General features: G+C 41.4%; 2 protein-coding genes across 6 annotated transcripts; both read left to right on the top strand.

Moving 5' to 3' along the window:
* The first annotated feature begins 11128 nt into the window (after positions 1–11128).
* Positions 11129–18379, top strand: tnfaip6 (tumor necrosis factor, alpha-induced protein 6). The gene is made up of 6 exons (XM_040006888.1): positions 11129–11306; positions 12689–12826; positions 13548–13709; positions 17648–17876; positions 18053–18093; positions 18184–18379. Exons 1-6 carry the CDS (start codon positions 11207–11209, stop codon positions 18282–18284), a joined length of 771 nt encoding a protein of 256 aa, XP_039862822.1. The 5' UTR covers positions 11129–11206; the 3' UTR covers positions 18285–18379.
* Positions 18380–22881: 4502 nt separating this feature from the next.
* On the top strand, positions 22882–45650 carry rif1 (replication timing regulatory factor 1). 5 transcript variants are annotated; one of them, XM_040006883.1, is made up of 37 exons: positions 22882–23110; positions 23596–23644; positions 24540–24674; positions 24761–24839; positions 24930–25026; positions 25204–25334; positions 25495–25589; positions 26711–26900; positions 26999–27091; positions 27268–27406; positions 27495–27646; positions 28454–28571; positions 28649–28828; positions 29173–29283; positions 29790–29852; positions 30503–30603; positions 32006–32092; positions 32178–32251; positions 33591–33771; positions 35679–35786; positions 35885–36034; positions 36288–36387; positions 36471–36760; positions 36855–37057; positions 37237–37330; positions 37412–37543; positions 37766–37908; positions 37997–38086; positions 38170–38224; positions 38551–40608; positions 40648–41463; positions 41557–41685; positions 41763–41849; positions 43528–43658; positions 43769–43919; positions 44010–44133; positions 44261–45650. In XM_040006883.1, the coding sequence occupies exons 3-37, from the start codon at positions 24559–24561 to the stop codon at positions 44548–44550; spliced, it is 7158 nt and encodes a 2385-aa protein (XP_039862817.1). In that variant the 5' UTR covers positions 22882–23110; positions 23596–23644; positions 24540–24558; the 3' UTR covers positions 44551–45650. The 5 variants fall into 5 exon arrangements, with proteins under 5 accessions (XP_039862817.1, XP_039862818.1, XP_039862815.1 ...); XM_040006884.1 differs by having other exon boundaries at positions 38551–41182; positions 41297–41463; XM_040006881.1 differs by having other exon boundaries at positions 22883–23079; positions 38551–41463.
* The last annotated feature ends 15298 nt before the right edge of the window (positions 45651–60948 follow it).

The raw sequence follows: 60948 nt of genomic DNA, 5'->3' as shown, positions 1-60948 counted from the left end.
CCTGTGAAACTGGGCTAATTTAAAAATTTTACCCCTCCAAGGAGCTGCTATAGCTCAGTTGGTTCAGCCAGTGATCTGCATGTTGTACATTTGCCTTGGATCAGTCCTGTAAGCCACCCCTCTGCCTGCTCTCTACTGTGGATGTCTAAAAATGGCCAAAAAGGTTTTATTATTATTTATGTGAATCAGCCTCACAGTATATCATGGCTCTTTAAAGTTCATATTTTGCCTCCTGGTCCCTGAGGTGTTGAGCCCCAGTGCCCTCGGTATGGGAGGCATGTACGATATCCACAGAAACCTCAGAATCTCAGCTAAAAGCTCATATAAACCATTTCTACGACCACCAAACACAGTGAAAATAACAACAATTAAAAGAGCAGGTATGTCACTTCACAAAATGTCCATAAACACAAACAACCGAGCCTTATGTGCACAGAACCATGGCTAACCAAGTGAACAATACATTTTCTAAAAGCAGAGATCTCACAGATTCCAACACTGGAAGTTTCATCACGCTCCGACCAAAATTCACTGAACCAGCTGCAAAAGAAGACCACAAATATGTTTGATGCTCGACAAAAATTAACGTGAAATCAGACTTACCTTTGCCACCACTTCCAATGCGGGGTATGATCCTTGGTCATGGCATGTAGTTACTACTTTAAGACACTCCAGGTACGTATAAATCAGCTGTGCAGACGTGAAACCAGTGATCGTTTGATCTCCACTTGAGAGTGAGCGTGTGTGACAGCTTGTGTGTGGTGCCTCTGTGTGGTACTGTGTGAGAGTGTTTGTGTGTGGCTCTAGCTGCTGGTGCCATGTCTCACGGTCTCATGGGTTGCACACGTGGCGCTCACCTAGGGTCCTGCAGCCAGCTGTTCACCTGCTGTGTTGCCTGTGGTCTCGCAGGTTCACGTAGTCATTGGGTCCCTTCTCTCCAGGGAAGAGTTGCTTCTGCACGCTGTATTCCCCTGGCGCATTGCCTGTGTTTCGCCAGTTTACGCAGCCAGCAGGGACCCGTTCGGTAGCTCAGTGAGCCAAGCTTCCTAGCTGTAAAGCACTTCACACAGTTCAGTACGAATAAAGAATAACAAGAGGGAAAAAGTGTTGTAGCTTGAAGCTGTTGCTTACCTGGTAGCTGGAGGAGAGAGTGTGTTTTTTTTGTTTGTTTTTTCCTTCTGGATTCGGCTGGCCCTGCCCCCTTGTTACACCAGAGTATGGCCACCCTAATGGGCCATAATGGTGTCGAGTGCAGCATATCCATGCCGTTGGAGGACGGGCAAGATAGATGCATTTTGTGCGTTGGTTCTGAAGATTCCTTATTAGCCAGGGAAGCTCCATAGTCCTGCTTAGACTGTTTATTTTGCCATCATGGACTAGAGAGGCCGTTTTTTTGCCTCTAAGCACGCCGGCCCCCCACTCACTAACGTTCGTAAGGCTAAAGCAGGGAGAGTGGCTACCTCACGGGTGTTTGCCCCTCCCTTGGCCCCGCGTCTGAGCTTGAGCTGGTGAAGAGTGAATATCACCAGGAGGATGTTGACGCTGGGTCCGTCCTCTTCTCTCGAAAATTCCACTTGGCCCGCTTCTGGCTGGCTCCCTTTAGGTTTGACCTATTTGATATCATGGAGCTGCAGGGCCCTCGATTGCAGGTGCCACTGTTGCCTGATTTCCAAGACCTGGTGCACGGCCACCAACACCGGTGGTCCCCTGCCTGCATAGGGTTTGCTGCTATGCACGGCCGGGAGCAGATCGCCTGTGGCCCCCTTACCCGAGACAATCGCTGTGCTGCTCAGGATGTCATGGCTGTGCTGTGCGGCAGGCAGGATGAAGGACCCAAAATGCAGGACAAGGAAACAGAGAGTTAATTTAGGGTGCAGCTTTATTGCTGGATAAACCTCATTACTCATTACATTATTTGAGGTTCTCGAAAAGTGCTATATAAATGCAATCCATTATTACAACAAACGTGACAAAACAAACTTCAAATGCTGAATTAAAACCTAAAGTGGGGAACAGATAACTAGAAACTAAGAATACTCAGGACACGAGGAGACGCCAAACAGATGAAAACACAGACAATAAATAGAAGAGGAAAGCGAGGGAATGAGGACCGGACGGGGAACACAGCTGACACTAATTAACAAACGGGACCAGGGAGACACAAAACTAGAAACATTAACATAGGGCACAGACTGTCAAAGTAAAACAGGAAGTAATGAGAAGACACACACAGACGAGACCAGGAATAGCAGATATGAAAACATAACAGAAACATGAGATACAAAAGCACAGGGAAGGCACCGTAACAGAACTGTGAACTATAATTACAATACAAACAGAAAGCCATAATTCAGAAGCTATAACTTAACTCAAAAACCTGAGCACTAGATCACCAGACCCAGGACCGTGACACAGGAAATGTCACGAGGCCTGCTTAGGCGCTTTGCGAGTGTGTGGAGGCTGTGCCTATTATCCTGTTGATTCCTCTGTGTCAAAGACTGCTTCTGGCAGGGGGATAGCTGAGGACTTTAAGGCTGCATGTTCTGAACCTTATTCTAGAACCCATTGTGCTTTTCAGCCGCAGAATCCAAAGATACGTCAGTCCTCTCTGAGACAGTTTTTTGTGTGACCAAACCAGCTGCCTCCGAGACTAAGACTTGGTCTGGTCTGGTAAAAAAATGTTTTCATAGACATTTGCATTTTCAATGCAAATGTCTATGAAAACATTTGGAAAATGCAAATGTGACAACCCTGCCTTCTTGCCGAAAACCCTGTCCGACTTCCACCTCTCCCAGTAGGGCGAGCTGCAGTAATCTCCCACTGAGGGCTTGAACTGAGAGTCAGCTTAGCATCTGGTGGCCTATCCGATCTTTGCCGCGGTATGTCAGGCGTACCCGGCCAATTCGGACAACGGATTAGCTGTTCATTGCCTTCCATGCCGGGATCCTGAGCAAGTCCAAATCCTGGTTGTCCCACTGGGTGGTAGAGGCAATCCAGCAGGCTTATGCCTCTGCAGGAGTTCCCCTCCCCTCGGGAGTGCGGGCCCATTCAATCCATGGGGTAGCCAGTTCTCTGGCCTTGTGAAGGGGCCCTCCCTCTCTGCCATTTGTGCGGCGGCAACATGGTCCTTGGCTACTGCCTTTACTAGGTTTTACCACTTGAACGTGGCAGCCAGCCCCTCTTTCGGGGAGCAGGTGCTGGGTGCCCGTCAGCAGTAACCTTTGTCTCCTCAGTCGGCCTAGCATTTTGCAGGCTACAATGAGCAGCTGCTTAATTGCAGTCCTTGCGTCTTGTGGGACTCGTTCACGTCAGTCTTGCGTCTGGCAGACTGATGCCTCTGCCCACCTTGGCATTTGGCGGGGCCTTGACAGCGGTGGCGTGTATATATTTGCATTTGTATATAGTTTGTCAGTACACTTTCACTCTAGGGTTTCGGTTGCACTGTCTCCTTGCGGGGGTGTCTTAAAGAGTTACCCCGTACATATGGAATATGTAACGGAGTGGAGAGATAGTCTTGATATGATAGAGAATGTACGGTTACACTGTAACCTTGCTTCTCTGAGTAAGAGCCTCTCGCTCCAGCTTCAGGCCACTCGGAGACGCGTTATGATCAAATTGTCACCAGTTTCACATCTGCACAGCTGATTTATACATAAGCTTTGGGGCGTGGCCAAGCTAGCCAGAGTTTCTTAAAGAAGTATCCGCACGCTACAACCAAGGGGGGGGGGGGTCACACTCCATGCATATGGAATATGTAATGGAGTGGAGAGCTAGTCTCTCACTCAGATTAACTCCAGATTAACTTGAACACACCCATCAAAATTTTTCGGCCCAGTTACAGACATTTGATTAGACGAGGGCAAGTGTCATAAATTTTGGGTGTGTTTGTCACCTTGCAAGTTCTTATTGGTGGAACTGATGTAAACATGGTGATTTTATTATGATTCTGTGGGCTCAAATGATTAAAAAGAGGGGTTAAGTATTCCAAATCGGTTAATAGAAGCCGAAGTTACAGCCCTTCATATTTTAAAGGGAAAAGGCCTATTTCCAAATCGCCATTACACAAAGGGAACTTTGCATAAAAAGGGCCGATGTGTGCGTGTCTGGGTAATTCCTCCAAAAATATTCAAAAAACAAGCATTTTTAGGCATGTAAATAAAGTTAAATCATTTCTGCTTTTCAATACCTATGAAATTTGAACTGACAGATGGTGCCAGAATGTGCTAAATGGCAAAATACCTGACTATGAGTTTATAAAACCCACTGTAACATTTCTGTTTCACTTCAGCAGCATCAATCTTTGCATGCATATTGTCCATTTGCTGACTCTTGGTTTTCTGGAGCCTATTGTCTTCTGAAGCATATTTTCAAAGTGGTTTTATCCAATGAAATCCAGCCTCAGTTACTTTGACACAGTAACATCTGTTGTAATATTACACCTCTGATAAAATCTCACAAGTGTTAGCTTTATTTTAAAACCAAGATTGTTTACACAGAGTTTAAAATTGCAGAGAAATGCATTTCATTTTAGACGTCATTTTCGAGCAGGAACCTCAGAAAGACCCTTGGGGCTTGAGAGGTTCTGCCAATCACCCCCCAGGACACTTGGAAAGCACTTATAAATATTCTACGTAAATAAAAATGACTCCACTCTCTTTCAAAGTCACTGATCAGTTGGTCCTGGCTTCACACGCATCTGTTCATTCTAAATGTTTGATACAGATGATGAAGCAGTGAAGTTTTCCTAATCACTTCGTTGACGTAGATGGTGAATGCCACGAGGTCAGTGAAAGATGTGAGAGTTCATACAGACTGAGGAGAAGATAACCCAAGTATCCAGAAAATCTGGGTACTAAGGTCCATTGCTCCTCCCTTGTCGATCGGTGGAAAGAGGTTTAACTACACATTTAATCCTCAAGATAGCTTAATATAAGAAAAAGAAGTGCAAGTTCAACAGTATCTCTTAAATTTTTCCACATGCTGCTGTAGTAAATGAAAGCACAACTTTCGGAGCTTACATATATCTTTGACACCTGTGGTATATGCTGTTTAAAGAAATAGTAAAGGAAACACTGAAGCATGTTTGCTCTTTTTATGGCTGCTATGCAGATACTTCTGGATCACTTCACTCAGTTAGAACCTTCCTAACTGCCAAAATCACTGTTTTTTCTGGTTCCCTTCATTTTTTTTGCTGTTTGAGTCGAACCAGTTAATCACTCCCACCACTCTAAGGACTCCCCTCTTTACCTTTGTAGGTGGCAGACTATTCTGTTAATAGTCACAGTCAGGCTTTCTGGCAATTTGCTGTTCTTCCTTGTGTCCAACCTACTGCCTGTCTGTGGACTAACTTCTGTATGAGTATTCATGCATAAGTGGCTGTGTGTCATAGACCACCAGAAAGAGGAACACCCTGACCACCACTAGCTGTATTTTGACATAAATTTTGCCAAAAAGTGAAGTCATGGAAGTCAGTTAGCACAGTCGTAAGAAAAACAGGGTGAATAAACCAGAAACAAAGCTTAATTGTCCTCCTGCGTCTGCCTCTCCATCACTCCATCTTTTACCAATCTGGGTCTGTTGTATTTGATGTACATGTGGAAGTAGTTGACAGTTATACAGACCTCTGAGAAATAAAACTACCTCTGTTCCAGAAATGTGTCTGACATGTGTGGAGAGGGTATAATGGAGTAATTACTCAACACGTCCTCGGGGACAAAATTTCCAGGAACTGCTGATCGTTTCCAAATTGAAGTTCCTCAGAAGGTCAGGTAACACCGTTTGACCTGATCTTTTGTTTTATGTTGGTGACAGCATGTTCTTAGTAACAACAGTAAGCTTGAAAACGCAGCACCAACACATCATCACTATGATCAACACATCATTGCTCAGCATTAGTACTACTGTATGTGTATTAAAGGTCGAAAAGACGTCAGCATCCTGGCCAAATGTCACTCCAGTGTTAACTCTCGTCTGAGAACACTTAGCAGTGAACAACATGCATAACCTTCATTTTTTTAATAAACTTACTTCAGTTTTTCATTTCCAGTATCTCTGAGCCACTGGGAATCAAGCTGATGGACGCTTCTTCTTCTTTTACACCTCCTTCAGCAGATCATCTGCCTCCATATCATCCTATCTCTGTCCCTCTCTCTAACATCTTCTTCTGTCACAGAAGCCTCTGTATCCACGAATCCTTTCCTCTTGATTGGCAACTCTACCTTCAGTCCAATATATCCCTCCTCTCCTCCTCTGCACATATCCAAACCAACTCAGCCTCACTTCTCTAACTTTGTCTCCAACTTGCTTAACCTGAGCGGTCCCTCTTACATATTCTTTTCTAATCTGCTCCATCTTGCCACCACTGTCACACTTTTATGTTTCAGATCATTAGACAGATTTTATTGTTAGATAAGGGTAACCTAAGTAAATACAAAATGTAGAATTTAAATAATAATCTCATTTATCAATGGAGAAAAACTGCTCAGACTTACCTGGCCCTGTGTGAAAGAGTAGTTCATTCATTAATTTTTCAAATGAATGAATTCTACGTGGAATTAGCTCGTTTGTGATTTGTGTTTACAGCTTAATCAAAACAGATTTAAGTGAGCAGTTTGCATTGAGTTAGATTTTTTAAAAATTTTAAATTGGTTATGTTTTTGTAGCATTTGTAGCATGTGTAAACACCATGGCCATATTATTTTCTGCTTTGGTCATGAAAAAAAGATGCTTTAAGGTTTAGATACATGCTAAATTTAAAAAAAAACTCTGTGTGGTCAGCATTGTGTTGCCCTTCCTTTTTTCTGATTACATTTAACATGTTTTTTCGCCCTCATGACAGACATGATGTCAGTAGTCTAAATAATTTAGTACACTTTTATTGTTATTTCATCATGACGCAGACTACTCACTCTAAGCAGTGTAACCACTTTTGCTGCTGCAGTTGTAAAACACATGGAAATGATGATGAATCTCGTGGTTAAACGTGGCTGTGATGTACAGTATGACACAATTATGTTGCCTGAGAAGGACTTTCCATGTGTGGGATGGAATGGGAGGGGCACATGGAGAATTAAGACCTATACATGATTTCCTCCCAGATCTGGAATCCATTCAGACAATTTTGCCTGGAAGCCATTGGCGTGATTGTGTGTGTGATTCTGAGGTTAAGCGATATCATGTTGCTTATGGGGGTGTCAGTGACTGGATTCGGTGTAGAGTGCTTCCTGTAAACCATGGACTATACCTAACTATGGTTATTATATTTTAGTCAGTGAGTTGTCGCTTTGCCGTTCAACACAAAAAAAATCCTAAACAGACACCTTGTTTAACCCTTTAACGTCCCGTTCTTTTTCTAGTAACAAACAATAATCTCGAATTTCTTCTTCGGAGTCTCATGATGCAACATTAACAAGCTAAGAGTAGCATTTACTTCCATAGATGACTAAAAAGGTAAAAGACCAGTACACTGCTAAGCAGGTATTGCCGTCATAAAGTAAGGAACTGTTTTGCTGTTGGATATCCTAAAATGATTGTGGTTTACAAAGATGTGTATCATTTGATTGAGAACTGACAATGCCATTCAGAGTGGACCATTAGGATTTCACTCCACTGTATTCAAGCTGGTGAATATCAAAGAGAGGAAAAATGTCTCTCGGGGCATTTATTATGTGGTAAGAAGGTCCCACAGCCAGCATGCAGGTATTTGGTTTCATCGTGTATTTGTAATTTTCCTTTTTTGTAAAGCTCAAAGTCAGGACTGTAAAACCTCCTTAGTTATGCACCTACATGCACTTTTTCTTTTTCACTGACCTCTTTTCACTCTGTATGTGTTTATATGTCACTTCACCTTTAATCATTTGTTATTATTATTTTTGTCTCTCTTTAACAGTCTGTGTTTTGTCCTTTCTCCGCCATCCTCAACAGATTGTGACAGACTGTAATTTTACACCCAAGTGCTTTCTATCTAACATCTGCACAGTCATGAAAGTATTGGAGAGCAACTTGTGGTTCAGTATCTCAGTCAAGGATACTTTGGCGCGCAGACCGAAGCAGCCAGGAATCAAACTACCAACCTTCCAATTAGTAGATGACCTTGTCTACCTCCTGAGCTACAGCCACCCCAAGTTTACAGCACCTAGTATTCCCAGGTGGTCTCGCATCAAAGCCTTCTCAAAGCCAGCTTGGCTTCCGAGATCAGACGAGATTGTGCGTGTTCTGGTTGGTAGGTTTTAAGCCTACAATAATAATTATTATTACAAAGTAAAGACCCTAGAGTAATACAAAGAAAACCCCAACAATCTGATACTCTCCTATAAGCAAGCGCTTGGTGACAGGGGGAAGAAAAAACTCCCTTTTAACAGAAAGAAATCTCCTGCAGGTTTAGGGAGGGGCAGCCATCTGGGGTGGTGGCAGGTGACCCCAAGTTGATCTCTGATGTGTTAACTGGAGTGTCAATGTTATATAGAAAGCACTAGGGTGTGAAAAAAGTGCTTCTATGCATGTGGGTGAAGTAGGGATGTTGTTTAAAGCACTATATAAAAACCTGTCCATTTACCATTAATATAAAGCACCACTGTTGCAGTGATTTGGTGATATGTATATAAAATAGAACTGAAAGTGAAATGAAATCAAATATATTAGGCCTACTGTTACAGCTTTATGCTTTAATAGTAGTCAAAATAATAAATGTTGCTAGGCAAATATTCAAATCCTCAAAATGCTCTAGGTTTCTAAAACTTCTTGGCTGTCCTTGATGTGGCTCTTAAGAAATATATAAGAATTATTCCTAAATTGCTGTGAAAACACAATTCCAATTTTACTTCAGTGCCCATTGACTGAAGCTGTGCAAAACGAACATCTGGAAACCCCCACACAGGACTGTATGCTGTTACATCAAACTCCCCTCTGTGGCATGTGCTATTGAGCAACTTTGCTGACAGGACTGCAGAGAAACAGAACAAGCAATCCTTTTCCTATGTTGAATGAGTGAATATAAAAGATAGAGGCACCATCACGCAGGCCCGTGACACCACCCACTGGTTCTTGACACAGCATTTTAGGAAAAAAAAAAAAAGGTTTGCTAAACTCAGAAAAATAACTAAAAATATGACGGGTCCTGATCGCTTTGAAAAACTGGTGAATGGCCTCATCAGCAATTCATCATCAGTGCATCACAGGTATATTATTATTATTTATTATTATTAGTTATTTTAACGTGCATCGAATGTAAAGTATACTTTTACCATTTCATAGCAACAGAAAGAAACAGAGCTGTGGTTTTACTCAGAATTTTCTGAAAATTAGTCCAGATAACCAGGAAGTGATTCATACGTCATGAATTACTTTGACCGTCAGTTACTAGTAAATATTACAGGCTTCAGTTGCCTAGGTAACCCATAAACGTTTTTACTACCCTGTCATCAGTCAACCAACCATATGCTTTACTTTAAATTGTCAGTTGTATCTCAACTGCGCACTTTTCGAAAAAACAGTTTACCTCGGGACTTGACCACTTCGTGTTGTGCTACTCCATCACGTCTTTGACTTGCTGTGGACTTGGTCACCGTGCAGCTGTGAATCATCTTCAATGTGGACTCTCCGCTTTAGTAAAGTATCTTCAGGGTAAAATAAATAAATAAATAAAACAAGTCTGTCTTATTTTTTATTGTTTGCAATTTGTGTTTATATTTTATGGATATCTCCTGGGTACTGGTGTTTCTTTAATAAGGGTTACACTCACAAATGTTTTGGAAACTTTCACAGTAGGTTTGTGCTACTGTTAAACATAGTATTATACTTAAATTAAGCACTATATTTAACTCTGAGTGCTGATTTCATTGAATCCATTGGCCACTTTTTGTTAAAAAAACAAAATAAAGTACTTGTGGCCAGTGCAGTAATACTGAAGCTCCACAATGTGAGCCCGATGTGTCCTAAAACAATGTCTAATGTCACAGTGGCTACATGTTTTTGCAGGCTGGGACACCTACCAGTCAAGTAGTCACAACCTTAACATTAAGCCTTACCACAACACAAATGTTTACGTTATATACGTATGTAGTTATCCCCCACTGTGCAGTTGTCTTAAAGGAGGAAATTAGCGTTAAAGATCCAAACAGATTTTTTTTGTTCTCGAATTCAACTTGCTGTAAAGTTGTGTATTTCTCTCACAAACACAACACACACAAACACAGAGTTCAGTGGAGACTGACTCAATTTTGAACCAGCCTTCAGCGGTCATTAGAGGAACTCTAGTTTTTGGCACTAAGTGTTGGAATTGATCCTGTACGTGAGAGTTGGGCTAAAATCTAAAAACACAGCACACAACTTTTCACGAAACTCTCATCTTTATAATTTAAAACTTTATAATTAGTTATTTAGTTCACTGTTCATGTGAGAATACAAACACCTAGCTAATGCTGATGACACTCACAGAGAAATATACAGTATGATGGAGCATGACAGCCACATTAATAAAAATTAAAGCAACAATGTTAAAAGTGTTATCAGTTTGAATGACTCCTACATGTTTTCTAAGGCAGTGTAAGTCTTTCTCATAATGAATTCTTATATACAGTAATGTACAGTATTTTATTTATAAATGACTTTTAAAACTCAACAACTGTTTTTTTTAATCATTAAATATACTGCTCAAAAAATAAAAGGAACACAAATCTGGTCTTTGTGGATTAAAAATTCATGTAAACAGTCCTTACTGACACACAAACTTGTTTAGAACAAAATGATATAACAAAGGTGACTGCAAACCAAAATAATCAACCCACATCAAAAATCAAAGGTAAGATGGTTCAAGTGCTCTCTGACTTTTTATTATGCAGTGTGTAAATATAACTTTACACGCTCCTCTGTTATTAAACACATTTCCACAATGTCTAACCCTTTACAAAACCTCTGAATTGACTTGCTTTATTTTTAAGAAGGTCTTTTTCTGACAACACAAACGTCTGTTGTAGTGAACAGACAAACAGTACTAACTCCAGCATTTATCCTTATTTGTGCTGGATACTGTAAAAGTAGTCACTGGCTGCAGTTAATTATCTCACACCAGACTACTTGATACCTCCCACCTCTCCTGGGAGGCACCAGCAGTCAGCGTTTGGTATATAAAGCCAAAAGCAGCAGAGGGGCATAGGAGAGAACTACTGGAAACATCTGGAGAGAACAGCTGTGCACTGAGGGCTGCAGGATGCGTGTCTTGGCTCTTCTTTGGTTACTCGGGTTTGTGCTAAAGGAGGTGGAGGCATGGAGCTACAGTAACGGAATTTTTCATAATTCAATTTGGCTAGGTAAGACCGAAAGATTCCTTTTTTTCGTGCTGTGGTAGCTAGAAACATTGAAATGTTTTTTCAGAAACTGTTATCCAGTTCAGATAAGAATAACTGCATCCCCTTAGAGCTGCGAAGTCAGTTTTTGGTTATTCATAAAAACTAGTTCAACCTCCAGCTACCTGTGATTATTAGAAAGTTTTCTCCTGTGTTAATCCACAGCAGAGGTTATTTTCACATAAAGGCTTGTTGTCAGGAGGATTAATAGGCTATACAGTAGTCCAGCTGCTTCCCTCGTGCCAAACTGCACGTTTATGACCTGGCAGGAGTGCTGCAGGAGGCCAGTAAACATGAGGAAATGACTTCATCTCTGGGCTTTCCAAAATGTCCAGATCACAAGAAACTTCAATACTGTTTCTGCTAATCTGGGAATGTGATTGCTTTCCATTATTGTGACATTAATAATGTTACTGAGGAGTTTTGAGGAGTCTGCAATAATGCTAATCAAACAAACTGCTGTTTTAATATATATACATATATATGTGTGTGTGTGTGTGTGTGTGTGTGTGTGTGTGTGTGTGTGTGTGTGTGTGTGTGTGTGTGTGTGTGTGTGTGTGTATACCTGAACATTTGTTTGGAAAGAAAATATAGATTAATGAATTAAAAAAATTAAAATACATTAAATAGATTCAATATAATAAATGATAGATAAATGAATGATGAATTTGTATGCCATTTATTGTCTGTATATCTTCATAAAATAAAATCATAAAATTCTATTCATTTATTTACTCATTTATTTCCTATGTTTCCAACTTTACTTAGTTTTGATTTAGGCAGTTTCAGTCCTTCATACAGAAGCAAGACTGAAGAAAAAGAATTCATACAATATTTGTTACTTGGTTACATGTTTATATGAACTTTTAAGTCAGTCATTGTTACAGAACATACTGCTGTAGTACTATGTAGACTGCTGGATATCACCAGTCTGAGCCGACATGTTGAAAAGGCTACTGTAGCACTGAGTTTAATTATTGTAAAAACATTACATTCATTAAAAAGATCAAAATATCAACTGTTGGCTAATTTAGAATGTTTTCTGCCAAGTTTTGCAGTCAAGCATGCGTAAAAGCACAGGATCAGAAGACTCCCTGTTGATAGGACGAAATTGTTGGTGGCCTTCCAATTTCCAATTTGAAAAAGAAAGAAAGAAAGAATCACACAGTCTTTTTCATTCTCTTTCACAATAAAAACATGGTGTCCAAATTGGCTGTAACCACTGGGTCCTTTTAAACATGCCTCAGGCACAAAATGACTATGCTATGTAGAATCTCTAGTCTTTATCTCTGTATGCAGAGAATCCCAAGGCTTAGACTTCCTTTTCTGTTCTCTGTCTTTGACAGAACAAGCAGCTGGAGTTTACCACCGGGAATCACGCAAAGGAAGATACCAGTTGACGTATAAAGAGGCCAAGGCTGTCTGCAAGTATGAGGGAGGGACGCTGGCCACTTACGAACAACTGGAGGCAGCTCGTCAAATAGGTCTGCAGCAGTTCATCCGCAAACACAACACACACACGGAGTTCCTTCCAGAGAAAGAAAGTGTGTGTGGACTGTAATTCATCAGAAGTGATTCACTCAAAACACATGCAGGCGCTTCCTTAATGTGTAGTCCATCAAACATCCTGATGTAACATCTTAAACGCCTGGAATGCTTTTAACTTGTAGGAAAAGTGGTGCATGTGCTGACATGGTAAAGGTCAAAAGGAAGAAGTGAGTGAAACAAATCTTTCCATGAGTGTTTCTATGGGTGCCTGTTGCCTTAATCCCATCTCCCATCTCGCCTAATTTTAAACACTCCCTGTATATTGTAAAAGTCTGTTAGCAACTTCTTTGGTGGGTAGTGTCACTGTTCCCACAGCACAGAAATGGACTCTGCCTCTGGCCTTACAATCAGCCTTACTGTCAGCTGCTACAGCTGAGTTTCTCCACAGGAGTCTACCCAGGAGGCCATGTTTTATCTGGCCTGCTCTGGGGGGGCTGCTGATTGTGACTCTAACTTAAATTCCTCTGTGTGTGCACACATAGGAAAAACAGCCAAATCTTGGTCCCCAACAGGTTTTGACCAGCTGTTCTCTGGTTCTTAGCAGAGTTAAAAGACTTCTCATACTTTGTAGCATACAGTAGTTTATTTGTGTCAGTATTATCAACAGCTCATGGGGGATAGTTGGGGAAAAAAAAACATATTTCTTCTCATGTTCAGGCTTTCATGTCTGCGCTGCTGGATGGTTTGACAAAGGACGCGTTGGCTACCCAATCGTTAAATCCGGATCCAACTGTGGTTTTGGGAAGGTTGGCATAATTGACTACGGATACAGGCTGAACAAAAGTGAGAAATGGGATGTTTACTGCTACAACCCAAACTGTGAGTATGACGTTCCCTTTCTGTTGTGCACTGTTTAATATTTTAACATCATTCATTAATCAAATGACTATGTATAATTGGAAAGGGTGGCTCTTAGTGGCAGTCCCACATAGAATTATCACCAGGTTATGAAGCAGCAGCAGAGCTGCCAAAAAGATACAAATGTAGATGTGCCAAAAACAATTCCTCTGGAGATCACTTGAGGTTGGCTCCAGAAGTGAGACAGACTCCTATGTTAAAATAGAAAAAGTTTACAGTAGAAATAAACATTTTTACAGCCTTTAACCTAAACCAGTTTTATCATCATTAGCTAATTTTAACCTTCATAGCAACTGCACAGTTTATAATTTTACTTAAACTCATCCATTTGGATACTGGTAAAACTTGCACCATGTTCCAGTAACCTCAAAGCATGGAACATGCTAAGTCAGTATATATAAACAGGATTTGTATCACTATAGACACACAGCACAATACTTGGTGCTTAAAAACACAGCTGCACATTCATGGATAGAGTCTGGTCAGTGCTCTGCATATTGTTTATTTAGTGAGTCAGTACAGATTAAAACCTTTACAGCTTTACCACTGTTTATCTTTACTGCTGTCATCTTGAGGTGCCTCAGATTTAGCACAGTTTTGTGTCAACCATGGAGGACCATAAAGGCAACTAGTGCAGATGAGACCATAGTGGGACCATTTTTTGTCTTGACTCACAACCATAATTTCAGTCATGGTCAGAAAATGAATAAACCTGGTGGATGCCAGTGGAGCTGATGAATAACAGATAACTAAGACACATTCTGGCTTATGAGCTCTAACAGCTCAATGTTGACCCTGAATAATGCTGCATCATTTTCTATTGAAAGTTTAGTTTCTCTCCAGTTTAATGTCTCATTGTACTCTGAAATAAAAGCATAGTACAAATAAGCAATCGGAAAAACCCAAAAAACCAAATAAATTTGCACACTAAAACTTTTGACTCATCAAAGTAGCCACCTTTGGCAGATGTAACAGCTGAACACACCCGTGGCATTCTTTCTACAACAGACATCAAATATTCTTCATAAAGTTTTTCCGGTATCTCTAACAGAAGTTCCCATAAATGTGGCACTTGTAGGTTGCTTTGCTTTCACCCTTCTGTCCAGTTAATCCCAAACCAGCTCGATGAGGTTTAAGTCTGGAGACTGCGGTGACTGTTTGTTTAAGCATGTTTTCAAGCTTACCCTCTTGTTCTTTTTTCCTGAGGTAGTTCTGGCTTGGACTTATGTTTTGGGTCATTATCTTGCTGTAGGATGAACCCCTGACCAACTAAACGCATATCAGAGAGCATGCCAATGCAGAATGCTGTAGTAGCCGTTTTGGTTTATTTTTTCTCTCACTCTGTACAAGTCACCGACCCTCAATCCAGCAAAACAGTCCCAGACCATCACAGTTCCTCCTCCATGTTCGACAGTTGACGCCACACACTGTGGAACCATCCTTTCGCCTACTTCACGGGGTACAGAGATCCTGCATGATGAATTGAAGATTTCAAATTTTGATCCATCAGTCCATAATACCTTCTTCCAGTCTGCAGTAGTCCAATGATGGTGTTTCATGGCCCAGGCAAGCCTCTTTGCCTTACGTCTTAGTAATGGCTTTCTTGCTGCAACTCGTCCTGTCAAACCTGCAGCTCAAAGTCTTCTCTTCACAGCTGAAACTGAGACTTGCTTACTACGACCACTATTAAGCTGTGCTTGAAGCTGTTGTCCTGTGAGCCCGCCAATCATGTAAGCTGTTAACTCTCAGAAACTTGTCCTCTGATTCAGTTGTGTCTTTGGGTCTGTCAGACCTCTTCCTGTCACAGTTTGTTTCTGAGTGCCTTTTGATGGTGAAGGAAACTGTACTCACTGACACCTTGACTTTCTTTGAAATTTCTCTATAGAAAAGACCTTTTTAAGTGTCATGATGGCCTGCCTCTTTTCCATTGTTAATTGCCTTTTTTCTTGCCATTTTTGTAGCAACACACTACTTTCTGCAGTGGAGTACTGTTCAACTGATACGAGGGTTTGGTACCATAGTGTGTTCTAACACTGCTTTTATGCAGGCAAAGGGGTTGTAACTAACCCAGAAACGTAGGAAAACTGTAGGAATTAGCTGCTTTCAAGGCTTGATCAACCTCCATATTTGAGGAAATGTTCAGTTGCTCCATAATATATCTCACCTACTTACACGTGTCACGATCAAGGGATAATTAGCGTTATTCACTTCACCTCTTGGTGGTCATGATGCCTGTGTATGTGTGTGTATATATACACACACATCAAAATTTGTATCCTTGGTGAAATTTTGTTCAAGTCACCACTAAATACGTAATGAAGAATTGGAATTGAGATAACCTTAGAAAGAAGCAACACTTAAGTGGCACTTTAGTAGAAAACAAACTGTTGCAGGACTGTCTCTTGCTCTCTTACTCCTAGCTAAGAACATGTTGTCTTATATAATGTATATGACAATACACACACTAATATGCAGAATAATAAAATACTGATGGAATTTAATGTTTCTTTTAGAAAATATTAATTTTATTTAAACCAGTTTATGAAACTGGTTATAGTTCTCTCATCCCAAAATTTGGCAGTTTAGATCACCACGTCAGCCAGCTGTGGAATCCCTCTCACCATGTCTGGATCAGACATTTTGGCTAAACTGTACCCTTTGATAGATGTTAGCTTACTGTTGCAAATCTGAACAAAAAACGAAAGATTCTGTAAGACATTAATTTTGTGTCGCTCAAAGCAGTGATTGTCACCGTCTCAACATGTGTGTTTGATTTTTGTCTTGCTCAACAACAGGATTCCTTTTCTCTGTTTTGAATTTATTCAGAGCTCACATGAAAGGGACATCCCAAACTTAAATGTTTCATATGCTGAGGCACAGTCCCAGCAACAGACTAAAAGAATAAACTGTTGACACTACATTTTTCCTCCCCATTGGGTTATATTACCCAGTTACCTTTTTGTAAAGTCAAATCAGTTTTTTTAAAGTAGGTAAAATCATATATTGCATGAGTATATTCTAGAATAGTCATGTGCTGCTTTTTACAGGTGTAAAATAAAGTATAGAAGGGAAATATGCAGCGAACATTGATTTTAATTTCAAAAGCCACCATATATCAATGTACTGCAGGAGCTCCTACCAGCCTTCTTCAGTGCTGGTGTACCCTACGATAACAGATGCTTGCCTTGCTATTAAAGTGATACAGAATTGCTATATTGAGGTTATGTTCTGTAGTGCCCAGCAGAAGAATACCACCAAAGAACAGTTTTTACCAGTGGAACATTCAGCTGATCTCGGTGAGCTGTGAAAGATGTTGACTTAAAGTATTAAACTAACTGTAACTATGTTTGAGTAAATTCTCAAAAAAGTAATGAGTATAATAAAGTATTACACATCACTTCTTACCTACACAACAGTTGTAGACTACTCCACTATTTTCCTTCTACTGAAAATGAACTGAAATCAAAAAGGCAGATTTGTTTGAATTTTATTTCAGTCCACCCAGGGTTAAGATAACTGAAGAACCATTGTGATGCGAGTAAGGACATTTGTGACTGTAATGTAATTACTGAATTAAGTACGTGTACACATACATGTACTAAATACTGCATGCTGAAAAATATAATGTGATTAATGTTATGCATTACTTTAGAAAGCAAAGTGTAACTTTGTAACTAGCAAACATGGAGTGTTTAATAGTTTAGTCCCAGTTATAGTCAGCTAGCACTCTAAAGGTTCGTGCAAAAAAAGGTTGGGGGTGTTTATAGCTGCTGGTTCTCAGACTGATTAAACAGAAATAAAAAATTTAGAGTAATAGCTGAATTTTATTTCCTTTATATAAATATATTCTCATATTATATTTTCTGAAAACCTTGATCCACTCATGTCACTTCTTATAGCCAAGGAGTGTGGCGGGGTCCTGACAGAGCAGCAGAAGATCATCCAGTCTCCTGGGTTCCCTGAGGAGTATGAAGATGAACAGATCTGCTACTGGCACATCCGAGTCCGCCTGGGCCAGAAGATCCGCCTCCACTTCATGGAGTTTGATGTAGAGGATGATACAGAGTGTCTGGCAGATTACTTGGAGGTTTACGACAGCTACGATGACGTATCGGGCTTTGCTGGGAGGTGAGAAAAACTAGCTGGGTAGTTATTTAGCACAGAAGATGTCTGAATTTAGGAAAAATGTCAGTTAAATGTTTTAAGAACCCAAGGTAACATTTTCACAGCCTCAAATGCCAAATCTTTTAATTACAAGAAAAACAATGCAAGAAAGTGTCTGACTTTATAAAATCTATTTCCAGGTTCTGTGGTGATTATTTGCCAGATGATATAATCAGCACAGGTGAGAGCCCTCACATTTTCACATCAAAAGAACACAAAGAAACATTTGGATTTAAAGCAATACAAAACATTTGTTTGTGATGTTTTCCAGGGAACGTGATGACACTGAAGTTCCTCTCTGATGCTTCGGTTACAGCTGGGGGCTTCCAGTTACAGTATATTGCTTTTAATGCATCTCTCCCACATAAATAAAGCCCCTCCTTTGACTGATGGTTTAATACACTGATATAATCCTGTTGCTGTATTTATGATGTTTATGTACTTGATTAAAAATTCTCTGTAGCTGATTAAAGGAATAATTATTTGAGAAAAATAAGGATACATTCTTTTTTTTTATGTCAGAGCTGGTGAAAGACAGGAGAAGATAATAACATAAAGACAAGAAGGAGGAAAGGGACAAAAAGAGAGAGAGAAAAAGACAAAAGTCGTTGATAGACCAAACAGATCTGTGTCAAACACACAATAAACAAACAGCACCTAAAAGACAAAACTGAGACAGGTACACAACCAAACAGAATTTAGCTGTTGCAGTGAAGAGGTGATTGAGACCGCAAGGTGAGGAAAAGCAGACCCAGGACCCATGTCAACAGCCCCCACTGTCCCGACTGACGAGCCCAAATTGGGGGCCCAGCAGGACACGGGAACAGTAACCCACTCAATCGACAATGCTAAAATATTACATTTGCAGCATTCTTCATCTGTTCTAACCACTAATGGGTTCTGTGTTCATTCCAAGTTTAGTTTCAGGCATAAAATTTTATTCACAAAACAAAAACAACACTGGCTGTTACATAGGGTGACTGTAACTCAGGTGGTAGAGCAGAAGGTTGCTGGTTTAAAACCTTGGCTACTCCAGACTGCATGCTTGGGCGAGACCCAATAAGCACAGATAAAGTGCTTTGAGTGCTCAGGAAGAGTAAAAAAGCTCTATATAAGAACTACCTTAAAGTATAATGTTTTGTGCTGTCTGTTTTGTTTTTTTGTTTTTTTTTGTCTGTATACTTAAATACAGCAACCCACCCCGGATAAGCGGAAGAAGATGGATGCATGGATAGTTAAATAAATATCTACCATATTAGCAAAACATTTTTATTATTAGCTGTCAATGTATTTTTTAGAACCATTCCTTAAAAAAAAAAAGAACATAAAAGAATAAGCAATAAAACGCTACACTTAAAACTGCACATATGGAAAAGATATATATAAATCTTACAAAGTTTGTATCTGTCTTGTGTGAAACTTGTATGAAAAGCATACAAGAGTGAAAACAGATATAAGAGCCCTTGAAAAATCATATCAATGAAACTTGTATGTTTTTGGATACTTACTAAAACAATATATAAAAATGTAATGAGAAAGTGGCCACTTTCATGAGTAAATCATATAAGTCTTATATGATTCACTATATGAAGTAGGCCTCGTCTTATGTAATGGTCTCGTCTTATGTACTTCTTTTCCATATGGGTGTATTATTGGCAAAATGCACATAAATTATCAAAACTAAAAGGTTAAAACTATCACGTTTTCCCTTGATAATGTGCTAAAGGACTTATTAAGAGTTTCACACTGCACTCCAAATTGGTCAGGAAGGAAAAAACTGTCTATTTGCTAATGCTAGTTTTGTTCCACACAAAATGTGGTTTGTAACTGATCTCAGAACAGTGAAAACAGAGCCAGCTTTAGCTTTCCTAGCCTGCTAATCTCCCAACGTTTTCCTGTTAGACACTGATTTACAATGCACATGCTCAAACAAGGAAAAAGCTGCGAGCTGTTATCCTCTCGGCTTGACAAGCTGAAGTCATTGATTACAGGAGATGGACACTTTTATACAGTCACTGAGATGGAGATGCCCGTGAAATGGAGCCATGCTCCAGTTTCCAGTAAGAGCCAAGAGAAATATGCTTTCAGTGACAACAGTTAACTAAGGCAAAAATGATAACAGTAATGTAAAGGACTGATAACGGACTCACACATTCCCACAGAGCTTAAAATATCAAACTGCTGTACAGAGCTTTTCCTCTCACACCACTTATTTATCTGCAGCAGCTGTCTTGCTTTCAAGCTGTGTATGTAATGCTTCTATTTTTTTTTATTCATTGTGCCAATGCAATTGCATTGAGGCGCACTACAATTATTTGTCAGACTTATTATTTGATTTATTATTATGGTAACTTTTTATTATTCTCCTTTGAAGGTTCTGGCTTTTCTGGATATAATGAACTGCTCGTGCATTCTGTGGACAATATGGCATCAAACTCTGGAATGCGAGTGCGTGCCTGAGTAGTTCCTGTTGGCTATTTCCAGTTTAAGCATTACTGCACTGCTTATAGAAACATGTAAGGATGAGCAGATTTAGGGTTAGAGGAAGGCAACTGGCATTTCAGCAAGTTAAAAAAAAAGTTGTTGTCACAGTCTGGCTGCGAAGCTGACTGTGTGAGGAGTGGAAGAGGACCAAATTGCAGTCACGCAAAACTAAACTTGATATTGACAAAAAACGCGCCGTTTATTGAGGCTGATAGAACAGCACAAAATAAAAGGGTGAAACAATGCAAAGCTAAACAAAACCTAAACTGGGAAAACTTAAAAGAAAACATGAAGCATCCTAAACATGAAAAACTTGATGAAGAGGAAATAAACATGAAAACCCTTAAACGTGGAAACTTGACATGAATAGAAGGAGGCATGGCAAATTCCTCTCTCTATAATTTGGAGATTAGCTTTCATTAATTTCCTGTTGATACTGTTGTTAGGACACAGTGGCTAATCAACATCCACAAGGACAACTTTAGTCCCACAAAAAACATCTGCGTACGTAGCAGGCACTTCAGTGAGGAGTCTTTGTTGTGACTGCTGGATGACTGAGGAAACTGAAAAAGGGAGCTCTATCACTCACTGTTTTCATGGGATGACTACAAAATACCCACAGTGAATGTTTGGGAGCAGCGATCACTTCAATGGAACTGAATGTCGACTCTGAGGCAGAGATGGAAAAAGCAGGGCCTGATCACGATTACTGGGTGACACCAAAAACAGCAGCGATGGCAAAGGAGATGGCTAATTAGAAACAAAGCCTTACAAACACCAGATAGAGGTGCTACAGCTGCAATCCCATTTTTTCATACAGCATTCTGCAAGCTCAGACGAAGACATTTGTTTTTACACCAGGTAGGTGGTGTAAATCTTTGGGACACCACATCAGAATTCAGTGGTTCTGTGGCTTCTGTAAGTTTGTTTCATGAATTGGGGGCTTGTCCATTCTTTTTTGTTGTTTGTTCTTTTCGTCGTATGTTGAGTAAGTTGCTTATATTGTGTTGGGTAAGTTGCTTGTATTGACCTTTGTACTTTTCTGGTTGGCAATTTTTTCTTGTCTGTGAGGGTGTCAAAATGGAGCTTAAGTTGGAAGACTTCACTTTAAATCCAACTTAAGTAAAGTTGAATAGATTTAAGAAGGGTGACTTACTTACACTTACTTACCCATCCCAGTTATTGAAGAGCCATTTCAGCATGTTTTTGTTGAATGTCTCGGACTACTTCTAAAAACAAAATCAGGAAACCAGTACGTTCTCACAATGATGTGTACTGCAAACCGGGAGTGTGACGAGGGGCTGCCTCTGCTGTTATTCGCTGTCAGAGAGACAAACCAGAAACCTTTAGGGTTCAGTCCCACTGACTGTTTTTGGCCACACTATACGTGGACCATTGCGTCTGTTAAAAGAAAAATTCCTCTTGGACAAGTTAAATTCCAAAGAGAACATACTTGATTACATTAGCTTGAGGCAGAGATGGAGCGACTGCATAATACCCGCAGTCTTGATTGTAATGTTTTTCATTGACCTACATGTCATCAGGACACTGCTCCCCAGCACACGGTAACATAAATGGTTTTAAACTAGTTTTATGTTCAATGACAGTATTTGTCCTCGGTTCTATGTCTGGAATATACCAGGTGTACCAAAAGCATTATTATAACCTGTAGCAGCAGATTGTGAGCAGGACTCATGATAGCCAGCCGAAGGGCCCACTAGAGGGCCCACTTGCAAATATTACAAATGACATATCATACTTAGCAAACACTGAGAATTAAAAAGTCATTTCAGTCTAACCTATTATGTCAGACATACTCTAAATCTGCAAAGAATGAACATTTAATCATAGCTTGAAGAGAAAGATCAAGAAAGAGTCTTCTCGCTTTCTTTCTGATGATCCCAAAGCACGTCAGATGTACGTCCCAGTCATCTTGTAACAGTCACTACCACCCAGAGCTCCTGAACCCTATGCATCAGTCTTCCTTTTTTAAATTTCCACCATTTATTGCTTTGTTTTCCCTTTACTGGTTTTCTCTTCTTGATTTCCACAGGCATTCTAGAGACTACCATCCAATGCTATCCTCATATCAACTTTCAGCCTCCCATGTCTTTCAGATTGCATCTTGTGCAGACAGTAGTCCACACAGGTCTTATACATCTCCCTGCTCCTCCCTCTTGCAATGTGTTCAAAAAAATCCATGTCCATTCTTTATGCAAAATCTACTAGTATCTGCACATCTCTCCTTAACACCATACCAACACCTCCCCATCACCTCTGTTCCCTCCATCTACATGTGTGTTGAAGTCAGCTTCATTCAGCACTCTTCCCCCCGGGAACACTCTCTACCACTTTTAAAACGAGGCACAACTGTAAACAGCGATTCACAATAATAACTGTACGCTCTGTTCTCTCTCAGAGCCTTTTAAGCTGACGCTGTCAGCTCTGGGGCTCTCCTTATAAGTTCAAAGGGGCAGGCCGAGTGTGACGTAGCGGGGTCAAAGGTAATTTTGTACGTCGGCGTGGTGGTTTGGCGCCAGCAAATTTCGCGGGGTAACGGCACAAGACACAGAAAAGGAGGCTGAAATAGGAGCCATTAAAAGCTGCACTTCACAGAAAACAATCTAGACAGTGAAGCGTGGTGGCCGCTGAAGTGAAGCTTATTTGCTGCCGTCGGCGCTGTGTATGTGTCCCTTCTCATAACTCCGACCTAGGTGAGCAGTGAGTGTCAGCAGCGGGGACGTGCTGTGTGTGTTGGCTCAAACAAACAAACAAACAAACAAGCAAGAAAGAAAGCAAGTGTAAACAGTCGTTTGGTTAGCCATGTAGGTTTGTGTTCTTGTTAGTGAGGCTAAATAAGGGCAGATGAGCAGGGACGTTTTAGCTGCAGCGTCGTCTGCCTGTGTGTGCGCCGGCGCGAAGGCAACTTTGCTAGCCGGAGACTCGACGTTTAGCCTGCTAGTGCTGCTAATTTGTTAAAGCTAGTTAGCAGGCTGCTAATTGTTCAGTCACGATTCAGAAAATGCGTCCAGAGGTTTTGATGTGTCATTTCAAAATAGTTGCTCTATTTGTGTAGAATCCAGCAATGGCATTAGTAGCGAGACACTGACAGACTGATTTGGGAGGCGTTTACATCGCCAGCTAAAGCGAACATGTGTCGCAAGCCTGTATTTGAAGCCCATTTTTCACTGTGTTACAGCTGTATCTACAGTGGCGGGTGATCGCAGCTTCACCTACTTCTCACTGAGGTACGTAAATGCATCTTTTTACTTGTGTAATTATTTTGCAATGTGACAGTTCTGGGGTAGAAGCCCGCTGTTATAAACAGCTAGCTTATGCAGTGTGAAATAGTCAGACAAGGAAATTGCCCCCCTTCAACCCCCCCAGCACACATATAGACACACACAAACTAAATTCAAGTGGAAATCATCACTAGTACTAACGATGGAAAATTAGATAATTGGGATAAAAAAAAATGTCAGAATATCAGTGATGCAAATATATGACTGTATTGACTAATATCTCCAGATATGGCGTCTGCCAGTGCTGTGTCACAACTGTGCCAGTTACAAATTTAACTTTGTATAATATTTATTAACACATCCAAACCCAATATCTGAATGAATGGGAGATGTGTTTACAGATGTGTTAGTAAAGAAACAGGAATTAAATGTGCGTTCTGAACGGAAATGTTTATTTTATGTATTTGTGTGTAGTTTGAAAAATTAAAAAACAAAAGCTAAAAACTAAGCTCCATATAGCTGGAGGGCAAACACAGTGTGTAGTACCCTCAGGTGGTAAATGAGAAACGTGGTTGAAGAGAGACACAGTGGATTGGATGTTGCTGTGGTTTAAAGACAGTGAATTTGATAAACTCCAGAGTCAAACAGAACAACAGACGTTTGGTTTAAATTAACTGGGTGAAGATAAACCTGCACTTTTGGGATTTTATTACAACTGTGAGTCTGATTTCTTCTTTTTCCGTTGAATTCTGACTTGAGCTGCCACTAGGCTGCACTTTTCAAAAGTTTCTGATCTAGTGTGCATAAACTCTGGACAGTCTATTACAGGGCAGTTCTATAAAAGTTTATTTTTATCCATTTTCCTCATGTTTCTCCTCCTTTTCTGCTCCTCCTCTTTAAGGGCGAGAAGGTGAGTAATAATGATGGCAACAGCAGGGCCTCTGAGCAACTCCAGCTTCCTCCCTCTCCTCGAGTCTCTGGAGGACAGCACTGCTGGACAGTCAGAGCAGACAGATGCCTACCTCACCATCGCCAAGTAAGTTACGAACCCCGGTATGTCAGAGTTTGACGTTAGTTAGGACTAGACCACAAGTGACAGAATATCCTGTTGTTGCTGTACAGTCGGCTCAGTGGAGAGGAGGGGCGCCAGTTCCTCCCTGCAGTTGAAAAGCACTTTTCTCGCTTGGGTAAAGCCATCTTGGTGAGTCTTCTGTGCACAAAATTGTCGGAAACTTACATTTTCCATGCTTATATTTAAATTTTAAGCCTTATTTTCTTATGCCACTTCCAGGCTCACATAACTAGTCCAAATGCTGAGCTGAGCCAAGCTGCCTTACAAGCCTTGGGGTTTTGCGTATACCATTCTCATGTTGTCTCTGGAGTGTCAGGTAACTTCATGTGTACATCAGACAGCATTTGTGTCTTGCAACAAAGAGAGAATTTAATTGCACCGAGAAATGTTTTTCCTTCTTGTACATATGACAGTAAATGCTTTGAACCTTGACATCATCACTGCAGATCTGACTTGGCCAGATAGAACTGTTATTTTTGTTTGTTTTTTGCAGAAGTCTTTGCAGCAGAAATACTGTCAGCACTTTGCTTGCTGGTGTCGAAGGCGACTGATAAGAACACTTGCACCAGGGCATTGTGGGTGATTTCCAAACAGAGCTTTCCTGCAGAAGAAGTCGCTAAAAAAGTGAGCAGCACCTGAACCTTATGTGCTACAATTTCAGAAAGCATCATGGTGTACTGAAAATGTTGTCAGGTCAACACTGCTGAAAACGTAGCAGTGATTTCAGGAGCAGAGGCGTTTCCAAAGCTGCTGTATTGATCCGTGTTGCTTCTTCTACACTCAGGTGCCGTCCATACTGGGAACACTGGAGAGCGTGTGGAAAAGGGAAGACATCCACTCTGTGGTAATGGAGCATGAAGCCTTGAATGTCATAATCAGGTAAGATTTATTTGAAGCCAGACTTCTGGATAACCAGAGTATTTTATTCTGCCCTGTTTTCCTTTAATCATGCTCTGTGGGACATTCTCACTTTGGGTCGAGGGAAATGTCACACAAAATGGAATATTAACACTCCCTGCAGCTTTCTACAATAAGTAATTTTACATGATGATGAGAAATGCATTACATATTTTATTTGAAACCCTCAGCATTGCTTTTTAGTCTGGATAAATAGAAGTTGCCAATGTCCTTTCTTTAGTTGTCACACCTCTTTCATGTTAGCCTCTGGTGGAAGAAAACACATCTGCTTTTAGTGCTATTGCTTAGTGTAATATGAGTTAGAATACTGAGCGTCTGTTTGTGAACAGATGTTGGGCAGGTAAATTGTGCATTTTGTTCCCCTGCTGTGCATGTCAGGGGCCTTTGGCATAGACCAAGAAACATTCTTTCTAATGGCCAGCAGAGGGGAAAAAAGTCCAGCTGTGTAGAAGTGTGACAAAACAATCATTATGAACACTTTATGGATTCAGTTGCTAGTTTGAATTCCTTATATGAATACACGTACTTAGTCAATAAAGCTCATTCTGATTATTGATTACAACATGAAGGCAATTTTGGAACTTGTGGTCTTCATTATGGCCAGAAGGCCAGAAAACGAGGAGTATAGCTAAGATTGTTACTGCCATATGAGCAGTGTTCCTCACTTACTTAGTCAGAGCTACCCTTCACTCTTCACATCCAGTTTCAAAACACTAATATGGCATTGGCCACACAAAGAAGCTTCACAGTGGGCATCTGTGTGGACCAGAGCTCTGACTGCAGCTGATCGGCTCTCGCTGAAGTGCTTCACAAACCTTCAGCCAACTCCAGCAGGGAGAGAAATTACACATTTTGGATAATGAATGTTCCCCCAAGTCCGATGTTACAGCAGTGGTGGTACTCTCTATTGGTGCAGCTTTCATTTCAGATCTAAAATTCTAGATTGTGTCATTCCAGATTTTATTGGTCAGCTTGTTTTGTTTGAAAGTGTGGCCTCTTTTGTGTCATAAGTACTGCACATGGATAGCTAAAATATTTATATTGGAAAATGAGATGGGGCTCTCTGTCCTTGGTGTTTATAGGATGCTGGAGCAGGTGCCCACCCAGATGGGTGAAGGAGCAGTACAGTGGGCAAAGCTGGTAATCCCTCTGGTGGTCCACTCTGCATCAAAGGTGCGTCTGCGGGCCGCCGCAGCCATGGAGATGGGCATGCCCCTTCTACTGGAAAAGCAGAATGAGGTGTCTGCTGTTATTGAAACGATGATGTCCACAGTGAGTAGTCTAACGTCTCTATGGAGTTTGATGCTTGGTGTTGCTTGTGAAAAGGGAATTCTAATAATCTCTGCTCAACTGTCTTTGTGTCTTCATAGAAACTGATACCAGAACTGCAGAAACTTTTCATGTCCAAGAATGAAACCAATGTCCTGAAGCTGTGGCCTTTGTTTGTGAAACTGCTTGGGAAGGTAAAGTCTGTATATTTGGTCTCCGATATTTAAATAAATGAGTGTAACTTAGTAGTCATTGCGTCCAGAAATTCTGAGAAAGGCCTGTTGGGTTTGCTTAAAACTTTGGATTTCCTCGTTCTTTTTGAATGATAAGAATGGCCTGATCAGCCAGGTTAACTGTGTCTCCTGCACAGCTGCTGCACAGAGGAGGTCCCTTCATCAACTCTCTCCTGCACCTGGAGGAGCTTGGTTTCCGCAGCTCGTCTCCTACCATTAAGAAGATCGCCTTTCTTGCCTGGAAGAGCCTCATTGATAACTTTGCTCTGAATCCAGGTGAGCCCCATTACACTCATCCTGTCTTTAATAGGAAGTTCAGTGGTCAAACTGAAATCTTAAACCTATACCCTTGGTGCTCCCGAAGACATCTTGTGCAGTGCCAAACGTATGAAGCTCCTGATGCAGCCGCTCACATCCATCAATGTCAGAACAGAAGCCCTGCTGCTCACCAAGGTGGAGGTGTGGTGGTACCTGGTGATCCAACTGGGGCCCAACCTGTCACCCAACTTTGATCAGGTTAGATTCCCGGTTTGTTTTTTCTAAAAAAAACAAACAAAACAAAGATTATTTTATAGAATTAATTTTCTTCCTTGCAGTTCTGCTTCCGTGGCAGAGTGGACTGGCTGCAGCGCCACACACTTGTCACACTGATTTGCTCTGTTCACAGTAAACTTGGTCATACATTATCCCTAATTCTCTGACTTTGTGCGATTTTAGTGTGTGATTGCAGTCACTGGTGAAGCTATAGGGTAGTTTTTCTCAGTAATTAGTCATGTTTAAAAGGTACTGCAGACTTAAGCTAATTGACACTGCGGTAATAACTAGAGATCTGTTATAAGTGATTTAAAAGTGTTTAAGTGTGGGACAATTACAGTAAACAGTCAGACATCCTGCACTGTGCTTATTTATTTATTTAAATGCACCTTATTCCACATTCTTTTATCAGTTTAACTTTGACCAGTCTAAGATGAGCTAACCTTCAGTAGTACCACAGTTGGGAACTTAGCCCTCTTTCAGCAGTAGATACTAGTCCTACTTTAATACTTCATATGCATCATAGCTGTATAATAGTGTAATCAACTCTTTGGGTTACATGAGTCAATATTTAGACATCTTGGTAACAGAGTTTACTTCAACAGTGAACAGTCACGGAGGTCCTTTTTAATAATTTTTATGTAACAGTACTGCATTCTTCTTACTTCTTAATTCATGCAGACACAACTTTATTTCCATCTACACCGAGTTTACTAGCTTGTCAGTTTTTCCTAACGTGTGATGAAGTGTGAAACTCTGGTGTGAGTGAAGTGTTTCTGTGTCTCTCAGGTTTCTGTACCTCTGCTCCAGTGCACAATCGGCTCCGACTCTTCCTCTTCTATACCAGGCACTCCTTCCAGAACTATCGCTCAAAATAGCGCTGCTGCTCCTGGTACACCCAAGACTGGTACGGTTACTCCTCCACATGTATTGCACTAATCCAGCTTACACAGACACTGATGTAGTGTTTGTTTCGGTCTGCAGCAAGTGCTCCAGGCTTCAACAGCCCAGCCAACACATCTCGGATGAGCCTGAACTCCAGCATCCAGCTCGCCTCCTCGATACCGTCGATTCAGCTGCTCGGACTAGAGATGCTGCTGCACTATTTTCGAGGTCCAGAGGTTGTTGCGACTGCAGCAAAACACAAACTCATCCTGAGTCTCGGTGGGTCAGAGTCACATGTTTTCTGCATTAGCCTGCATTATAGTTGTTCCTTCAGGCTCCACACAAGGAGGTGCAGAGATAAACACACTGTTTCTAAAGAATACGCCTTTTAAATTTCAAATACTTTTTCTGTTTCATTTTCGCCACAGGGAAGAGAAAGTGTTTTACTGTAGATGCGGAAATGTCCCAGAAATGCTCATGTTTCTGCAAATTTGTCTCCAAGTGCAAATTTAAAAAAATCATTCACAGGAACACAGACAAGAAGATCTCATCCAGTTTGGTGTTTAAAGAAGTACTTGAGTTTAGTGTGTCTCCTCTATACCTTTTATTGTTTTTCTTTGTAGAGCCCCTGAACCACCCGCTCCTCTCTGGTGCTTCCTCCTTTACTAAACATGCTGCTGTGCTCATCTCGAATACCAGAGATGGCTTCATCAACATCGGAAAAGATGCTCCAGGTAAACCTCACAGAAACATCCACTGACTGACATTCACCTCGACTTTGATTTGGAGATGAATTTTCAAAACTAAATATATTTGAATGCATTAGAAGAAAAATGGCATTTTGTCACCAGGGCTTATTCACACTGGTCCAAACAAAGCCATTGCTGCTTTCAGGCGTGATACGGAACTGATGCATCATTTTGGCTGTAAAAATTGAGCCCTCGCCACTTGTAAATGAGTCAGAGGGCTTTTTTTCCCTTCCTTTTTTTCCCCTTAATGTTGTCACTGGGAATCTTGATGTTAATGAGGAAATCTTTTTAAGATGAGGAGTTGGAGAAAGGAAGTAGTGTTAGGGCGACAGACTGCTAATCATGTAGGTCTGTGATAAGAGGTCTAAAAGTTCTTTGTCACAGACTGTTGAAGGATTTGTTGGAACTGTTGGGTGACTGATTACTTAAACCTGAAACCTGCTCTCCTAAGTCCATATAAACATAAGCTTATAAGCTCTTTTCTCCTGCAGAATCTCTTCTGACCCTCATATGGACAAGTCTTGTCCGGTTTGTTTCCCTGACCATAGAGTCCGGTAAGTAGTGAAGGTACCTGATTGATTTGACAGTGGAGCTGACTGGTTTGTGTGTAATGTTTATGGTGGGATAATCTAAAATGTTTAATTCGTTTGCATGTATTTATTTGTCTCGTTAACAAATGTAAGTTAGATTTTTGTAAAGAAGTAACAAAGCATGGAGAAAGCTGCGGGAGCCTTTATGCGCACAGACTTTAGTAATCATTCATCTTTGCTGGCAAAACTGTTGCAGTGATTATCTGCAGAGAAACAGAAATGTCAGCAGTTTCCACTGCTCTTTGTTTTTGTTGTAGTTAAATAACTAATCATGGGTTAAATTTCTAGTTGTGTTGTGGCTGCTGCTCAGCAGGGTGGGCTCTTAAAGTCATGGGTCTGACCTCAAAGCGCCACATAGAGCACTCAGATTGGGTCTGAGCTTTGTTCCATGGGAGGACAGGCGAGACCTCACTGTCCTCTTCTGCCTGACCCTGTCACATCTCATCATCAGTTTAAGTTGGAGCGTTCAGGTCTTCAGTCTGGACTGCTGTGACAAGACTACAATTCTGAGGGGATCTGTCCCCAATGATGACTCTCATCTCAAGCAGAGCCTGAAAAGACAACAATATTGATGTTGGACTCGCTGCTGAATAATACTTGTGCTCTGTTGTTAGGCAATAAGAAGGAGCGACAGGGAAGCGAAGTACTGACACTGATGCTTCAAGCTCTGCAGAGTATCATCGCCTCAGAATCTCTGCCTGCAGACAGAGTCCTGGTAAGGTTATGCAGAAAGCTTTAAGACTGACTCACTTACTGAAAATTTAACTAGAATTAGTCTGTTCATAAGAAACGCAGAGCTTTACAGACTGTCACTTATAGAAATGATTTGAGAAGCAGCACCAAAGGATAGGTTTTTATGTCAGATTGTATCATTCCTTGAGTTGTTTCTGATATTGTTAGCTTTTTACCTGTTTTAATGAATCAGAATACTTTATTAATCCCGAAGTAAATTATAGGTTACAGCAGGCAGCACGCTAATGGCACATGCGCACTTACAAAGGAATCTTCTGACCAAACTTTACACAAACATCACATTGGGAAGTCATGTCAGAAAGATAGGCTGATAGGAAAAAACAATGAAAATACATAACATGAGGTGAGAGGAGGAGAAAAAAAAAACTCCACTCAGACTGAGCTCCTAATGGGAGAACAGTTTGAGAACAGAACAAAAAACGCCCCAGCACAAAAAGCACATGACTGTCAATACACCATAGAAACACAAGACAAGCAACAGGGGTGGGTAAGGGTGAGAGAGAGCCGGTGTAGACAGCACATCCGGTCCTGCAGCATGTCTGCGCTGGACATCTGCCCCGGGAGGGGACAAGCATCGAAGGCATTTGGAAAGGGATGTGTGTGTGTGTGTGTGTGTGTGTGTGTGTGTGTGTGTCCAGAGTTCAGCTGAGACGGTGTCCTTCGCCCTGCCAGGCTAAGTAAACAATCTTCCAGCCAACCCAGGTGGCCTTGCGTAGGATAGGAAGAAACAGTCTATGCACAGTCTGTTATCAGGGTGTTTTTTTTTCGGTTCCAGCCTTGAGACCACAGCTGGCGCCGAAGTGGTAGCTGCATGAAATGATGGTGGTTTTTACATTAGTGCGAATAACTCATGTGAATTTCAAAGCTGTTCTAGCAGTCCGACACTGGTCTCTCAATCTCCCGTTGGAGAGCCGTGAGCTTCTCCATGATGTTATCAGTCTTTCGCTCAAAGAACAAATTCTGAGAACTCACGACCACCGTGAGCTTCTCCAAGATGTTATCCAATTTTCGCTCAGCGGTCTTATTCTGAGTGTTCACGGTAGCCTCAAGCTTCTCCAAGATCTTATCCGTGCTGCGTTCGATGAGCCCATTTTGAGAACTCACGACTTGTCCCATCGTTTCAATCACAGCGGGCAGCCTTGTGGGGTTTTGAACAGCTGATTCAGTTTTCTTTAATCTTCGATAAGCCAGGGCCAAGCCAGCTCCAATCAGCAAGAACCCTGTTATCATGGTTCCAAACAGGTAGATGTCTTCGATAGACAGTCCCGCCAGGCACTGGGCTGCTTCTTGAGGTGTTGGGTCTGATTCAGTGCTCAGAAGTTGTTACTGCACTGACTGTTTTTTTTTTTTTTTCTTAACCTTAGGTTCTGTTTGAAGCCACAGTGAAAGGAATTCCTCAGAGAGTTCTCAGTTCTGCATCTTATCAAGTGGGCAAGATGGACGTGCTAAATGTGAGTGCTTCATGGTTCAACGATTAGCATAGCTCCATGGAAGTGCTTACACAGAATGTTGCTTAAATGTTGTTTAACTCCTCAGGGAACACCTGCTCTCTTCCTCATCCTCCTCCTCTACGACAGCAGCATGCTTCCAGCCTACGTTGAGGATGAGAGGTGGGTCTACTACTTAGTTTGATTCTCATTCCACAGGAACACAATAAAAGATACTGGTAACATCTTGTGCATTACTTCCAGTAATTTTACTGAAAACTGTATAAACTGGGGGGGGGAAACAAGACAGTTGGTCACTTAGTCAAGACCTGCTACAAATGGTAAATGAACTGGTTCTTGCATAGCGCTTTTCTACTCTTCCTGAGGACCATACATACAAGCACTTTCTATGATTAAGTGCCTTCTATCTACCATGAGAGCTGAAATGGCTCACCTGGCTCCTTTCAGTGTTGAGGAGAAGAGGCTCTACTTTAAGTCTTGAGTCCCAGCCAACATTCGATGGGAAAAAAAATTTCCTTCTTTTGAATCTGAGACCTCCATTCTTTTGCTCACCACTCAGAACTCGGGACCACAGGTGAGGGTAGGAACGTATTAGACTTCTAAATTGACTGGGGCGGCATCCGCATCACTGCTCCAGTCCGTCCGTCAATCTCATGCTCCTGTCTCACCTCACTGGTATACTTAAAACCGCTCCACCTGGGGTAGTTACTAATCCCTGACTCAGAGTAGGCACGTCACCCTTTTCTGGTCTCAGCCTTGGGAGGCCCAACAGTCACTACAAACAAGTCCGACTTACTGGTGGCAATACAACACAAGCTCTCGCTATGGTTGAACAAGGATCTAATGACCATAATGGACCAGACACCCCATACTCCTGAAGCACCCTCCACAATTTCCCATTGGATGCTCCTTTCCTGTTGTGTCCTCCTGTGGAGGCATCAGTACAAGTAATTATAACCACCTAAATTCAAATGAAGTGTACAATAATTTTTCAGCCTGTCAGCCACTTCCTCTATCTGCCGGTGGTACTTACCGTGCAGGCGCTTGTCCTTCCATGATGGTTCCTCCTCTTTCTTCAGTTTATGCTGCCTGAGTTATTCACTGAACGTGCAGCTGGTTGTGGCCATCTTCCTGATGTATTCGTGGCTGTTCATCGTCTCATCCTGGACCGTGGTACTGGCACTCACTAGTCCCTGGCCTCCTTCCTTCTGCTAAGCATACAGCCTCAGGGTGCTGGACTTGGGGGTGAAACCCTCCTTGCATGGTAAAGGGCTTCCTTGTCTTGATGTCAGTGGGTTCGATTTCCTCCTTTGGCCAGGTTATTATCCAAGCAGGGGATCACAGGGCAGGGCGTAGGTGTTGATAGCCTGGATCTTGCCTAGGGACCCTTACTGGATACAGACCCCACCCCAATATCCAGTTGCTTATATATTAGATATCTATGTATGCACACACTCTCATCTTCTTTGCTTAATGCATTGCCTCCTGAATCTGTCTGCAGGTTTTATCACTGCCTTCAAACGCTGGTCAACTGTGGACTGTCAGGTCCAACCTCCCCTCTAGCATTTGCAGAATCGCTGTTGGGTGCCATCAGCCGCAGTGCCACGTCTCTGCAGAACAAGGAGCAGCTGCTGAGAATGTGGAGCGTGGTCGTCAGCTCCCTCACTGACATCGTCACACAAGTAGGAGCGGGATTATTGACAATCACTGCTGTTGTTTAGTAGGAACATTTAAAAAATCTTTGTTTCACTTTGTCTGCAACAAGTCAACTTTGAGAAGACAATATTTTTACCTGTCTGAATGTTGAAGTTTTAGTGCAGAGTTTAGAGGCTTGTTTGATCGGCAGAGGGGTTCTAAGCAACACATTAGCCTGCTTTATAAAGTGGAACACGGGCACCGCGTGTTACTTTTTTGGAGGCAGCACTGTTTAGATAAATGTAGGGGATAAACTAGATGGGGCCAAGGATAAACTCTGACACTGATACAACTGCCAAAAGCATGTTTAAAAATGATTACTTTTGATAGGGTCAAGGTTATTTAGTATCCTTTCATAATATCATGACAGTGTTAGTTTTTCTACCTGTGTCTGTGTGGTTTCTTCCAGCTTCCTCCCACAGTCCAAAGACACAGACAGAAAAACGCAACATAATTCTCCAAAGCTGGAAGCAACTTTAGGGTTTGCACTGCAATGGTGGAAACCCTGAGTATGAAGAACAAAGCCTTGCTTGGTGGCCCACTTATTAATATATGGATGTAGAAAAATGCAAGTTTAAGACCAAATAACTTTAGAATATATACCGCGTTCCAAATTATTATGCCAATTGTGTTTAAGTCTCATAAAGATCGTTTTTCAATTAAACCCATGGATGAAATTGTGTCTCAGGGCTCTTTGGATGACTGAAATCAATCTTGGACACCTGTGATCATTAGTTTGCCAGGTGAGCCCAATTAAAGGAAAACTACTAAAGAAGGATGTTCCACATTATTAAGCAGACCACCATTTTCAAGCAATATAGGAAGGAAAAATGATCTCTCTGCTGCTGAAAAGCATGAAATAGTTGAATGCCTTGGACACGTAATGAAAACTTAAGCGTGATCACCATAATGTAAGAAATTTGTGGCTGAGTCAGAGCACACATGGGTTGGTGCAGATAAAGGCACAATGATGAAGGTTTCTGCCAGACAAATGCATCAGACTAAGAGAGCAGATATTTGAAGCTGCTGGTGCCTCTGGAGCCCTGCGAACATCAAGGTGTAGGATCCTCCAGAGACTTGCAGTTGTGCATAAACCTTATATTTGGCCACCCCTAACCAATGCTCACAAGCAGAAACGGCTGCAGTGGGCCCAGAACTACATGAAGACTAATTTTCAAACAGTCCTGTTCACTGATGAGTGCAATGCAACCCTGGATGGTCCAGATGGATGCAGTGGTGGATGGTGGACAGCCACCATGTCTCAACAGCGCTGCAACGTCAGCAACGACGTGGTGGAGTCATGTTTTGAGCCGGAATCACGGGGAGAGAGCTCGTTGGCCCCTTTTGGGTCCCTGAAGGTGTGAAAATGACCTCTGCAAAGTATGTGGAGTTTCTGACTGACCACTTTCTTCCATGGTACAAAGAGAAGAACTGTGCCTTCTGCAACAAAACCATCTTCATGCAAGACAATGCACCATCTTATGCTACAGCGAACACCTCTGCATCATTGGCTGCTATCGGCATAAAAGGAGAGAAACTCATGGTGTGGTCCCCATTCTTCCCTGACCTCAATCCTATTGAGAACCTTTGGAGCATCCTCAAACAAAAAAATAAGAGGGTGGGAGGCAGTTCACATCCAAACAGCAGCTCTGGGAGGCTATTCTGACATCCTGCAAAGACATTCAAGAAGAAACTTTCCAAAAACTCACAAGTTCCATGGATGCAAGAATTGTAAAACTGCTATCAAATAAGGGGTCCTATGTTAATATGTAGCTTGCATAAAAATTTGGAACGCAGTGTAAAGGTTTTTTTTGTACCTTAACGTTCTGTTAAAGTCTTATTTAACAAATGTAGCACCAGCGTTTAACTTCCTTTGACTCTTTTATTTTGACAGACTAATGAAGTGAACCAAGGTGACGCTCTGGAGCACAACTTCAGTGCTATGCACTCTGCCCTGATGCTCCCCATTACACATCTCTTACACGGCACAGCACTGCCACAGGTCTGGTGCAAATGGAACAACCATAAAGAAATAACAAAGTCATGCTTTCCATTCAGTCCGCTTCAATGACCTCATTCTCATCCCTTTAATTTCTTCAGCTGGCTCAGAAGTCGATGCTTTCTTCGTGGTCCAAGCTCTACAAAGTATTTGCTTGCTGCTCTGCATTGGTGGTCACAGCTGAGGAGAACATCTGCTGCGAGGAGCTCTGTGCAAAGATGGATGCTGCAATAGACAGAGAAGCCCTAAGGGTGAGTACATGGTGACGTATAAACAGCTTTACATAGAAGCTTTCCAGCCGAGTATAACAAGCTCATACCTAATAAACATGACTTTATTTCATGTTCCATAACAAATATAGACAAAAAATAAACATTTTCAGAGATGTGAATATTTGGAAAATAAGCTGATTCATCAATCTGTCATGATTTTAAAAAATTCCACAGTGGTGAGAATATTGCTTGTAGCCTTTAGAAGAACTCTAATCTGACTCTGATCCTTCAGGTTCCTTCGACGTGTAATGCTGTTGCCAGTATCCTCCATGTCATGGTCGAGTGTGTGGACTTCTCTCCGTACACGCCTCAGTTTCAGCAGAAGCTTAAGTGTAAGAACTGAAACGAGCTTTACTTCATCTTTTATACAAATTACACACATGCACTTAGTTTCTAACCCTGTCATTTCTTCCAGCCCCCCATACTCCTGTGAATTGGATGCGAAAGAGGAATAAAGCCCTGGGCAACCTGTCTATGTTCCAGTCCCTGCTGGTACAGTGTTTAGAGGTTTATCTGGAGGACCCTGAGACTTCCTCTGAGGCAGTAGGCTCGGCCCTACTGTCCGTCCTTTCTGCTCTCTTCACAAACCTCGTTCTGGCAAATGTTGTCCAGGAGGCTCTGAACTCTCTGATTCATCCCCTCACTCTCCTTTATAAACATGCAGCCAGTGAGCCATCCAAGTTCACCTCACAGCTTCTGGGAAAGGTGGGCTCCTCATCAGCTGACCAAGTAGGTTTTTAGCATTTATCATTTTAGGGTTTAGTTTTAACGTCTGTCCTTTTCTCTTCCCTTCCTACAGTTGGAGAAGCTTCTTGGTGAGGTTTTCAACTGCTTGCAAAGCCGTTCCTCTCTGGCCTACAATGATGAACTCCTGGCTTTGCTCTCTCCTCTGCTTTGTGTGGTGTTTCCGCACAAGAACAAGCACCTCCGCACCTCAGTCACCCAGTTCTGGAACTCCACCTTTGCCAATGCAGTCAGCCTCACGTATCCTGATGAGATGAGGTGATTGTCTTCATTAATTTTTTTTTTTTAATGAGTTCACAATTTTTATTGCATTTAAAAACTACTACTGTGGAAAAAATACTCCTACAGAGGCTCCTAGTCCCTGCAGGGGCATTCCTATGGCTTTAAGACTCTAATGTCGCTAATATTACCCTAATATTTTTTTAAAATAAACACAGGCCAGTACTGAGCCAGGTGAAACAGAAGACCCCGATCATTCTTCCTGGCTTCGAGGTCGTCAGTTATCCCGATGAGCTCAGTGGACAGTATTCAGTGAGTTGCCCTAGTTATCTTTGTTTTTCACTTTTGTGATTTCAGCTTTATTCAGCACTTTCTCTCTGTCTCTGTGTTCAGAGTGAGAATTCTCAGTTGGAGACGAAGCTCAGCGGGATGCCGGTTTCATCTGTGGGGAAGAGGGACTCGCTGCTGGGAAAGACTGCTGAGCTGAAGGAGAAGAGCTCAATGAAGACCAACAAGCCAGTTTCTGTAATTTTAGAATCAAACTTGATGATTTCCTGAGGGACATGTTGGATGAAATAAACACATTGGGGGGGAGGAAAAAAAAGACACAATTAACCAGCCAGCTTATCCATATTGATTTGTTTAGATACTCTTATTAAAAACACAACATCAATTAGACATGTTATAATTAATAATCCCTTATTGTCGCCCTTAATCGCAAAACTGATTTCATCTGTTTCCCTTCAGACAAAACTGGACTTTGGTTCACCCAAGCCACCCCGCAGGGAGGTCTTGGAAGAAGAGGCATCCATCGACTTTGTGTTCATTCCTCCTGAGGCGAAGGAGAGAGTTCTGACAGAGCATCAGAAAGAGGTGAAAAGGACTAAAAGGTCAGGTTTGCCCTCTTCAGCCCTGTTTTCATTTGCTCATTTGGATTTCACATGATTGTTTATGTAAAGCAAATGCTTTTTGTTAAAGAGTTGACATTCCTGCCATGTACAACAACCTTGATGCCTCTCTGGATACCACGGCCTTCACACAGTACACGCAGAGTCAAGAAGACTCTTTGTAAGTTCTCAGAATCACAATAAATCCCTGCAATAAAACATATTCAGAATTAACAGAGAATTTATTTATATTTTCCTCCACAGGGACAAATTGCAAACTGAACAAGTCGATGTTGTAAACAAAAAGACTACTGACAAGGTAACAAAATGCACAACTCCAGTCGGGTTCAAAGTTCCAAGTCTCCTCTTGGGGGAGGGGGTTGATTCGATGTTTTTGATTTGTTTGGACAAATCAACTGGACATTTTTTTTAGTTGACTACATAAGCTAACAGCAATGAGTACATACAGAGATAACATAGACATTGTTTTGTTCTTTTCTATAGGCACCAAGCAGCTCAACATTGAAACCAAACTGTGCAATTGCCAAATGAACACTATATAGATATATTGATCAGTTAGTTCTGGTGTACATCTGTAGAGAGAGTTGATAACTTTTATATTTTTGTTTCTTTTACCTTCCTCAGATGGACACTGAAAAAGAAGATGCTGAAATTCTAACAAAAGAGACGCAAGACTATGCCAGCCCAACAGATGCAGAGACGTTGACAGAAAATGGCAAGCAGCAAGAGAATATCCCAGAGTGTGCAGATGTTTCGATGGAGGAGCATGCAAAGAGTGACGATAGGGGTGAAGATGTAGACAAAGAGTCTAAAGAAGGCACAAGCCCTAACATCTCTCCCTCATCCGATTTGGTTTCAGGGACTCCCCAGAAACCCAACAGTCGTCGTCAGTCTTTCATTACTCTGGAGAAGTATGTTGAGGGAAAACCCGCCAGCCCCAGCACTGCGTCCTCATTTACAGGCCCTCTTTTAAAGATATCCAATAGCCAAGAACCCTCTAAAACCAGCAAGACATCAGCCTCTCGGGATTCATCTCCTGTCACTTGTCCAAACTCTCAGGATTCCCAATCCATTCAGACAGGAAAATCTAGCTCTCAGTGCTCAGTTAACAATGCCGACGAGTCCCCTCGAAGACCCAAAGACTGTAGAACAAAAACTGAGCCTGTAAAGCTGACTGAGAGACTTTCTAGTGACTCAATGGAGGATGAAAATATCATCCCAGATACACAGACTGAAATGGAGAGCACAAAAAGACCTTCTATTTCACAGGAAATAATTCCCTCAAGTCAGGAAGAGGAATCTCAATCAGCGCTGGAGGATTCTCAGTCATCTCCAAGTCAGACATCTCCCAGTGAACCCAGACGATCTGGACGCCAGAGAGTCAGACCTCAGCTCCCTGGAGAGGACCCTGAGGAACGGGAAGCCAAATACTCACATGTCAAAAAGAGACGTTCTGGAGAAGAGCCTATCAGTGATTCTCCAAAGTCTCTGATGCAGAGCAGACCAAACACAAGAAGTAAGCAAGCTGCAGAGGATACCGGTAGAGAAGGATTGCGCTCAAGAGCTCAGAGGGACTCGGGTGAGTCGAGCCAAACCAATTCTCAGGGTAGAGCTCGCAAGAAGATCAAACTGAACACCAGTTCACAGGAGTTACTTGATAAACCTGGACGTAAAAGGAGAAGCACCAATGAATCCAGCCAAACTGATTTAAGATCAGACAAGCAGTCGAATCATGAAAGCCAATCACAGGGTGGGCTTAGTCAACAGAGCAAAGCATTCAGTGATGAAGATGGATTGGAAAAAAACATTTTGCCTGACACAAAGGAGTCTTGTCAAACTGCCACAGATGAGCAAGTAAACCACATTGAAAAAGACAAGGAGTCAGATACAGACTCCCAAGCAATCATTCTTTCTCCTCAAACTGGCGGTGAGTCCCAAAAGTCAGAAAACAATGGCGAGAAACCGAAGGACTCTGAAATGGTTATTTCTTCACCTCAAGTTAAAGGCCAGTCACAGGAGTCTGAGCCTATTGGAGACGCCAAAAAGGATTCTCAAGTTGTCACTGCTTCTCCAACTAATAAGTCCCAAGTTGGCTCAAGCACGACAAATATTTTAGGCAAAGAACTACTCAAGGATGAAGACAACGAACTAGAAAGTAGAGAAGACTCTCAAGTGATCACACCTTCATCTACTGATAGCCCCTCTAAACGTAGATCAAGAAGAAGTAAGGTATCATCTGAAGTGTCAGAATCTGAAGACAAAAATGACGATACAATTTCATCAGGAAGGCAAATGAGGTCTAATTCTCACATAACAAATTCTGTAGTCGGCCAGGCAGACGCTCGAATTGGAGGAAGGACTAGAAGGAGCAAGTTATTAGAGGAGCAACTAAAATCAAGTCCTAGCTCTACACCAGAGAGTTCTCAGTCATTAGATCTTTCCGGTTCAGAGTCCTCTCAAGGCAGGGGCAGATATTCCAGACGAAGGTCCTCTCCAGCGTTAATGGCAAGTATGGAGTCCTCAGAATCTGAATCCTCTGAGGTCAGAGAACACTCAGTCATTCCCAAAAAGAAAAGAGGGAGGCCCCGAGCATCACTTCAGAGACTTCTTGCAGTCGAATCGAAGGACACTATTGAGAAAGATATGGAAAAGTTTGACACCGATGCCTCTCAGGAGTTGGATAGTCAAATCACCGAAGCAAAAGATGTCACTGATTTGGAGGAATCAAAAACCCAAGATTCACCTAGTTCTGAGTTGATCCAGCATACAAATACAATTGAAGCTCAAAGTAAAGAAGAGTTGCCGATGGAAGTAGATGATGTTCTAGGTCCAGAACCTCAAGCTGATGACTCAAAGCAAAGGACTGTGCCAGCTAGTGAGACAGAGCAAAGAGACTCTGAAACAAATGGTGATGATTCCACCACACAAAATCACACAGGGGACTTGGAAATGATTGAATCTGTCGAAGTGTGTAATGAACAGACACTTGCACCTCCTAATGAGGCAACGCACAGTGTGCAGGTCAGGGAGTCACCAGAGGAGAAAGCTGATGAAGTGGTGACAGAAAAACAAATGTTGGATTTAAATTCAGGTCCCCGAGGACCTCCTGAGGAGAAAACGGACACGCAATTGGAGAGTCTAAAAGTTACTGGTGACCTTTCTGAGGAACAACAACATGCTGCTTCAATTCAGCATTCAGAGGCCAGTGCTGAGAAAGAGACCACACCACCACAGGAGAATGAAAAAGATGGTCAAAGTGAGATTGTGGAGGATGAACAGAATACTGCCAGCACTGATGCTTTGAGTGATGTTTGTAAGACTTCATTGCAATCAGAACCTACAAGTAAAGGCGATTTTCTTGATTCTCCAGTGAAACAGAAGGACCTGGAAACTGTAATGGCTCCAGATATTGGACATAGCCCCAGCAGTGGCAAGACCAGAGGTACCTGGTCTCCTTCTGCTTCACCCTCTACCAGTATTCTTAAGAAGGGCCAGAAGAGACCACTGGAAGTGGACACTCCTTCACCTCTTGTTAAAGTGAGTGATGAACACATTTTGGTAAAATGTATTTCAAATGAACATTGGCTTGAAATATTTGTAACTTTTTTTTTTTTTGTTGTCGACTTGTAGTCCAGGCGTGTGTCCTTTGCTAATCCAATCCAGCAGCAGGAAACTGCAGACGACATCGATCGTCGTAGCCCAGCCATCAGAACCAGCTCACCTAGAAGGTCAAGGGTTACTAATATTCCACAGCCAAAGGTATGTTTGAGCATCAGTGTTTGTAATTGCGATATTTTACAACCATGCAAGCCCTGACGGTCTTCTGCTTCTTTTAGCATGTCACTACTCCAACAAAGGGCTTGGTGATACTGAATCCTAGAAATCTTCACAGCCCAGGTTACAAGAGCTCCAAGAAATGTCTGGTAAGCACACAAATGTGATATTTCTCACCAGTAAGCTGCCACACACAAACAACATTTTAGCCCAGTGTGTTCTTTACTTCTAAAGCTTAGTTTCAGACTTCGGAAAAATACATGTGGCTTTTCTTTTGGATTAGATGGTGCCAGTTAGCTGCCCAGGTAGCATGCTGGCTGGTCAGGTACAAATATGAAAGAACTTTAATGTACCAATCAGATTTCTTCTTAAAGAAGTTCAGAAAGGAGTGCTGTTGCCATTGGAGATTATTAATACTCTGGTCTTTAATAGTTATTGATAACGCTGATCTCTCTTTAATGTCCCATCTCTCTCCCCTCATCCCCAACCAGACTCGGCAGATGTATTATTGTAGGGTCTTCACCTTCAAGCGACTGTTGTTGGGATTTGGCACTGTATAAATTGAATTGAAAAATGTAGCCTCAGGCCCATTTAGTACAGCTGGATTTCAGTACCCGTCCTTAGTTTTGCAACTGGGGTGTATCTTGAATAGGGCTGCCACAAACGATTATTTTGATAGTCGACTAGTCACCGGTTGTTTTTGCGATTAGTCGATTAATCAGATCATGCGTCCATTGGCCGTAAAACGCTCAGCTTATTGCACCAGCATGTGTCTGCTCTTATATAACTATCATTAGCTTACAGCTTTAAGTGTTTAAGGTATGTGCTAACTAAAAATAAAAACGGATGATAGTTTATTAAACTTTTAATGAAATTTGCAGATTGTCTCAGTGGAACTTAGCAAGGAGCAGACCGCTGAGTTTATTATCTAAAATATAACAGGACACTGGAGTAAATTCGATGTGCTGGGAGTTTGGTGTTCTCGCCGGCTCTAGTGAGCCTTGAACCCCGGCTAGCTATTGAGCTGGTGGGTAACAGATGTCTCAGAAAATGTCCGATCACTTTTGCAAATACGTGATGTCTTGATAAACCAAGAAGATATTTGAAGTTTACACAGCTACATTCTTGCCTGAAAATAGGTTAAAAGTTTATTTTGTGACCCAGAAAGAGTAATAAGAGTAATATTAAAACTACGTAGCTGCCGCTATTGTTGGAAACTAGAACTGGCTGGGCTGCGCTATGAATTCTGGGATAGGTTGGGCCACGAAGTATACACCCCACCCATCCTTCAAATCTGGGGAAAAGGAGGACTCATTTGGAGGAGTCTTCAAATTTTCATGGCCTTTGTCGCGTTGCTGTAACGTAATCTGCTTACAAATGCAGTCTCTGAAAGATGTGGCCCCTGAATTTGGACACAGCTATGATACCGGACACAGCTTTTTCTTCTTCGGGGTTTAATGGCAGCTGGCATCCTTGTACATGCAGTGCTGCCATCTTCTGTTTCAGTCTGCTATTACACTCTTAAATCCTACTACTTATTCCTGCGTCTTTCGGGATCTTACAAAGCTTCAAACGACACGTTGACTATTAAATTAGTCGTCGACGTAATTGCGACTAGTCGACTAATCGTGGCAGCCCTAATCTGGAATCCTGCATGAGGCTTCACTCATGTTTTTAGAATCATTTTTTTTGTTGTTTTCTTACCAGAAAGAGAAGGAATGACCCAAAAAACGCTGGCATAGGTCCAGAATTTCAGTCGCAGTAGCATTAACATGTTGATTATTCCAGCTTCACATAGGTATCAGACTTCATCCTAATGGTACATAGAACCTTTTTTGTCAGATTTCTGAAATGGGCCAGGAACCTCGACCTGTCTCCAGAGACTGCATCTACCCTGCCCTGGTTGGCTGCTCTACACCTGTGGAAGCTGTGCTGCCTCAGATTTCCTCTAACATGTGGTGAGGACAGCACGGGGTTCACCAAAGGAAAATTTTGGTCAAATATTTATTCTCTGTTAATCTCTGACCAAAGTAACAAAGACTCATTTAACCTTCAATCTTCCTCATAGGTCTCGAGGTTTTGGGCAGCTTGTTCGTGCCCGAAACATTAAAACGATCGGTGACCTGAGTGCACTGACTCCCAGTGAAATCAAGACTCTGCCAATTCGCTCCCCGAAGATCTCTAATGTGAAAAAAGCACTCAAAATTTATGAACAACAGGTACCTCAGTAGGCTAACACCACCCAGCACAAACACTAACATTACTGCAGCTTTTCCACATGTGCCTGATGTCTCACTGTCATTTTCCAGCGTAAAGGACGGGGCGGGGATGAATTGAAGAGCTTTGATGAAACAGAGATGATGACTTCTGAACTGGAAGAGACAAGTGTCCCTCAAAACGCAGAAGAGGATAAACCCTCAGGCGACACACTGGGTATGTAAAAATTGCGTATTACATCAGTGACAAGTTAATGTCCTGAGTGATGCCATGCAAATAATCTCTTGTGTAAGTGTTGCTCTCTTTAGAATTATGTAAACAGAATTCCTCTTTGTGTTTGTAGCAACAGAGCTGGTGGACGAGCCTGTTTGTGCAGATGAGAGACCTGAGCAGGACGCCTCTGGGAATCTGACACCAGAGGTGCCAGATGGAGATGAGACAATTGAATGCCAGCTACCCCGAGACAGTCTGTCATCAGAAATAGAGACACTGTCCTGCAGAATGACACCACAGGAACTGAGCGTCTGCTCACCACAGCAGCTTGTTGAGATGCACGATCAGTTGGGAGGCATGATGAGACGTGTCGTGGTTGAGCTGCAGACTCGCCTTTGCCAGACAGACGGCAAACACTGAAAGGACTGAAGCATCAGACGGCTGTATCTGTTATGAAGCACACACCGAAGGGTTTCAAGGACTCTGCAACAAAAGATACAAATATTTGAGAAGGTTTAATGAGCCCATTGTACAAAGAAGATTTTAGGGTTTTAACTTAGTATCCCTTTCGGGGGGGGGCGGTGGCGTTTCCCTCTTGCTTGAAGGACTTTTTAATAAATGCAAGCAACACATTTCACATCATCTCTCATGCTATGCTTGAGGTTGGGTTTATACATTTAAGAAACACTGAAAGGGAAGCACAGTTGCACAGTGATGATTTTTAATAGCTGCAGTCTCTGCATTTTACATTTAAACTTTCTCTGCACATTGTTTTAAAGGACTGAGACATTTATAAAGTAATTCAATGTTCCCCATGTGCAGCTGAAGCCTTCATGCCTTGTTCATATGCTTTCCTCCCATGTGCATATTCTACAGGCTGATAAATTCCTGTGTTGTGATGTTTTGTAGTTTCAGAGTTTCTTTGCCTTTTGTCATCTCACTTAAATATCCTGTTTTGTTTTGATTTGTTATTTGGTTTTTTTTTTTTTTTTTTTTTTTTTACGTAGACATTCAGCACTTCATTCTTTGTGATTTTTATTTTTTTTTTAATGCTTAAATAAAATAATTTGAATATGCTCATTAAATCCTTAAACAGGTCTACATCTCCTTCTGAAAAAGTACAAAGATATTCGGTGCATTTCTCAGTTTTCTTGACATGTCTCCACACTGTTTGCTGGTCACAGTAAAGTTTTCTGCGCAGATTGCTGACTTTAAACAAAAGTCATAGCATTGAAATATACTTTTAAATACTAGTACTGCTTGTTTTGCTTACCATCTGATTTCACACTTCCTTCTATTATGGGATCATAGCCGTTGATATGCTACTGTTATACATTATTGCAGTTATGGATTCAAAGGAGGAGAGGAAAGGAACACTCATAAATCCATAATTTTCCAGCTCCAGTCTTGGCACAGGCATCATTTTAGCTTCTCCATTTGGATCAAACTGATCTGTTACTACGTGAAGTATTTTATCAATATGCCACACAGATGTGTGAATTAAAGTTAATGATCTCTGCTGTGTGCTCATGTTGTGTTTTTGATATCGGTCTTTGCTGGAAATTCAAAATGCATCCAATCAGCACCGTCGCTTTGAGTTATTTCCAAGCACTTCTATCCACGTTGTAAATGTTTCCCTGTCCCTTTGGTGCCTGTTGCACCTGAAGCCCCTGTCATAGTACAGTGATGACAAACCCTGACACACCATAGTAGCCAGAACCCTAGAAAGAAGTTATGAAAAAAAAAAAAGACCTAGTCTTCCTCATAATGCTCTTCCCTCAACCCTCTGTTCTTCTCTACAACAAATCAAATTACAGGTAAACACATCTGCCCCCTACACGACTTCACACAGATTCTAATCCAATCTCTGAAGCTAGTATACACTTTAATACACTCACTGTAATAGAACTTTAATGCCTGTTACAGGTAAACTAATAAGTTGGAAATTTGGTCTCAACAAAATGGCCATTTCCAAGGCTGAATGATGTCCATTTCGCAATCCTACTACTACTTGAGGCTGCTAAAATTACCGCCGGTGGGTTTATATTGGAGTCAATTGAGAACCCAGAGCAGATAATAAGGACGTGGAAGGTACCCTTTGCTTCAGTATGAGAGCTCTAGGGGTGCGACAAATCCCAGTATTTTACATGTTGGGAATGATAATGTTCTGGGTCCCTGTTTCTCCCCAGCTAGCTCACTCTTGGACGTGTTTGTTGTTTTTTTGTTTCCTCTCTTGCTCTCTCTCTCACTGCCTCCTGTCTGTCTGGGCAGAGCTCATTATGGGCTCCTGCCCTTGGCCCACACACCGGGACTGATTATCACCAACTGCTGGTCATTGACCTAGTTTCCCTAGCAACTACTTGTGACTCAGAGCGTCTCAATGCTGGATCGTTGTACAACCTGAGTTTGTGTAGCCCCGGCGAATTCCTCATCTTATTTCCTTGTGATTCTCTAGCTTTTTTCTAACTATTTGTCTCTGTAAATAGATTCCCTGGACCTGCCCCTGTAACCTGTCCCAGATTCCCGAGTTCGGCTGAGTGCCATGGAGTGAGAAGGAGTCAGTGGCAGAAGAGCAGTGTGGTTGTGTGCAATTTCCTTCCTTTGGAGGTCTGGACCCCTGCACATTGTATATATTTTGCAAACACACACACACACACATTATGTTTAAAAAAACATAAACAGACGGGCTGTTCTGACTATTTCACAAACTGATGATCTTTGAATTTTCACGCACAACCATTTGTACTTACAATGATCTGAAAATGAGAAAAAGAATCCAGTGATCATCAGTTCTCTAGGTAAAAACGCCCTGTTGATGTCTTATATATACAGTCTATATATACAGACAGAACATGTTTTGTTTTTTGTTTTTTTCTCTCATCCACATCGAAAGGAGCCAGTTAAAGTAGTTCTGGCATGTGACAAGGATTCCTCCTGGGCGTCTCCCAGATAAGGTGTACTGGCTGTGTCCAACCAGGAGGAGGCCCTGGATCAGACCCAGGACCTGATGGAGTTCCCCTGGATAAGCTGGCTGTGGAGAGGGAGGTCTGGAGTTCTCTGCTTAGGCTGCTCCTCCTACAACCTGGCCGAAGATAAATGAAATAAGTAGACTAAATATAACTTTTTATTCTAAAGAATGTGGTTGTTTCCTTGCAGGACACCAGGAGAGATGAGCTCTCGATCACAGATGGTGTGGTCACCTGCAGGTTCAAGGTCATTGCATCTCCAGCCCACATCTACAGCAACTGTACTTAAGGGAAGTTGGGACAATGTTAAAGACTTTCTTCAGGCAATTGCACTTGGATAAGCTAAGTTAATGACAGGCATTCAAGCAGTATAACCTGGACTGACAACCAAACATACCAAGCTTCTGTGTTGTTTGAACCAGAGACTGCACTTGTGGATGAACAATAAAAGCATTTATATTTATTATATTAGTAATGTAACTTGCAATATAAAGTTATGGGAAGCTTGAACTTAGTTTCAGAATAATTAAATCTGAGACTTTGTTTTATTGAAAGGTTAATAAAGTTTTAAATTGTATGACAAATAAAATAATAAATTATTAAATAACACCAGCTACAATATTGGTAATATGTGTGTTGTTCAGCAGAACAGTGTCCAGTATGTTGGCTGAAACGCTTTATTTAAATTAAAAAATAAAAGTTGGGCTGATTTCAACGCATTACAAGGAGTGTTTTAATTCTTATTTTTCAAAATAAGCATACAGTGTTTATATTACGTGTTGAATTAGAAATAAGTTAAGGTAATGTGATTTAGTTGCATTCAACTTATATGCAGCAAAACTAAAAATAAGTTACTGATGTGTTCAAATAATATGTGCTTTTAAAAATGCTCGTCTATTTAAAGACTACACAATCTGTGTTAATTATAATTATAATTATACCACAATCCCTTGCCTGTTGTGTTAAATATACATAAACAGTATGTGTTATCAGATGAAAGTACAAAACTCTCAACCCCCCTCCTTTCACTGGTTGCATAAATTTCAGGTGGCATTTTTAAAACATGCCACGACACAGACATTTGTTAAATGTTGTCATTGCTAGGATATACCTGTATTACAGCATGGTAAGTAGCGAGAACGCTAAGTTTTTGTTACCTTTGAAAAGAAAAATGTGAAAATGTAATATTAGCATGAGCTATGCTAATGATTTTCACTCAAGCAAACATCTCAGGCACTGACTTACTGCTTTCTAATATCTGTGTTTATTTCTGGATATACCTACATGGTTATTAGACATCCCACATAAAGGGTGACAAAGGCAGTAACTATAAATGACCATAACTTTACTGTAAATTACACTGCAATGGGCTCAATTCATATAGTTCTATCACGTGCACATGCATGTTAGCAACCGTAACTAAGGCCCGCTATGAATGCTGCACAAGGTTCCAGTGGAACCGTTCCTGTCGTCCCTTTACACTTGCTCTTGGACTTGTCTTGACCTGCTCCAAGCTCAGCTTGTGGATAGACAACGTTTGGAGAATATTTCTACAGAAAGCGGATTTTTACTAGAAAGCGACAACAACTACTGCATCTTTGGATCTTTTGTACTTGTGTTTCATCATAACAGCAAAGCTTGAAGATGGCTAGTCGTGGACCCCCAGTCGTCGACAGTCACCAGGTACATTTCAAAATTTCTTCAGTTATTTTAAGAGTCACTAGATGACTATAATAATTTAACAAGTTCCAGTTTGAATATCAAGTTTTAATGTGATCAAAATAAGTGTATTCCAAGACTTTTCCGGTAAATTGCTTGTATGCTTTAAATTTTCTAGGAGAGGTGTATAATTTATTCCCGACTGGTGTATGAATGTGAAAAAAAGGTGTTACTTTGATTTGAAGCCTTCAAATTTGACACTTTTTTCCAGTGCAATGGTTAAAATTAGCTTAAAATTCGTAAAATGCCCCCCTCCCCCAAATATACATATATATGTGTATATCGGTTTCTATGGTAACAGCATATCCTTAAATGGTAGAACATATAGGAGTGAACATACCAGGTCCCCTGTAGGTCCTAACATCATTTTCTTCTCTGGATCAAAGGCTTCATTTAAATAAACTATAACTTTTTCCCAGCTACATAATGCGATGATAAAAAAAATAATACTGAAACTGTTACAAAAATGTGTTTTATTTTTAAAATTGTGCTTGGAGTTCTACTGCCTTTTTTGTATTGCAATATTTAGGACATGGAATTGGTACATGGGGAGTTTAAATGTTGCGTTATATTTTACATCGTTAATGAAAGAATTAAAAAAATAATAATAAGGGAATGAGCTGCGAAGTTAGTTATAAATTTACTATACTATATTTATATAATAAGCTATTCATGTCCAGTTCTTTACAAATCACTACCTATTATCCATTACCCTACTCCAACGTAGTGTTTGCATAAAGGTTTAAAGAGAACAAATAAACAAAATGAACATATACAAAATACAATGCTGTCACCTTAAAAGTGTAGAGTGCACAGAGTGAGCTGCCTTGGCAGAGATTTGGGGCTCTTCTTTAAAAAAATGGATCTTCACTTAATGATTGTGGACATAGTTGAAATCTTGTTTTCTTCTCACATGAACAAGTAAAGTGTCATTCAGTCTGACATAAATGAAGCCTGTAGCTTTAGCACTGGGTGTTTACTACATTCCTAATGTTATTTTAAACTCGTTTCCTTACAGGCTATCTTGACTACATTGTTGAACGTCCCGTGAACGAAGCATTTCTGAAGTCATCAAGATCCTTGATGACAGTCCCCTGAGTGCCATCTCTTCTGATGAAGCATGGGACACTGATACCGAGCGTGTCAGTAAAGGTGAGTACATCGTCCTCTCACCCTCCCCCTCTTCTCATGAAGAACTGGATGGTGAAGCGTGTCAGGGAAGTGGAAGGTGATCCCCCCCCCCCCCCCCAATTCCCTTTCTATAACTGAGCTGAGGTCTGCTTATTGTAAATATCTTGTAGTTGGTTGAACACCTTCTAATGTTAAAGCCGGACTTTGTTTTTTTTAGTGTTGGAAAGACGCTTTCTTGTTCTGAGGTCTGCTTATTGTAAATATCTTGTACTTGTTTTTACACCTTTTAATGTTAAAGTCGGCCTTTGTGCTTTTCAGTGTTGGAAAGACTCTTTCTTGCACTGAGGTCTGCTTATTGTAAATATCTTGTACTTGTTTTTACACCTTTTAATGTTAAAGTCGGCCTCTGTGCTTTTCAGTTTTCGAAAGACTCTTTCTTGCACTGAGGTCTGCTTATTGTAAATATCTTGTACTTGTTTGAACACCTTTTAATGTTAAAGTCGGCCTTTGTGCTTTTCAGTGTTGGAAAGAGTCTTTCTTGCACTGAGGTCTGCTTATTGTAAATATCTTGTACTTGTTTGAACACCATTTAATGTTAAAGTCGGCCTTTGTGCTTTTCAGTGTTGGAAAGAGTCTTTCTTGCACTGAGGTCTGCTTATTGTAAATATCTTGTACTTGTTTTTACACCTTTTAATGTTAAAGTCGGCCTTTGTGTTTTCAGTGTTGGAAAGACTCTTTCTTGCACTGAGGTCTGCTTATTGTAAATATCTTGTACTTGTTTTTACACCTTTTAATGTTAAAGTCGGCCTTTGTGCTTTTCAGTGTTGGAAAGACTCTTTCTTGCACTGAGGTCTGCTTATTGTAAATATCTTGTACTTGTTTTTACACCTTTTAATGTTAAAGTCGGCCTTTGTGCTTTCAGTGTTGGAAAGACTCTTTCTTGCACTGAGGTCTGCTTATTGTAAATATCTTGTACTTGTTTTTACACCTTTTAATGTTAAAGTCGGCCTCTATTTTTTCAGTGTTGGAAAGAGTCTTTCTTGCACTGAGGTCTGCTTATTGTAAATATCTTGTACTTGTTTTTACACCTTTTAATGTTAAAGTCGGCCTTTGTGCTTTTCAGTGTTGGAAAGAGTCTTTCTTGCACTGAGGTCTGCTTATTGTAAATATCTTGTACTTGTTTTTACACCTTTAATGTTAAAGTCGGCCTTTGTGCTTTTCAGTGTTGGAAAGACTCTTTCTTGCACTGAGGTCTGCTTATTGTAAATATCTTGTACTTGTTTGAACACCTTTAAATGTTAAAGTCGGCCTATGTGCTTTTCAGTGTTGGAAGAGTCTTTCTTGCACTGAGGTCTGCTTATTGTAAATATCTTGTACTTGTTTTACACCTTTTAATGTTAAAGTCGGCCTTTGTGCATTTCAGTGTTGGAAAGACTCTTTCTTGCACTGAGGTCTGCTTATTGTAAATATCTTGTACTTGTTTTTACACCTTTTAATGTTAAAGTCGGCCTTTGTGCTTTCAGTGTTGGAAAGAGTCTTTCTTGCACTGAGGTCTGCTTATTGTAAATATCTTGTACTTGTTTTTACACCTTTTAATGTTAAAGTCGGCCTTTGTGCTTTTCAGTGTTGGAAAGAGTCTTTCTTGCACTGAGGTCTGCTTATTGTAAATATCTTGTACTTGTTTTTACACCTTTTAATGTTAAAGTCGGCCTTTGTGCTTTTCAGTGTTGGAAAGACTCTTTCTTGCACTGAGGTCTGCTTATTGTAAATATCTTGTACTTGTTTGAACACCTTTTAATGTTAAAGTCGGCCTTTGTGCTTTTCAGTGTTGGAAAGAGTCTTTCTTGCACTGAGGTCTGCTTATTGTAAATATCTTGTACTTGTTTTTACACCTTTTAATGTTAAAGTCGGCCTTTGTGCTTTTCAGTGTTGGAAAGAGTCTTTCTTGCACTGAGGTCTGCTTATTGTAAATATCTTGTACTTGTTTTTACACCTTTTAATGTTAAAGTCGGCCTTTGTGCTTTTCAGTGTTGGAAAGAGTCTTTCTTGCACTGAGGTCTGCTTATTGTAAATATCTTGTACTTGTTTGAACACCTTTTAATGTTAAAGTCGGCCTTTGTGCTTTTCAGTGTTGGAAAGACTCTTTCTTGCACTGAGGTCTGCTTATTGTAAATATCTTGTACTTGTTTGAACACCTTTTAATGTTAAAGTCGGCCTTTGTGCTTTTCAGTGTTGGAAAGAGTCTTTCTTGCACTGAGGTCTGCTTATTGTAAATATCTTGTACTTGTTTGAACACCTTTTAATGTTAAAGTCGGCCTTTGTGCTTTTCAGTGTTGGAAAGAGTCTTTCTTGCACTGAGGTCTGCTTATTGTAAATATCTTGTACTTGTTTTTACACCTTTTAATGTTAAAGTCGGCCTTTGTGCTTTTCAGTGTTGGAAAGAGTCTTTCTTGCACTGAGGTCTGCTTATTGTAAATATCTTGTACTTGTTTTTACACCTTTTAATGTTAAAGTCGGCCTTTGTGCTTTTCAGTGTTGGAAAGACTCTTTCTTGCACTGAGGTCTGCTTATTGTAAATATCTTGTACTTGTTTTTACACCTTTAATGTTAAAGTCGGCCTTTGTGCTTTTCAGTGTTGGAAAGACTCTTTCTTGCACTGAGGTCTGCTTATTGTAAATATCTTGTACTTGTTTGAACACCTTTTAATGTTAAAGTCGGCCTTTGTGCTTTTCAGTGTTGGAAAGAGTCTTTCTTGCACTGAGGTCTGCTTATTGTAAATATCTTGTACTTGTTTTACACCTTTAATGTTAAAGTCGGCCTTTGTGCTTTTCAGTGTTGGAAAGAGTCTTTCTTGCACTGAGGTCTGCTTATTGTAAATATCTTGTACTTGTTTTAACACCTTTTAATGTTAAAGTCGGCCTTTGTGCTTTTCAGTGTTGGAAAGACTCTTTCTTGCACTGAGGTCTGCTTATTGTAAATATCTTGTACTTGTTTTACACCTTTTAATGTTAAAGTCGGCCTTTGTGCTTTTCAGTGTTGAAAGAGTCTTTCTTGCACTGAGGTCTGCTTATTGTAAATATCTTGTACTTGTTTTTACACCTTTTAATGTTAAAGTCGGCCTTTGTGCATTTCAGTGTTGGAAAGAGTCTTTCTTGCACTGAGGTCTGCTTATTGTAATATCTTGTACTTGTTTTACACCTTTTAATGTTAAAGTCGGCCTTTGTGCTTTTCAGTGTTGGAAAGACTCTTTCTTGCACTGAGGTCTGCTTATTGTAAATATCTTGTACTTGTTTTTACACCTTTTAATGTTAAAGTCGGCCTTTGTGCTTTTCAGTGTTGGAAAGAGTCTTTCTTGCACTGAGGTCTGCTTATTGTAAATATCTTGTACTTGTTTTTACACCTTTTAATGTTAAAGTCGGCCTTTGTGCTTTTCAGTGTTGGAAAGAGTCTTTCTTGCACTGAGGTCTGCTTATTGTAAATATCTTGTACTTGTTTGAACACCTTTTAATGTTAAAGTCGGCCTTTGTGCTTTCAGTGTGGAAAGACTCTTTCTTGCACTGAGGTCTGCTTATTGTAAATATCTTGTACTTGTTTTTACACCTTTTAATGTTAAAGTCGGCCTTTGTGCTTTTCAGTGTTGGAAAGACTCTTTCTTGCACTGAGGTCTGCTTATTGTAAATATCTTGTACTTGTTTTTACACCTTTTAATGTTAAAGTCGGCCTCTGTGCTTTTCAGTGTTGGAAAGACTCTTTCTTGCACTGAGGTCTGCTTATTGTAAATATCTTGTACTTGTTTTTACACCTTTTAATGTTAAGTCGGCCTTTGTGCTTTCAGTGTTGAAAGACGTCTTTCTTGCACTGAGGTCTGCTTATTGTAAATATCTTGTACTTGTCTTTTGAACCACATTTTAATGTTAAAGTCGGCCGATGTGCTTTTCAGTGTTGGAAAGAGTCTTTCTTGCACTGAGGTCTGGCTTATGTAAATATCTTGTACTTGTTGTTTACACCTTTTAATGTTAAAGTCGGCCTTTGTGCTTTTCAGTGTTGGAAAAGAAGTCTTTCTTGCACTGAGGTCTGCTTATTTGTAAAATATCTTGTACTTGTTTTTACACCTTTTTACTGTCTTAAAAGCCGGACTTTGTTTTTTTAGTGTTGGAAAGACGCTTTCTTGCCACTGAGGTCTGCTTATTGGTAAATATCTTGTAGTTGTTTTTACACCTTTGTGTAATGTTAAAGTCGGCTCTGTGCTTTTCAGTTTGCGAAAGGTCTTTCTTGCACTGAGGTCTGCTTATTGTTAAATATCTTGTACTTTTTTTACACCTTTTAATGTTAAAGTCGGCCTTTGTGCTTTTCAGTGTTGGAAAGACTCTTTCTTGCACTGAGGTCTGCTTATTGTAAATATCTTGTACTTGTTTGAACACCTTTTAATGTTAAAGTCGGCCTTTGTGCTTTTCAGTGTTGGAAAGACTCTTTCTTGCACTGAGGTCTGCTTATTGTAAATATCTTGTACTTGTTTTTAAACCTTTAATGTTAAAGTCGGCCTCTTGTGCTTTTCAGTGTTGGAAAGACTCTTTCTTGCACTGAGGTCTGCTTATTGTAAATATCTTGTACTTGTTTTTACACCTTTTAATGTTAAAGTCGGCCTTTGTGCTTTTCAGTGTTGGAAAGACTCTTTCTTGCACTGAGGTCTGCTTATTGTAAATATCTTGTACTTGTTTTTAACACCTTTTAATGTTAAAGTCGGCCTTTGTGCTTTTCAGTGTTGGAAAGAGTCTTTCTTGCACTGAGGTCTGCTTATTGTAAATATCTTGTACTTGTTTTTACACCTTTTAATGTTAAAGTCGGCCTTGTGCTTTTCAGTGTTGGAAAGACTCTTTCTTGCACTGAGGTCTGCTTATTGTAAATATCTTGTACTTGTTTGAACACCATTTAATGTTAAAGTCGGCCTTTGTGCTTTTCAGTGTTGGAAAGACTCTTTCTTGCACTGAGGTCTGCTTATTGTAAATATCTTGTACTTGTTTGAACACCTTTTAATGTTAAAGTCGGAGTTTGTGCATTTCAGTGTTGCAAAGAGTCTTTCTTGCACTGAGGTCTGCTTATTGTAAATATCTTGTAGTTGTTTTTACACCTTTTAATGTTAAAGTCGGCCTCTGTGCTTTTCAGTGTTGGAAAGACTCTTTCTTGCACTGAGGTCTGCTTATTGTAAATGTCTTGTACTTGTTTTTACACCTTTTAATGTTAAAGTCGGCGTTTGTTCATTTCAGTGTTGGAAAGACTCTTTCTTGCACTGAGGTCTGCTTATTGTAAATATCTTGTACTTGTTTGAACACCTTTTAATGTTAAAGTCGGCGTTTGTGCATTTCAGTGTTGCAATGAGTCTTTCTTGCACTGAGGTCTGCTTATTGTAAATATCTTGTACTTGTTTGAACACCTTTTAATGTTAAAGTCGGCGTTTGTGCATTTCAGTGTTGCAAGAGTCTTTCTTGCACTGAGGTCTGCTTATTGTAAATATCTTGTACTTGTTTTTACACCTTTTAATGTTAAAGTCAGCCTTTGTGCTTTTCAGTGTTGGAAAGACTCTTTCTTGCACTGAGGTCTGCTTATTGTAAATATCTTGTACTTGTTTGAACACCTTTTAATGTTAAAGTCGGAGTTTGTGCATTTCAGTGTTGCAAAGAGTCTTTCTTGCACTGAGGTCTGCTTATTGTAAATATCTTGTACTTGTTTTTACACCTTTTAATGTTAAAGTCGGCCTCTGTGCTTTTCAGTGTTGGAAAGACTCTTTCTTGCACTGACGTCTGCTTATTGTAAATATCTTGTACTTGTTTTTACACCTTTTAATGTTAAAGTCGGCGTTTGTGCATTTCAGTGTTGGAAAGACTCTTTCTTGCACTGAGGTCTGCTTATTGTAAATATCTTGTACTTGTTTGAACACCTTTTAATGTTAAAGTCGGCGTTTGTGCATTTCAGTGTTGCAATGAGTCTTTCTTGCACTGAGGTCTGCTTATTGTAAATATCTTGTACTTGTTTGAACACCTTTTAATGTTAAAGTCGGCGTTTGTGCATTTCAGTGTTGGAAAGAGTCTTTCTTGCACTGAGGTCTGCTTATTGTAAATATCTTGTAGTTGTTTTTACACCTTTTAATGTTAAAGTCGGCCTCTGTGCTTTTCAGTGTTGGAAAGACTCTTTCTTGCACTGAGGTCTGCTTATTGTAAATATCTTGTACTTGTTTGAACACCTTTTAATGTTAAAGTCGGCCTCTGTGCTTTTCAGTGTATGAAAGAGTCTTTCTTGCACTGAGGTCTGCTTATTGTAAATATCTTGTACTTGTTTGAACACTGTGGTGGGGCGTGGTTTGCGGTGCCGTGCGGACGCACCTGCACGGCATCCGCAATCACGCCCGCCGTGTTAAAACACGGGGACTCAGTGGTTGGTGTGTGTGGTGTGACGTGAATTAAATAAAGTTGGCTCTGAACGTTGTTCCGTGGTCCCGCCGTGCCTTATTCACGCCACATTGGTGCCGAAACCCAGGAGGCGGCACGGCGGGTCCGTATCGGAGCCAGGGAATGGAGAAGCTGGCCCGGAGGGTGGCCGAAATGGCGGCCGCCCAGCGGGAGCAGGCGGCGGAGGTGCGTCGTCAGCAGGAAGAGCTGCAGGACCGGTCCGAGCGCCACCTGGAAAGGATTGGGGAGGTGGTGGCGCTGCTCTGGGCCTGGGCACCACCCCCACAAGTGTGTCCCGAGGACAGTGAAGCGGTGGAGGAGCCGTGTGGGGCACCTCGGCAGCCGGAGGTGGTGGACGAGTCACGCGGGGGTCCGAGCCTGCCGGAGGAGGAGGAGCAGCCGGGTGAAGGGCTGCTCTTGCCGGGAGCGGTGGAGGAGCCGCTCCAATCGGAGGCGGAGGACGAGGCGGGCGAGGGTCTACACCTGCCGGAGGAAGAGGAGTCGCTCCACCCAGAGGTGGACGAGGGGTTGTGCCTGCTGGAGGCGCAGTGCGGGGAGCCGCTCCAAACGGGAGTGGCGGAGGCGGTGGCGGAGCAGCTGTGCGAGGAGACGGAGGTCCCTGCTCCAGGGCAGCCTGCGCAGCCGGAGTTGGAGGCAGAGGAGCGGGACAGCCCCGCTAAGCCGGGGGTCGGCGGGCTGGCTAGTCCAGCCTCGCTGCCACCAGTCTATTCTGCGCGCCTGACGTCTGCCCAGCCGCCTGTGTACAGGAGCTCACGGCCATGCCTGTGGGGCCGTGTCCGCTTGCTACGCGGCCGACCTCCGGACCAACTTCGCCGTTGCCGCTGGATGCGCGGGCGGCCACCAGAATGGACGCTTCCCCGTCGCTTGGGCTGGGGCGCCGATGTTTTGGGCCGAGTCTCGCCCCAGTTCGCGGGGGGGAGTAGGTTCGGCCAGATTGTTCCCCGGCCTCAATCGGGCGATGGGGGTATGTGGTGGGGCGTGGTTTGCGGTGCCGTGCGGACGCACCTGCACGGCATCCGCAATCACGCCCGCCGTGTTAAAACACGGGGACTCAGGGGTTGGTGTGTGTGGTGTGACGTGAATTAAATAAAGTTGGCTCTGAACGTTGTTCCGTGGTCCCGCCGTGCCTTATTCACGCCACAAACACCTTTTAATGTTAAAGTCGGCGTTTGTGCATTTCAGTGTTGGAAAGACTCTTTCTTGCACTGAGGTCTGCTTATTGTAAATATCTTGTACTTGTTTTTACACCTTTTAATATTAAAGTTGGCCTTTTCTCTTTTCAGTGTTGAACAGACTGTTTCTTAGCTCACCCAGCTGCAAAACCTGATTGCTCAACATGGGGATATTGAATTCTATAAGATAAACCCAAAAATATGTGCGTGTGTGTGTGATGATATTTTATTGTGATGTGTGGAGATTAAATTATTCAGGAGAACTCTCCCCTTAACTGCTCTGTTACTGTACCACCTTAATAAACGTAAAAGCAAAATGTCTTGTGCTTAAAACTCTACATGAAAGTTAAAATATATATGTTCAGTGCACATAGATATATAGTGTATATAGTTACATAGTTAAACATATCACACAAAAAACCACCACAATCCCCCCCGTGGTACCTGGAGGTACCACCGAAAAAAAAACCCATAACTAAAGAAGAACAAAAATCGTGAAAACTAATGCGTGCGCTGTTTTTTGCTAACATACTTTAAAGCAAGCTCTAAATAGAACATAAGAATTTGTATAAAGATCCCACACAGTTGAAGGTCAAATGAATAAGCCCTTCCTTCTACCAAAAACCTCATAGTTATCAACATAACATTTTCCAAGACTCCACTTCTCTTGGTTAACCAATTTAAGACATTTGATTCCTCTTCATTTGCAAATCAGACTACACAGTATCCTTAACAGAATACTCAAGCAACTTATTAAAAGCCAGCCTAATTACAGGAAAATGAAAGTTAAGGCATAAAACACATCAGTAGAGTCACATAATACATACACAACACCATATGTGACATTAAAAATAATACAATTAAATAATTAATTCCCAATTTTGGATTTCATCTTGGTCAGGTGCAGCTTTTTTTCTGAACAGACTTCTCAGTGTGGGCTTTGAAATGTCCCTCTTCAAGGGTGATATTTCTCTGCAGTCAGCTTCAAGCTTTACTCAACTTGTTTCCCCCTTTCAGTCTCATATTTCAACCACTTTATGAGCCAGAGAAAAGTTTCTCTTGGTGCTTCTTGACTGCTGGATCTTGCATAGCTCCGAAGAATACTAGAGACAACTTGGTCCTGCTCTTGATTAAAGTCAGGGTTGGCGATGGGTAGTAGTTGGGCTGTAGGCTCTGCAGCAGATTCAGCAGCTACTGGATGGGTCATGGTTCAGCTGTCTGGAGCAGTCTGTTTCACTTCGTTGTCCCCTCGCACTCATCATCAGATCACCAGCACCTGATCCAGGACCTCTGCATCTCCGTCTGTTATCCAGATGCCATCTCCACCTGCAGAAAGATATCTTTGCAGAGTGCATTAGTTGTGTTCACAGTTACCAACACAGGCCCTTTATGAGGACTTATCTATGAACCTTTGTGAATATGCCATGCAATGTTAGTTGTTTTAGTCTTGTTAGTTCACGACTGCATGCACCTTAGTACTAAAGTTAATATTTGTACCCAGTTAACCTATTACTTAACAAATTCCAATTCATTGCTTTATTTTGTGAAGCACTTTGAAATGTTTGTCCCAAATGCTGTTATAAAGAGAAAGCTTTATTTATCTTTACCTAGCTATCAATTTAGGAAATGCATAGTTAAGCTCTACAAGGTTGTTTCATTTAGCTATTAATGTGTCTGTTTTCTGGTGATCAAGACATCTAATGACAGCCACAGGACCAGGGAGCTTTAGAGCGATTACTAGCTGGGTTACTGCCTCTTCATACAGTACACTATTGGGGATCTGTTGGCTTCTCTAAGATCCTCTTTGTTCTTAAACACTATTTGAGCACATGTCACATTTATATGCTGAACTCTGTTACCGGCTGCCTATTCACAATTCATCATTAGCGCTTTTAGCCCTCGACTTAATGTTGCTGGCTATATGGCTGATCAAACTTTCCACACCTCTATAGCCACAGAATCAGAATTTTCAAAGCTAAGTTAGACAATGCCACATTGACCACACTGTGGCTGTAGCTCAGGTGGCAGAGCAGGTCAGCCACTAATCAGAAGGTCAGTGGTTCGATCCCAGGCTGCCTCCTGGCTGCATGCCAAATATCCTTGGGCAAGATACTAACCCCATGTTTGCCTACTGGTGGTGGTCAGAGGGCCCGGTGGCGCCAGTGTCCGGCAGCCTCGCTTCTGTCAGTGCGCCCCAGGGCAGCTGTGGCTACAATGTAGCTTGCCATCACCAGTGTGTGAATGACTGAATATAGTGTAAAGCGCTTTGGGGTCCTTAAGGACTAGAAAAGCACTATACAAATGCAGGCCATTTACTGTTCTTCATGTTGGCAGTATGTCTGTGAAGGTTCTCAGTCATCCAGGTCATCGTAGTCAAATGAGCTTGCAAAGAAAAGCGTCTGGACTTCTTTAAGTTGCTTGAAGACGTTTCACCTCTCATCCGAGAAGCTTCTTCAGTTCTAAGGTCAAATGGTGGAGAGTCCCAGATTTAAACCTAGTGGGAGTATCCCCCCACAGAGGGACAAAAGGACCCCCTGATGATCCTCTAATTGCCTGAGCCAAGGTGTGAAAATGGGTGTGGGTCCCAATCAGCCAGGGTTTCAGGTGAGCTCATTGTGAAACCCGGTCCCACCTTATCATTTAACAGAGGCGGTGGTTTACGACACCAACTGCCATCTATAATCCAGTTTTGAGTTCCCTCCCCAGACGCCTTAACGCCCACTCAAATCCTGGGCCATCTGACCTCAGGAATTTGCATAATAAGGTGGGGCCAGGTTTCACAATGAGCTCACCTGAAACCCTGGCTGATTGGGATAGAACTGAAGAAGCTTCTCGGATGAGAGGTGAAACGTCTTCAAGCAACTTAAAGAAGTCCAAACGCTTTTCTTTGCAAGCTCATTTGACCATGTTGGCAGTAGTTAAACCATCACTCAAAAACCATCACTTGACCCAGCTGTCCTAGCCAATTATAGGCCAATCTCCAACTTTCCTTTCATCTCTAAAATCCCCACTAGAGCAGCTGTAAAATAGCCACAAAGGAATGCCTTATTTAAAGAGTTTCAGTCAAGTTTCAGAGCACATTACTGTATAGAGATAGCTTCGATGAAAGTTAAAAATGATCTTCTTCACACCAGGATTTGTTTCTGTTTGCATAACACATGCCTCCTTTAGGTGCCGTGCTGATGACACCCTCGCTCTCATCCATCCATGAAGCCAGGCAACACACCTGTCAGTCAACCTAAAGGAATGCTCTGAATGGCATTACCTTAGTCTTCCTTTTTTTTTTTTTAATCCCAATATGCGGTAATATGCAAATATTAAGGACTGCTTTCTTCGATTTCTGCAATATCTCTAAAGTCGTGTCCC

The sequence above is a fragment of the Simochromis diagramma genome, unplaced genomic scaffold (assembly GCF_900408965.1).
Source record: "Simochromis diagramma unplaced genomic scaffold, fSimDia1.1 OVJJ01000514.1, whole genome shotgun sequence".
Classification (NCBI taxonomy): Eukaryota; Metazoa; Chordata; class Actinopteri; order Cichliformes; family Cichlidae; genus Simochromis; species Simochromis diagramma.
Note: the sequence above shows the minus strand (reverse complement) of the source record. Positions and strands in the feature narration are given on the sequence as shown.

What these genes read in the sequence shown, in the direction of transcription:
- tnfaip6 (XM_040006888.1), top strand. Translation starts at nt 11,207, where the DNA reads ATGCGTGTCTTGGCTCTTCTTTGGTTACTCGGGTTTGTGCTAAAGGAG. An exon ending in GGAGGCAGCTCGTCAAATAG is followed by an intron (nt 12,827 to 13,547) that starts GTCTGCAGCAGT and finishes TCTCATGTTCAG; the next exon opens with GCTTTCATGTCTGCGCTGCT. An exon ending in AGATGATATAATCAGCACAG is followed by an intron (nt 18,094 to 18,183) that starts GTGAGAGCCCTC and finishes GATGTTTTCCAG; the next exon opens with GGAACGTGATGACACTGAAG.
- rif1 (XM_040006881.1), top strand. Translation starts at nt 24,559, where the DNA reads ATGATGGCAACAGCAGGGCCTCTGAGCAACTCCAGCTTCCTCCCTCTC. An exon ending in CAGAGTCAAGAAGACTCTTT is followed by an intron (nt 38,087 to 38,169) that starts GTAAGTTCTCAG and finishes TTTCCTCCACAG; the next exon opens with GGACAAATTGCAAACTGAAC. An exon ending in AGAGCTCCAAGAAATGTCTG is followed by an intron (nt 41,850 to 43,527) that starts GTAAGCACACAA and finishes AATGGTACATAG; the next exon opens with AACCTTTTTTGTCAGATTTC.